The sequence below is a fragment of the Mytilus californianus genome, unplaced genomic scaffold (assembly GCF_021869535.1).
Source record: "Mytilus californianus isolate M0D057914Y unplaced genomic scaffold, xbMytCali1.0.p SCAF_5, whole genome shotgun sequence".
In the NCBI taxonomy this organism is placed as follows: Eukaryota; Metazoa; Mollusca; class Bivalvia; order Mytilida; family Mytilidae; genus Mytilus; species Mytilus californianus.
The window spans coordinates 29,756,502-29,828,590 of NW_026262701.1; the positions used below are offsets into that span (position 1 = coordinate 29,756,502).

General features: G+C 32.1%; 2 protein-coding genes across 2 annotated transcripts in view; both read right to left on the minus strand.

Annotated features, from left to right (window-relative positions):
* LOC127701932 (carboxypeptidase B-like) overlaps positions 1 to 4,557 on the minus strand; it is an 8,067-nt gene extending 3,510 nt beyond the window's left edge. The window contains exons 1-4 of the mRNA XM_052205902.1: positions 4,438 to 4,557; positions 3,036 to 3,134; positions 2,024 to 2,134; positions 551 to 644 (exon numbers count right to left, since the gene is read on the minus strand). Of these exons, the coding sequence (XP_052061862.1) occupies positions 551 to 644; positions 2,024 to 2,134; positions 3,036 to 3,134; positions 4,438 to 4,557 (424 nt within the window). The remainder of the gene's footprint in view (positions 1 to 550; positions 645 to 2,023; positions 2,135 to 3,035; positions 3,135 to 4,437) is intronic.
* A 21,459-nt stretch (positions 4,558 to 26,016) lies between these two features.
* LOC127701939 (cytochrome P450 10-like) lies at positions 26,017 to 36,501 on the minus strand. Its single transcript, XM_052205918.1, has 5 exons — positions 36,447 to 36,501; positions 35,493 to 35,713; positions 31,061 to 31,286; positions 27,499 to 27,677; positions 26,017 to 26,210 (listed from the first exon to the last, which is right to left on the minus strand). The coding sequence occupies exons 2-5, from the start codon at positions 35,698 to 35,700 to the stop codon at positions 26,017 to 26,019; spliced, it is 807 nt and encodes a 268-aa protein (XP_052061878.1). The 5' UTR covers positions 35,701 to 35,713; positions 36,447 to 36,501.
* Positions 36,502 to 72,089: the final 35,588 nt, after the last annotated feature.

Here is a 72,089-nt window from a genome sequence, read left to right on the forward strand (position 1 = left end):
TTTCTAGATGAACAATGGAGCAGTTTTTTTGTACATTGGCTTAACCTAAAACAGGTTTTGCCTGTGATAGGTTACTCTATTTAGACCATACGCTGTTCTTTGATTTTGTCTTTGTTTACACAGCTATTTTATTCGGAGGAGGTTGGATTGTTTTATAACTCCTGTTGTCCTTTTTTATGGTTTTTTTTAACCTTTAGGGGTCAAATTCAGATATTCGGCTTCCTGATGAAGGTTAATCCATAGAAGAGCTTCGGACAGATGAAATTTATAAAGTGTTGTTTTCATTTTTTATGCTCACTCTTTTGTTAAGTGTATTTGTTATTTTTTCTTCTTCAAATAAACTGATTGTTGTATATTTCTTTTTTCTAAGCTGAAGGTAGATTTTTAAAGTACAAACGGCCATTATCATACATCCGCATTTTTAGATTGCTTTACGAAATGACGAGTCACTATTTTGAAAAATTACTCAATTAAGGCGTATAGGCTAACATGACGACTGGTCATTAATGAATTCCAAAATAATTAAATCAAATGCCAATTGATTTCAAACCTGGATTCCAATTAAATCCAAAATTTCTGTTTAAATCTACACCAATGCAAGAACCAGATGGAGGTGGTTGTCTGTTCTTTCTCCACAGCCTATCCTAAAATATAACAAAATCTTTACGACTATTGTTGTATAGCCATAGAGTTGCATCTAGATTGTTTGGAATAATGTCAAATTTCTAAATGACCTTAAGTAAGCAAGCACAAACTTCAAAAATAAGGGCAGACAGAATAATATCACGGGCTCAATATACCCTGCCATTTTCTTAAAATGTGTAATATCTCCTTTTATTTCTAGTCGAATTCACAATGAGGTTCTTTCTAGATGAAAACAGTTTGTTTTGCGTAACACAGTTTAAGCATGCATTACCTTCAACAGGTATATTACGCTTACTTATTTGTGAAGTTAGGGGGATTATTACACTGAATGTTTTGATCTTATTTTGTCAACTTGAAATCATTTCAAGCGACCAAACTCGGGTTTCTGAAGTTTTAAAATTCCAGAGTGACTAGAAGATAAACTACGTGATGTTAAGTCAGTTTAATTCATTGAATATGTTATATATCTATTCCTCATACGACATTAGCACATTAACTTGACAAACATAAAATTCTTTTTTTAATACAATGACATTTCGATTAATCTGACTGCTAATAAATTGGTCAAGCATGGCACATGTTCATGTGACTGTCCAAGTCAAAACAATCTCGGATATCTTAATGTTTTTGTCCTTCATGTTATTTAGTGTAAATAAAGATCATTAATAGTCCCTGTTGATTTATTCAACACTTTTCTGTGTCCTGAACAATTTAGAGCTTTACATCATGCAGCGATGTTTGTGTTTTATTGCAGATAAATAAACCTAGCTGTATAGTTCTTTAAATTTGTAGTTAAGTTGCTGTTTAATAAAATAGACTGGATAGATATATACCCTGCCACGTCCTGTATGTGTTTTTGTTTGATGTTTTTCTTTGTATCGATCTGATGAGTTTAGCCTTTTCAAGATTTTTATAGTTTGTACTTATGTTGTGCTGTTACACCACTGTCCCAGGTTAGGGGGAGGGTTGAGCGCTCACAAACATGTTTAGGCCCGACACATTCTTTAAGTGCCTGTCCCAAGTCAGGAGCCTGTAGGTCAGTGGTTGTCGTTGGTTCATGTCTGTCATATTTGTTTTTCGTAAATTGCTTTGTTATGAATTAGGCCGTTAGTTTTCTCAATCGAATTGTTTCATATTTTTCATGTCGGGGCCTTTTATAGACGACTATACGGTATGGGTTTTTCTCATTGTTGAAGGCCGTAGGGATGCCTATAAATGCTTACATCCACTTCATTTTAACTTTGGTGGATAGTTGTCTCGTTGGCAATCATACCACATCTCCTTATTTGTATATTCACATCTTCACTTTGTTCATAGAGTCATTGGTTTCAAGTGTTGATTCATATTCCAGGGGTTGTTTCATGGAAATGTTACGTACGGTTGTACTCGAATATTCATAGACGTCTGGGTTCACTACTGGTAGAAAGTACCAGTCAAGTTTCTCTAAAATACTGTCTATAACTGGATTGTTGCTCGGGTTCAAAGCTAGCTAAAAAAAATGGTGAATAACAAAATATATAAGAATTTTATAAGTAGCTGTTATAAGAAGAAAATCTCGTGTACTAAAGCTAACCAAAATGTTGACCTTATTTCAGATAATGAACACTGTAGTGATTTCTTAATGAACTCAATGAAGATACAAATGTAATATTTAACTGATGTTCATCTAATTTTGTTATAGGATTTGATTCAGACAACATTTGTCAAAAGCATGGACTAAAGTTATTTCGTTTGAGGAACTATATCTCCTTGTATTTTAGAGCCACAAATGACTTGTAGTTCTATGATGTGGCCATTATTTTCGAGAAGCTTTTTTTAAAGATAACTTCTTAATCTGCCGCTAATTCTAGCTATTATGTTGAAAATGTATTCCAAAGAGAACTTGGACGACATTGTTACAATTAGTACAATTTATGCCCATGAAAAGGAATAATGTTTCCCCTGAAATGCCTTAAGGTAGTTCAAAGGCCAAAAGCAATAATAGATGTACATGTAATGATTATTTTCTCCTATAATTGTAAATATACAATGAAGTTAACTAGTATTTTAAAGTTTTCGTTTAATCCTTGTTACAGATTTCTAAACGTGTTAAAAACAACGTCACAGATTCAAGTTTTCGGATAATATTAGAAGTTAGATTTATTACGCCACATTACCACAATTTGCAATGACCGTCTTAATACTATTAGCTGGAACTGGGACATAAGTTAATAACATTTTCAAGAAAAAGAAGCATTCTTCACACATTTAAAAAAGTGTCATATACAATACGTAAAGTGGGCCACACTTAGATTCATTTAACAGAAGAGGCATTACTAGTAAAGTTGTTTCCCAGCTTTATTAATGAATAAATCTAATTAAAAGGACGACGTGACTTTAGTACCACATACCTGATTAATCAAGTATAGAACAACTGCTGGTGATATCCATTCTCTTGCATGTAATCCACCATTTATAAAGATAGCTTTCTTTGATCCGCCAGTGCTAATCTGTTAATATTTTCAAACAGTACATTCAAATAATAGCATGAAGAAGCAATCATTTTATTTATTTGAAGATGCCAAGACAAGGTATCAGATCCAGTACATTATGTGAATATTTGTGACTACGGCTGATTTTTTGTCTAGTTTGTATGCATTAAGTAATTTAAAAAAAAATTCATAGTAGATACAAGTAATGGCATCTTAGTCTGGATGTTTTCCTATTATGTAAATCTGTGTCATAACTGTATTTTCTTCCTTCTTTCCAGTGCTGACGTGCGTTATCCTAGTACTCTTCCAAAATGAAAACAAATTATCTAATATCTTCCTGTACATATGACACCCATGTGTACATTAAAAAGATGATTAATTGCACTATTCTACAACTATCAATAATAATTTTCTATGTGAATTTTAACAAGGAATGTTGAAATGTGTGTGTATCAAACATGTATCAATGAATCTAGCATTTACAACTAAAAAAGTAGCATAACAGTCATCAAAGTGTTACTGTAAACCAACTAATTTTCGCGAGCAATTTAATTTCGCGACTTTCGCGAGTAGAAAAATAACGCGTATATAAATCGTCTCGAAAATTTAAAACTAGGATCTTTCCTTGTCTAACTACAACAAGAAAATCTAAAAATCGCGAAATTAAATCGCCGCGAAGTGGGCTAGAAAGAGATAAACGCGAATTAAAGTATCCGCGAAAATAAGTTGGTTTACAGTACATGTGAGTAATTTACACTACAAGCTATTATTCTTTAAGATGTACTGAACTTAGTCGTGTACCCTTACAACAATGCATGCTAAAGAGGACCGTTCGGCTGTACGGGATGTATTAATAGAAAGTCAAGAGTTATCGAGCACACTAACTTAACTTAACAATACATTTTATATGAAAGCTCTTGCACTTAGTCTGATATATGGTCGTGAATCGCTAATTGTTTATAGAAAGATCGTATTGTGATTTTTCGAAATAAGCTTGATATAATAATTGTAGAATAGATAATGGAAACGGAGAATGTGTCAAAGAGACAACAACTCGACCAAACAGCCCAATGTGCATGTATTTGAACACCTCACTGGATGTCTTTTGGTTTGTTTTTTTTTGTCGTTGGAGTTTATTATCTCATTGACGTTTAACCTGCATTTCCTTTTATTCATACATAGTACATGTATCTCCATATTCCTTACAAGTCTGTGGCACTTTCGAAAAAGTCAGTTTTACCATGTGTATTACGAATATTTTTAAATAATTGTAATGTTACATTTATATATATTTTATATTATATTATATTATACCTAGTACCTTGAGATATTCTATCGTTTTATTTTCATAAGATTTACCAGCCGTGTGTAATTGTGCACGATTCGAAACTGCAGCTACCTCATGTAAATATTTTGAAATCTGTAAACACATAATATGCATGTATTAGAATGGCAATTTTAATGTAGAATCTTAAACAACTACGTATTGTAATATAAGTTTCAATTAAAAAAACACTCAAACTTTTTAAAATGTTCTTTTTATATTGATACTTTTATCAGATGTTTCTAGTGCAGAATTTAAGAGCTGCTGACCCTCGTATACTGGTTAAAAACATTAAATCTTTAATTGTTATCACTATGTCAATAATGATGTTTACTTGGGGGGAAGGGGTTAGCGAACCAGTACTATTTGCAAGAAGGAAATTGTTACTGGTATCAATTTGTTTTTTTTAAAAGCTTTCGAAAATCAATTTACCAAAGGGCTATAAATATGCGTTACATTATCGCTTTCAATTAGCCTAAAATTACATCAGCAAAATGTGTTGATTTCTCGATAGAGAGAAAATACTTCAATAACTAATAACCTTTTTTCCCCTCTTATTAGATTCAAATTTAAGCTTTCATGTGCTTTTAACGTAGATTGGTGTCGTATCACAAGTGACAAGTGGCATGACGTAACATTGCTGGAAAATATATTCATGGACAGATACACAAAATCCAGTCAAAATGACTTTTTACAACTAAGAAAGGTCTATAGAAAACTGTTCATGTCGAGAAATCTGAAAAGTTCAAGTAGACATATTTCGCACACAAACTTCTTATACAGACCATCCTTACAGGCCCATATGATATTAATGTCTTACCACTTTTAAATATATCATCATATATATGTATGTATGCATGTATGAGGGTTTGGATTTGGTTTACAGATTAGATAGTAACGGGGGGGGGGGGGGATAGATAAAAATAGACAATAATGTAAAGAATAGACTGAGAATAATGGGCCAAGAATAACGAATATAGAAAAATAGCCTACAAATTTAAAGGATAGGATAATGTAGTCACCAATCCAGACACTTTATAGGCACTCAATTTTGAACATCATCGATCCATTTTGTGTAATCAGTTCCTATTGACTCCAAGTCAGATGAATATTGTTCTAAATGTTTTGCCTCCACATGTATGTCCATGTTGCTATTGGCTGATCTCGGAAACCTCCAAATGTCTGCCTGGAAAATATTAACACGATGACAATGCAGAAGTATGTTTTTGTACATAAAAAAGGCCGTAGGTTTTCTTGTTTAAATTGTTTTACATTTTGTCATGTCGGGGCCTTTTTACAGCTTACAATACGGTATGGTTTTTGCTCATTGTTGAAGGCTGTACGATGGCTATAGTTGCTTGGTTTCTTGTGGATAATTGTCTCATTTATAATAAATACGACATCTTCTTATATTTATAATGATTACAAAGGAGATTATAATTAAGATAGGATTTATCAAATAGAAGCTTTTCTAATGAATTGCACTTACTTTTGGTGTTGTCAACTTTTTATGTGTGAATTTTATTTTTTATATGTGTACTGTATCGTTTTTATGCAGATCTATGTGTTGTTTTATGAACATTGTAATTGTGAATCTTTCGTTTAAAGTAGAAACAAAATAATTACTTACATCATACTTTTTGGCGAGATATGATATTTTCTTTACTTCTTCATGACTTTTCAGAAACATACGGAATGCTTGATTGCTAATACAAAATTAATACAAATGGATTATCAAAAATATGATCAGCAGAAAGTATGAATATTTCTGAAAGCATTATAACAAAATTAAGTATTTGCATGCGTATAAAGAGATGGTTATCACGTTGAAAAAAAAGCATCTTGTCCCAATTTATCCATAACAAAATTAATTCCTGTATGCATGTTATTTAAATGTCAAATCAAACTTTTTAACTTGAATTGCAACTCGCTGATTCTAACTCTTAACTGTTTCTCGAGGTTTCATTCGAATTCTTAATACTTGAACCCTAGAATTAAAAGTACAATTTTAATCTGTACTCAAAAGATGTTTCAACCTTTTACTCGAATTCTAACTTATGTACAAACTGTTGCTAACTGTTCAGTCTCACTCTCATTTACAATAAACATTAGGTGTGCTTTTGGAGCACCATTCTCATCTACAATTAATATTGGTGTGCTTTTGGAGCACCACTCTCATTTAGATTAACATTAGTGTGCTTTTGGAGAACCACATTCATTTAAATAAACATTGGTGTGCTTTTGGTGCACAACTCTCATTTTCTATAATCGTTAGTGTGCTTTTGGAGCACCATACTAAAAATCTGTATCCTAAAAATTATCTAAATTTTGAAAGGCGGTGTGATATACGTCAATTAGACAGCAATAAAAGACAAAATAGTCAAAGAACATTTAGAAAATAATCGAGGGCAGCATACAGTCCTCAAAATAAAGAGAAGTCTATACAATACGCCATACTCTAAACAGTTACTAGTCTATAACAGTTGTGAAATTAAATTGAAACAATTGGTCAACTACACAAAAATCTGCAAATAACAAAGTCCTTAAAATATGACAAAACAAAATCTCATACGAGATGTCTGACTTGGGACGGGTACATAAATATGTAGCGGGTTTATTGTAGTGTCTTGATATCTCAACAAACACAAAACACACTTTTATTTCGAATATCATTTATTCTGTGTTTTTAATGTTAAATCTCCATTGCACTCACTCATAATATAAAATAAAATTTGCACACACTGCAAATGCTTTGATTGATCGATAAACTGTTGTTTATTTAATGTTCTGGTGCAAACAAATAAACAATGAATCTAAAAAATAGGTTCTACAAACATAATTTATATTTATGTCAAGCGGAAAAAGAAATTTTGCATCATTTCTTCAACGTGCAGACAGAGTGACGAGGTATCAAATTACTGGACGTGGATGCAAATTTACATATCCCGCACAACTAACCGACCACCTGTCTTTATCATGTGTTTCATTGGTTGATTGGATAATTCAAGGATGACTATACAGGTATTAGTATATCCAAGTAAACCTTTCAGTTCATATTTCTTTGATTTACACTGTTACAGTATCCGGAAAAAAATATATGGTTGGATTGTAACCGAGACAGAAATATTATATTTAAATATGAGAAACTTTACAATACATTCACGAAAGGGAACTTTTATTGTCATTTTGGCAGTTAAATTCAAAGAGAATTTTCAAATGAAGAACTTTAAAATATAAATAATAAAAAAACATCAAAAGGCTAACGGAGCCTTGCAAGGGACAGAGAAGAAGAAACAAATATATCGGTATCTCGATTTATTATATAACAATATAAGTAATCGAGATAACGATATAATTAATCGAGATAACGATATTTCTTCGAAAAAATAGACGTACCAATAAAAACAAACATTTAAAAAAGCTCATTCATGTATATGTATATAAACTAACCCATCAAAACTTCACTTCTTCACTGGTACGGCATCTACAAAGGTTAATACTAACAAGAACGTAGCTAAAAATAACCTCATTCTGAAAGTATACAAAAACTGTTACGGTATTATATTTCATATAAGTTTAAATATATTAATAAGTGTTACATGTAGGTGAATAAAAATGCATCTAAAATATTCTCATTCTTTAATCGTCGAATTCCGTCCAATTGGCTTTCTTTTGGGGGAAATAAGTCAGCAGATGCAACCTCTTTCAGACAGTGCATACTAATTTCTAAGTCAATTAATGTCGAAACAAAATAGTTAGAAGGCCAAATCAAGTACAAAACAAAATTTGCAAAACGTTGTGCCAAATACGATTACGGTCGTCCATAAGGAAAACAGTAGATGGGTGTCTGACAGACCCCAAAAGCGCACCGACGTTACATCTTATCAATGGCAAGCGGCTAACCATAATATGAAGTCATTTAAATGACTGTCCAAATAAATATCAAACTTAGGGTAATCATGAGGGAAGCTGATGCTGGATCTTGTTTTTATCCTAAAACATTGAATATCGAAAATATCAAAAACCAAATATCAAACAATGTTTTAATAATGAAAACAATAAAGACAAAAATAAATGATATAAATGAAATAATGAAAAACATAAAGTGTCGTTAGTCATAACATGAAATGTATCTATAAAATTGAGAATGGAAATGGGGAATGTGTCAAAGAGACAACAACCCGACCAAATAGCAGAAATGTTTAAATCAGGCATACTGGAAAAGGAGGTAAACATGAAGAAAAACCGTATACCACATGTATGAAAATCACAACAAAAGAACGAACATTTGTAATACTTTGGTCTATTATTTGCTTGGTTAAGATCCAGATGAACGTTGAAAAAACTTTATAGACTGAGTTATGCCAATATTTTTGTCCATTATCACATAGTATATGACATTGACATTATTTATAAATGGAAGATTTAAAAGGCTTTGGAAAGTTGTCATAAGCAAAGGTCGAATTTGACTACATGTAGGAAGAAGGGCCACTCATTAGTTTACATGTAATAGCATTACTTATCTGACAAATCGTTGCTTATTTACAGTATTCATAAGTTAATTTTTAACGTTCACTTATTAAAATTTCAAACAAGAATATATAGAATGTGACAAATGATAAAAACTAACCGTTTTCAGTTGAAACTTTTACAGTTACATGTAATATTCTTAATAGATGAACACACTATCGCCAGGCCTTTAACAAATAAATACGAACTTATAAGGGCAGAATTTTCCTAAATGTTGTATAAACCAACATGGGATTGTTCTAGATCAAAAGTTATTTAAAAAAAAATGAATTCATAAATGAAGCACGACGTTGCAGAATATTTGTGTTTCGATAAAAGTCATTTGTTTAAGAGGACTAATCCGATAAGAAGATGTCTGTTTTTTAAGGTAAATTAATATAAAACGATAGATTTGGTGACGTGTGGTACAATCTCCAAATCCATAAAATATCCATAATTAAAGTTATATAAATACTATAGCAAAAACAATTCTATAATAATATAAATGACCAGAGGTCGTCAGATATGTTTGCATGGTAGATTTAAAAGATTAAACTTCAGTGCTTGAAGGCTGGTGAAATTGTATGTAAATTGGATTATTCCGAACAATAGTTTATGACAGTTTTCAGATAGTAATTTCCCTTACGTTTGAAATATGTTAAAGTTTCGCATCGAAGTATTCGTGAAGAAGGTATAACCATTTATTTTACTTTTCCTAAAGAAGTTTTGCGTTCGAATTGGAAATAATTGTACCGCATGAAGTGATAAATTGATTTATTCAAAAATTAAACTTAGTAAAATTCATTCACTGGTCCACATAATTTGCATATCTATTGCATCGTTGAAATCACTTACTCTCAATTAAATGTATGATAATTGAGATATCATCGTGTAACTATATTCAAATTATTATGCTTCGCAAGATATCCAAGATAGCGACATGAATCATAATAGAACAAAATCAAAATGGAAATAGAATTAAAAATTTACTTTATAAATCAATGTGTTTTCAAATCAAAACGTCGCAATAAATATTCTTTATGCCTAAATATAAAAAGGGTCACAACACTGCATATGTATATTTCAACGAATCTATTAAAAGAACTTGACATGATGTTTTCTCAGTTTCAGTATATACTTGATAAGTTTTTAAAAAAACAAGCTAAGTTTAGACAAGGCGACCCATAAGTCCGGAAATTTCGTGGCTATTTGTTCAGTATTTCCCAAGAAAATTTTACAACAATATTTATTTTCATTCGGTATATTAAAAACAAATTAAATCTGGGTTGCTATCAAACAGATCTAGAATAACACAAAAGCTTGATTATTATGTAAAACATGTATATTCATATCAAAGACAAAAAGTCAACAACATAAAAAAATGAAAGAAAAAGGTATATTATTTTTTTTGGCGGAGGAGGTACCAACTTACAAGCAGTTATCTACAATGTATATCAAGCTTGTGTGCATGTGTGTGCGTAGTGCCAAATTGGATTGTTTCTTCTTAAAAGTCTTGTATGTTTTTTAATTTTAGTTCATTTATATGTTTTGGAGTTTAGTATGACATCCATTTTCACTGAACTAGTACACATTTTTAGCTGAAGCCCGCCTCCGGGTGCGGGATTTTCTTGCTGTGTTGAAGACCCATTGGTGGCCTTGGCTGTTTTCTGCTCTTTGGTCGGCTTGTTGTCTCTTTGACATATTCCCCATTTCCATTCTCAATTTTATTATGAACTATATTTAACTTTTTGATATTATAATGAAAAACTAAATTGAAACCTTCAGTGTCGTGAGAGTAGTTGACAAGAGGGTTATTGGCGGCCTACATTGAAACACATATATCAATGAGAGAAATAAAGAATCTGGATAAAATATCAGATTGAGTTTTCTATCGTTTGTCACAATTTTCTGTATCTTCTTATTTATATTGACCACAAATGTTTTGGTTCTGTCAATCATGCATTAAGGTAAGTCGTCTGCACAGCAAACGGTAACATACGTTACGCCCAAAATACCGTCCAGTGCCTTTCCAGACAATGGCAGATTGATTCTTCAATGAAATTGTAGCCGAGAAAATCCATTTCGTTTTCAAAACCATAGATAATCTATAAATATCGGACAAAGCTAAATTGCACTTTGCTAATGTTAGAACAATCACCAGCTGTTAATAATCAGTAAGTTTTACCAGGAAAACCTACAATTTAGGGGTTCGTGTTGCTTAGTCTTTAGTTTTCTATGTTGTGTCATCTGTACTATTATTTGTCTGTTTGTCTTTTTAATTTTGGCCATGGCGTTCTCAGTTTGTTTTCGATCTATGAGTTTGACTGTCCCTCTGGTACCTTTCGTCCGTCTTTTAGTGTAATAAATGACAAATTTATCAATGACCACCTACGAGAGGAAGCCTTTAAATTACAATTAGTGCATTATATGCTGACTGAACAGAGAACAACTGTACAACTTGAAGTTTTGAGATAAAAAGGTCTGCAGTCCTTGATTTACCTACTTTCAAGATTTTTTTTTTTATGTTTTTGTGATTTTTGTATTCAAACAGTTTATATTGAGGTGGATATAGTATAATTTACTATTAAGCTCTCCTGGCTAAAATAGTTATGTGAATTATTCTCATCACTTGGTGTCCGTCGTCCGTAATCTTATACCAAATTCTTCTCCTTTGAATATAATTGGTTTAATTTTCACCACAATTACCTAGTATGTAGTATATCAAGTGTGTCCAATGACCTCGCTTGCAACCCGACGTGTCCACAAAGGGTAAAACTAGAACACAGGGTTGAAATGCAGCTTATAACTATTATCATTTAAACCGTTATAGATAGATGAACTGACGGAGCAGAAATGTTCAGAATGCCAAGATCTACCTACTGTCTATGTTGTCATAAACTACCACATGCCCCCTTATAGGAGTTGTTATCATTTACGACTACATATAATTTTTCTAATTTTTGCTATTATCTTGGAACTATTACAATTATAGATAAAAAAAAATAAGTAAATGGCAAAAATGATCAGGAGGACAAGATAAACAAATCAGTCAACAAAGCACAAATCGGCAGTCGATTCCTTATATGAGTTATTGTCCTTGAATTTCTGGAGTTTGTCGGCATCCGATGTTATTCGTGTTATCAGAAGGGTTCCCGGTTCATTTATACCTAGTGTTTTAGTTTACACCGGAATCAGTTACTTGTGTCTAATAAAAAACACATCCGAGCGTCTAACAAAACAAACATACTAAAGCACCGTTCAGCCCAAGATTAATGATAAAAAAAACATCTGAGACATTGATGACAGGCAAATTGATACCACATTTATAAACTATTTCACAGAAACAGGAAGTAAGTTACATGTAGCTGTTCTTGTTTTTACAAGTTCGATACTGACTCTCTGGTTCCTCTTTGTACCTGAATTCAAAGAAAATCACAAAAGTTTATACATTGTTTTTTAAAAACGCAAATATTTAATTCAACCAAAGTCCAACAATACATATCAAATTGCAATTTTAATAATAAAAATAATAAATTACGGAAAGTGGAGCAAAAGGCTTTCATTTTATTTTGAAAATATTAATTACTTTACTTCAAAATAAATTGATTTGATTACTTTTTGAAACATAATAAATTTTATTTTTCTGTCAGATATAAATAAACTAATACTCTCGACTTCATCGTCACATAAAGTACACAGCCAAATTTACCTACAAATTATTACATTTGCCATGTTCCTAGCAATACACCTACCATGTGACGTTTTATACATGTGTGTTGGTTCTTCTATTGTACCTTTTAAATGCCGAACGCGTTTTAGACCCATAATTTCTAGATACTATATCAGCGCTTATCCAACAATATGTGATCCAATAACAACATATCCATCGATCGGGTTTCGAATACCCATACTGTCAGACCATTCGTACAATTATAACTTCACTCTTTCCTGACGTGTTGCCAATATAATAAAACATTCAAGCCAATAGAATCTTAACAACATCAATTATCAACCAATCAGAACAATTGTTTTGTAATAATTCCAAGATACAATGTAGAGCCTATATCGACTGAAAATGGAGGTGCGAAGCAATTATTGGAAGTTATAAGACTAACCATTTAATGACTGAAATATATGGTCATAACATGATTAAAAGTAAAGGAAATGTTGCTGAAATACAATGATTGTAAATTCTTATGCAAAAGCGCAAACGTATCTTACAAGTTGAATGAAGCATATGTATTAATAAAACATCGCACATTTAGCTCAACCGCCACAAGAAATAGTCTTATTGCATTGTATCAATTGTTTCCAAAAGGTCAAGTGGGCGTTACATGTTCATTAGAGCCTCTAGATTAATATGATATTTGTAATATTGTACGAGTTCAAAGGTCATGTTGATGGAAACTGATTCCTTTCTGTAAGGAGTACAGTAACTTTGTCCAATGGTGACGTAAATATTCTGTTGACATGTTTTACTTCCTTTATTCCTGGAGGCATAGAAATTTTAAAATTCTGTATTATCTGAAATCAAAATTTGAGATAGGTTATTAGATTTGCATAGAAATTCGATTGTGTGACGATGTTTCATTGATAAATATAACTCAACAATCTGATATTTGAAACTTTAGTTTTGAAAATCTATATTACGCAACCGGATTACATATTCACATAGAATAGGTTACTAGTCTCTAACCACTTCGGTTATTGTCAAGGTCATGCATGTTTGTTGTTTTTTTAAGGTGACTGTAGTATTCTGTCGCGTTGATCATTCTTCCGTTTGAAGTTTAATTGGTGTGACGAGTTTTAAGTAGCTAATGGGATCTTAGACTTTGTTAAGTTGATCTTTTGGTAAAAAAATATAAAAATAATCTAAACTGTGAGATATTGTTCACAGATATTTACCCTTCCTCACTTTACTGAATGTAATGTTTATGACACATGAGTGTGGCTATTAAAAAGAGACATTAGTACTACTGGCAAACAGTCAAAAAGATACATCAATATTCTCTGTTTTGTATTCACTGAGTATAAATAAAAACCCAAATTATTTTTTGTTCATAACTTGTTTGCAGTGTTTGTGATGCTCTATTTTTAGTTTCTTTTCTACTGCTTTGTTGATTCTCACAGTTTGACGTTTTGTTTAATTTTGCTCATGCTTACGGTGTTCTCTGTCCTTCGATTTATATTTTTTTTATTTTCCCTGTTTGTATATTTTTTTTATATTTTGTACAAACTATGGACATAAGTTAAAGCAGAAAAGACACGGAAAACGCGTTATACGGAATATTAAATTATCAAGGGAAATGTCGAGATTGCCTTGTACCAAATACACGAATCACGAATCAAGCTCTGAAATATTCACAGGGTCAGAATGGACTGATTAACCGGTATAATGGCAAATTATCTTTAATAAGTCATATTGTTGATTCTTATTATATATTACAGGGTCAGGATGGACTGATTAACCGGTATAGTGGCAAATTATCTTTAATAAGTCATATTGTAACAGTTGATCCTAATTATATTCTCCAAAATTGTATTTTCAGAAGCACTTTTACTTTAGTACTGGTTTGTTGAAAAATGTAGAGCTAAGTTGAGAAATATTTAGAAATTCGATAAAACTCAGTATTCTATCATTATTACCATAATTGTAATTAATTTAGATCACAATTTTATTAAAACTTAAACAATTCGTATTGCATACTTATCAAATATCGGATGCTTATTCATTTTGGGATGTAAAGGGGGGGGGGGGGGGGGGGAACTGTTTATAATTTAAAGTTCCGCATTGAAATAATACGAAGTATTTCGAAAATACGTTATTTGAAAGAGTGTAATTCGTAAGAAAAAAAAACAATATAATCATTGTCAAGTCAGGAATCCAAAAACTAATAATATTAATAAAACGAGCTTTATCGCATCTTTTTTGATTGGTTGATAGGTTGATTGACAAATCTCCATGAAGATACATTTATTGTCGAAATGCGCATCTCAAGTGCGGAAAAGTTGGTACCGATAATGTTATTAATTTAATGACAAATAAATGTGTGAGACGGATGAAATAAAGATGTTCTGCTTTATGCTAGATCTGTAAGCCTAGTTGGATTTTTAAAAGCTAGCTTACAAGAAACAATTCGCAGGAAGAAAATATCCTGACAAGAACACATTATTCTATCTCCTAAATGCGACATGTTGGTGGGTAATATTTTAGATTTCCATCCTGAAGATGCATGACAATTTCGATTGAACCTTAAGCAAACATCTGCAATGAACCAATTTAAAAAGTCTATGCTTTGACACGCCTGACATCAAACCTGTGATCTCGGGCACTCGAGATCACGCGTAACAATGAGACCGCCGGTCGTGGTCCGATTACTTGAGGTTATATTTTACTATGTAGTTACATGTGTCTAATTAATAGTTTTATGTCGAAATTTACAACTATAGGAACAGTTATTGTGCTGCACTGATATAGATAAATACCTTGGTGACTCCTATGTAAATTTCATTTTCAGCAAACCTTTGACCAACACAGCCTCGTGGACCAAACCCAAATGGTTTAAATCCGAATGGATAATCTTTTCCTTTCGCAATCGTTTCATCTTTATATTTACGCATCCATCTTTCAGGAATATATTCTTTTGGATTTGGATAAAATCGTTCGTCATTGCACATGCACATATTATTTAAAACAACTAACATCTAAAATTAAAGAAAAAAATGCTAATTTTTTATTTACTTTATGCAAAAAGTTCAATTTTCTTATTTTACATGACCTTAGATGGCCTTAGATCAGAGACTTTTAGAAACGTATTTATGGGATAAAGTTTAATTGTCTTGGCATGTGATGACAAATATAAATAAACATGTGTGGTATGATTGCCAATAAGACAACTATCCATCATATGTTTGTTAAGGATATTAGCTGATCTTCTTTTTTTTTTCCTTTTTGGCAGATTTTCAAAATCCTCTGGTTTTAATCATGAAGTGCCATACGAAAATGTTAATGATTTTGGGGCAGTGCCTTAATTTTCGACAGATTTATATAATATATATAAAACATAAAATTTAATTCCATTAGAATAACATAAATCAATTGTTTAATTTAAACTTCTGTGAATGTGCTTAAAATAGTTATATAATTATAAATATGTACTATTTATATGCAGTACCTTATTATTAAGCATTCTTTGGTTTATATATCTGAAAAGTCGACAAAGTTTTTTGTTTATCTTGTTCATGTGAAGCTTTAAAGGTAAATCCCTCCTCCCCCGAAATGACATAGTATCTGTGATTTTCACGTATTAAGGGATCAAACACGTGAAATCACTGCTTTGTCGTAATATTTCGCATATTATTATCATGTTCACAATCGAAATAAAGAATCACGTGATATTTTTCAGATTAAGTTACATTGTAAGTTTTAATTGAGGTGAATTTCAGATGAAAAGTTCTTGTTAGCGTCACAGAGCTCATTGATTTTTATTTTTTTTCATGTGAGAACCATCGTCAGTGGTTGACTTATGCCGTATCTTAATGTTTTGTATGTTATTTGTAGATTTTTTGTTTGTAGCAGATATCGTTGACAATTTCTGTTCATCTATAAACAACTTATTGTAGACTTGTGACTTATTACAGGTTTTTGAGTTTTGTATAGACCTCTATTTTTTGGCACGTCTTTTGGTCACCCTATTTGTGTTTGGTTGTTTTTAACTGATGCATACACTATTTTAAATTATTCGTATTGTTTCAAATATCAGCTATTTTTTCTTGTGTTTGTTAATGCTTCTCAAGTCTTGTCTACTAAACACTTTAGTGTAAATTTTCAGATAATCGATCGAATTCACCAGCAATTTATTTTACACTCTTACTAAGTTTAGAGATCTCACTATATGTACATTTTGTGCTCTAATCCATCGTTAGGGACCTCCTATAAAAGTGTTTAAATTGCGCGTTTTTTCTGTTTTGTTTGTTGTCTCCACAAAAAACTTTAAAACGGTTTCATCCATCTAAACTTATTTATACATTGACAATCAAGAAATTTTAAATCGTCAATAAGAAAGATTTATGAATCGGTGAATTCAGTGAGAATCCATAGTGAGAACGTACGTTTTTAGGAATTTGGTATCCACCTACAACCAAGTCATTTTCTGTTACTCTGGAAGGTCCAAATAATATTGGAAATATTTTCCTGCAAACGTATAAAAAACAAGTAAAAGAAAAGGATTATCAATATATTTCAGAAATTCGAATGTATTGTCCTGTAATGAATAAGAAATAATGATTTGCATCATTTACCCTGACAAATCAACATTTGAATGTTTAAAAGCATCCATGTTCACATTTAAAGTAGATGTTTTAAAAAAGAGGCAAAAGACAAGGGACATTGACATTAGTCGAACACAAACTGGCCATGCCATGGCAAAAAACTAAAAAAACAATCAAAAGACAAACAACAGTATACAAAACACAACATAGAAAACCGAAAACTGAGCAATACAAACACCAACAAAATTCGGGTTGATCTCATGTGATCCGATAGGGTAAGCAAATCCTGCTACAGAAAAGATGCGCATATAGATCGAAGTTAAAACACAGTATGGTAGTGTAAATACAATGCGTGATTATCTCTGAATCGGCCCAGTTTAGAACAGTATAAAACATACAGAATCTACCATCGATCAGTCAAACATCAAGTCATAAAAAAAGACCAAAAAACATTATGATAAGATATAATTGAAAATATTCCCTATATAAAAATAAAAAGATATGGTATGATTGGCAATTAGACAACCATCCGCCAGAGACCAACGATGTAGAAGTTGAAGCAACCATAGGTCACCGTGCGGCCTTCAACAATGACCAAAATCCATACCGTATAGCAAGCTATAAAAGACCCTGAAATGACAAAATAATGTAAAACAATTCAAACAAGAAAAATAACGGCTTTATTTATGAACAAAACGATCACCGAAAGGCAAATATGATAAACAGCAACAAACGAAACCACTGAATTATAGCCTCCTGACATTGGACAGGAACTTTCACACTGTGGTTGGGTTAATCATGTTTGCAGGCCCACCAAATCTCCCTCAACCCGGGACAGTAGTGCAGCAGCACAACATAAGAACAAATGAAATGTTCACATTAAAGCATATGTATAAGACATGACTATCAGACAGCATCCGAAACCCTGTCCCCTCGAAAAAGAGGGAGTCAGATATAGTAGTCAAAATACAATCTTCTAAAATAAATAAAATACAACCTGAAACGGCCGAAGTTTAAACGAGTTGTAAATAAAATTAACATAATCTACAAAAGATCTGTCAAAAACACCAAACTACAACAAGAACTAAAATATTTACAATCAATTTTTCTTGGTTTAGGACATGCGCATCATCATGTTAATCGTTTTAATTTTTGTTTAAAAGTACTCAACCCTTTCTGTTTTTTATAACCGTTGGTAGAATACCAAAACGACAGAAGAAAAACATTATAATCAGTAAAAATAAGTTAAGAAAAAACACTTTACTCTTTAAAATAGGAATCCCAGATGACAAAAAATACATGATCAAGCTAAATACTACATAATGCTAACGTTAAAATATGTTCATAAACGAATAGATAGACAAACAGACGACTGCTGCTATTATAATATGTCATGATAATTTTTACAATGAGGATGTTATCTACAGTTTCAATGATGTCGTGGAGTCGCATTTCGAAAACATTATTGAATTGCCTGTTGCAGTTTACGTTTGTATTAAGCTTTAAATTTCAAACCTTTTGGCCTCAATTCATTAATTGTTGAAATGCGCATCTGATTTGGTATTTTATTTCATAAATTTTGGTGTTTTTTTTAAGTACAAAACTAGCTTGATTTCTTCCTTAAAATTATTGTATGTACTTAATTCATTAGCTTATTCGAAAATGTAGTGGAGGTTTACAGATTTACCTTTTAATGTAGGATATGTCTCAATCAACCTATAGTTACTATTTGACCACATTAATGTTTTTATTTCATATAGAGCTGTTGGCTGCTAAATTGTATTTTGAACAGTCTAGTATAAAAATACGGAATTGTGTTATGATTCCAGTATGAAAAGTTATTTTTGTCTTACCTTTGTGATTCTTTAACACATGCTTTTAAGTAAGACATTTTTGATAAATGTTCTTTCGTCACAGTCTGCTGGTCACCTAGCACTTGTTGGATTTCTTGGTTTAGTATTTCTTGTTTGTCTTGGTTTAATGCTAAATCCGTTAGAACGAATACTATACCATTTGCAGTCTGTTCGTAAAAAGCATAAAATGTAAACCATGTACCGGTATATAGAAATTTAAAATAAGCGAGAACGGAGTTTTGAAGCGAATATTCTGACATAGAAAAATTTTATTCAAATACGTATGTAATGGCGATCGATACAAGCAGTACAGAACACCAATGGAAGTTCTTCGTGACTTCATTTAAATCACAAAAACGGGCATTCTACCTGTCAGATGGCATGTCTATGGTAACCGTTAATTAGTTCTTAGACTTGTCGTCAAATAATTAACGTATGATTAACCTGTTTTGGCAACAGGCACTTTGGACTTTAACCCAGTCTCCCCCTCCCCCCCTTTTTTAGGTGTCCAAGATATATTTATATTACATTATATTGAAAATTTTATCGTATTTTCCCTTATTTTATTTCACGTTTATTACTTTTTTCCATACAATTTAATAATAACTGTAGTTCATATATGCTGCCTCTCTACTCTTATTTCCACTTTATGGGGTCAAAAGTTAAGAAACACGAAGGATACAACATATGGAGCAGGAACTGTTTTACAGTTAGGAGACCTGAATCATTCCCCAGTTTTCGGTGTGGTTCGTGTTGCGTTCAATCTTAAGTTTTATGTGTATTTTATTTATTCATTGGTCTCTAATCCCTCTCACTGAATTATTTAAGAACAAGTAATAGAAAATATAAATAACAAACAAAAAAAAAAAGGTTGGTCAATATTACCCTAAGCGCCTATTGTTCACTGCAAAACAAGGATTCGTTTGGCTAGCTACATGTGTAGAAGTTTTTAGATTCTGGCCGGATAAATAACAACTATAAAAGCAACATTTCTCCCATATATTAGTTATTTCCAAGTATTTTCCGAGTTTGTTTTACTCGCGTACATCTACCAATGTTTTTTTGTGGCCTTTTTTCCAAATATCAGAGATTTTTTAATATACATCTTTAAAAAATAATAATTCCAAATACGGTATGCCTGAATATACCACAATGATTGAACACATACGAATTATAACATCATTACAATATCAACGATACGGTCATTTTTATTACCGAATCTATTCCTCCTCTAAACAATGATGTAACCAAGCCGACCACGTCTTCTTTGGACAATCTAGGATCCGACAGCAATGAGTGCATGAAATTCGGATCCTTTGAAAGATAATCATCAAGTTTACCTTCTTCTTTCAGCTTCGTTAGAACCATTACTTGATCTTCAATCTCTTTGTGTGTTATCCTGTTAATCAAATATTATTAAAATTAGTTGCTTAGTATATAAAATGTACAATTTAAAAGTTATATTTTCTTTACCTTGAAATCTACTAAATATGTAAGTAAATATACATAGTACAGTCTATTGATAGACTGATTGATGGTTTTAGTACAACAAAACGTTGTGATTGGCTAAACACGTCCTGAACTATTGATATTAAACCAATGACGTGGCGTTAATTTAATTTTTGTGCCCGAACAATGAAATTACCCATAAATATATATAGGTCTTCAGATTCTGACCAGGTACAGCTGCATGCTTCATTCATCCCGCAAGGACAAACGGATCACGATGCCCCCAGCATTGTTTTTATGCACGACCGAAGAACTTGAGGAATGTTTTGAAATGAGGTAACTTTAAACGGGTGTAAATGTTTACTGCTTCTGTCTTTTGTTTAGAAATCATATAGTTCGAGTTGCTAACTTTTGTGCAATTTGAAAGCTTCTCAATATCAATATATGCTTTGGCCCCATCATACGGTCTTTATTTATCCCAACTCGTTCGTTATGTCCGTGTGTGTAGTGATGTCATAGATTTTAGCGAACGTAATCAATGTATCACTGGTAAATTATTAAGTCAGGGATTTCGTTACCATAAATTACTTAAAACATTTACTAAACTATTTCATAGATACAAAGATTTGATTAGTAAATTTGTCTGTACCTGTAGAAAACTTATTAAAAAGGGTATTTCACATCCTACATTTTACGGAAAGATTGTACTATTTTTTTGGATTTATATATACACATCCGTGTCTATTTTCTATTTAGAAATTGTTTTATCTATATATAACATCATACATATTTATTACAAGGTTAAATCCTAACTATCCTACTGCCTGTCGTTACTTTTATTTTGGCATTGCACTAGTCAAGTCTTCTTTGACTGTCCATGGCGTTAAAACACTAAATCCTTGCCTGGGATGTGTTTTAATTGATTTTAGTCTCTGATGCATGATTTTTTATTATTAATTGTTTTTTGGCTTTTAACTAGCTTTCAGTAACTGCGAGTACTCTCAAATCGTACTTTCGTGTTATTTTGAACTGTTGACACAATTTGTAATGCATTTCTGTTTACTTATTTTCCGTTATATCTTGTCTTACTAATTTCAATATGTATCAACTTTGATAATTATTTAGTATGACAAAAAAATTTCACTTCTGTACTCGTACTATGAACAACAAATTTATTTTGTAAAAATATGTTTCTGTACTCCTAACAACAAAATTATTATATTTAAATTTACCTGTGTACGTTACTTTATTTAACGCCATTTTATCCTAAGTTAAAGTTGTCTTTTTGACATTGATACATCTTTTTTATTTATATTGTGTCATAGATCATATATTATGTTGTAATGTTACACCACTGTTTCAGGTTAAGGTGAAGGTTGGCGCCTGTTAAAACGTTTAAACCCGCTGCATTTGGATGCACCTGTCCTAAGTCAGGAGCCTGTTGTTCAGTGGTTGTCGTTTGTTGGTGTGGTTCATAAGTGTTTCTCGTTTCCCTTTTTTTATATAGATTAGACTGTTGGTATTCCTGTTTGAATTGTTTTACGCAAGTAATTTTGGGGCCCTTTATAGCTAGCTGTTCGGTGTGAGCCAAGGCTCTGTGTTGAAGGCAGTACTTTGACCTATAATTGTTAACTTTTTACACATTGTGACTTGAATGGATAGTTGGCCATTCATGAAATAAAAGTTTTTGCATGAAATTTTATAGGAATTTGTTTTGAATATATTTATATACTCTCTTTTGACAGAATGAGTATATTCAGATGTGATATCATTAAGTAATGGAGAAAAAAAAACTTTTTCTTGCACAAACGTTCTGTGGCTCCTTTAAAAATTAAAACATTCATTCGTACGAGTTGATGTAGAGTAACCTACGATCAGCTTTCATACTAAGATTATTTTGTTGGTAATAAGAACCCCGGACCTTCATAAAAAAACATTTTAGTCCTGTGGTCTGTATATTTTTTTGCACGGAACAAATTTGAATTCCCATCGAAGACTCCAACGATCAGATTTTCGTGAACATTTGAATATCATTCTAACAAAATATAATTCGTAAAAATATATCAAGAAGCATATGAATCCGGTCTTGTATGCAAAATTTACGTTGATTTGAGTCAGAGTAGCTTTAGTGGAAACATTGATATTTATTTTAGATTTTGTCATACCTGAACACGTATAACAAAAGTTACGGAATCTATATTCTTTTACTACAAATGTAGCAAGAAATTTCAATGAATTTGGTCTTACTCCACTATTTTTTTTTTTTTAGGACGCATATTTGAGACAATTCTGTATAAACGTTTATTTGCAACTTTATACATGCTGATTTCAAAAGTATCTTGTATAGCCACCCCTTACAATTATTTGAAATTGTACTCACTTCTTTTTCGGTTTCTGTGTTTCAATATATATCCATGAATTTTTTGATATGTTCACAATACATCTGTTTTGGAATAATAAATCATGTGCACAACACTAAACTAGTCAATTGTTACACGAGATAATGTACAGGTTATTATGTCAACATAACAGTTACAGTGTAATAATAACCTTTAAACTGAGTGCACTCGTTTAATTAGTCTAGTATAAAAGGTATTGTGAACACATTTAATTCATGGAAAGATACTGAAACACAAATAAAAAAAAAATAAGTACAATTCTAAAATCGCTGTGATCCGCCTATTCGTTTTTCAAATCAACAGAACGCTGCATTTAACAGGTCGGGCACCTTTCCTTATACGAACATGTATTATTTAACATACTTATACCCCCGTCAATGCATGTATTAGTGTTTGTTTACAAATAAAGCATTTTTTTTAATTTTTGGCGATTGACCAATCCAATGAATAATTTGCATTGCATTATGGGCTACTTAAATTTTCACTTGCCAGAAAAAAAAAGTCTTACTTTTTTTCTCTCGATTACTTGGTGATATCACCTCTGAATATACTCATTATTTCAAAAGAAACATTTTGCAGTAAGTATATTAATATATTCAAAACAATTCCTATATACTTTCATGCAAAAAAATTATTTCATGAATGAACATGTGTAAAATAGTAATAATGTATATCCCCATTGAGAGGCCCCTGACATACTGTAATTGCGTTTGTGTTTGTGTTTATTTATACACTCAGGCACACATTGTGTGCAACAAGAGTAACATGATATAGTATACAAAATAATAAATTGGTCAATAAATATGACAAAGAAAACAAAACGCAACCCTTTTATCACTACGGGTGAAAAAGAGGTTTTCATTATTTGTGAAATATGTTCAGGAAAGTACTAGGGTAGAATTAAAAAATCAAGATAGATATCATTATTAATAGAAAGTTTATGCACTTCGCATTTAAAATAATATTGGCCAGGTTTGACGGATCAGGTACGTCAAAATTAATTCTGTTCCGCTTAAGACTTTTCTGTTGTTTTGGTATTGTCCATGGAATATTAGTGGGTCGGGTTGAGTTTATGAATGAATTTCTATCGGATAAATTATCGGGGTCATGAATTTGAGTGTTTCTGTTCTGTATTTCTTTGTAATCCGTGTGTTTTAGTTCTCTGTCATCATTTGGTTTGTATAGTTCTCCTTCTATAAAAGTTTATCTCTTACCAATACAGCCTTCTTTCGGTCTTTCCTTGCCTGCTTTAACACAGGATATAGGTTTTTCCTCTTCTTTTCAATTTTTGCCGGAAATTGCGCTCTGACAGAAATATTTGTCCCCTTTAATTTGTGACAGTTCCTCAATACTAACTGCTTATCTTTCCAAACTACAAATTTAGTCATTATTATTCTTTGATTATTTTGTCTTTGCTTTCCAATACGATGTACCGAGACGAAATTGATATTTTTACCGATTCCAAGTTTTTTGCGAATAAAATCCTTTACAGTGTAATCTTTATCCTCATTTGGTTCCTGTTTTATTCCGGATGTAATTATATTGCTATTCAGAGATCGCCATTCTAACTCTTCAACATCACTCTCAAGATTTATCAATCGCTCATCGACGCATTTAATATCGAATGTGTTGTCTTTATCGCTGTTTACTTCTTCTAACAATGATATTTTCGACATATTTTCTTTGCAGCGATCTATAACTTTATGCACGACCGCACCCATGTGTTCTACATTTTCATCAATCATTTTATGTCGGTTAAAAGCAATTTCGCACTTCTGTTCAACATTTTCAATTCGTGTTACCATTGAATCTAATTTCCCCTCAAGGATATCCTAGTAACTTCACGCTCAAGCTTTCCGCATTGTGTCTGGAGATCTGCCACGACAGCAAGTACAGAGTTCAATATAGTGATAGTTTTGGTATCAAATTCTTTGTAGTCAGACATTGTTATTCAAAATGCATGTAATAAAATTATTGTTTTTGCAATTGAACGTTGAAAGAACAATGGAGCACAATTAATCGCCTCTAACAACGCGACGACGTTAGCAACGCTCTTGTAGTGAACAAACTATTTAGAATAATCTTTATTGTCCTAAAATCTGCGAAGTTGCTGAGAAATTAATGTTACCGTTCAAATAAGATCCTTAAAATCTGTGACTCCAGTCCATTTGATTAGTTTATGCGCTGGCCTAGATCTTGAAATTTATAGTTTTTGCAGGAACAAAAAAGCATGACTGTCCTCGCTAGTACATCCGGGTAAAGCGTGAAGTCTTTGTTGTCGACAGCTAGTGACCGTTACGATATCATTTAAATATCAGGTGTCCATGTCCACACTGTTATGAAATTCATTCTATATCCAATGCCAACTTATTCACAACAAGTAAAACAAGGGCATTGACAGAAAACTCTAAATAAATGAACTTTGTGTAAGACCGATAGATTTTCTATGTTGAATATTGGAATAAAATTAAGAGATTTGCTAATATAATGTATTAGTATAAAGTATTATTTCAAATGCTTCATTCTTAATCCTGTTAATGGTGGCTTAGAGCAGAGATGTTATGTTAAGATGTTTTTTTCTTTCATTGTGTGTTGGACCTCCGTGGTCGAGGGATCTAAGCAGTTCTTCTACAGCTATTACTAGCCTGTCAACACTGAGGTTGTGAGTTCAACTCTGATCATAATTGACTAGGATTGCCAATTTCCTGCCGAAGGTCGATGGTTCTCTCAGGCTTCCTTCACCAATAAAAACTGGCTTCCACGATTTAGTTAAGAGTGGCGTTAAAAAACAGTAAATCAATCTTTCAGTGTGATGTTATTGATTCGTTAATGTCAGTAATAATTTGATTTCGAAAAAAGGGTACAAGTCTGCTCTCTGCACTTTCTCTCCGAAAAATATAAATGCACCATCAAATATAGAGTTCAATTTTTAAATTACAAAATGAAACAAAACACCCTTCTTGAAATAAAAACAAAAAATGCCATAAGTGTAAAATAACGAATTATCAATATTATCTTACATTTTGAAAATGTCCACCGCTTAAAATTCACGTGTCATGTTGAACAGATTGCAAAATTATACGAGATTATAAAACTTACTCATTAAAAACCTGTTGACTTCTTTCAAATTCTGTGTACATTTTAGTTCTGAAGAATTTATAAGTCGGAAATGGAAGAAGAAATGATTGTTGCATTGTTGTTAACATGTCCTCTAGCGCTTTGATCAACTTGGTATTTGGAGAGCTGTCGAGGCATCCCAATCTCTTATTAAAGCACAACATTCCGACGCCTGAAAGAAGCAATAACTGGTTTGTGTATTTTTATAATTTTTTCTTTTATCAGTATTTACTTTTACACAATAAATTACTTTAGCAGCGTTGTTATGAGTTTATGATATGATCATTATGGGTCTCTTTACTACATGTATGTTCTTAGCATGGGTATTGTCATGATTATGTTGTCGCATCTGCATCCACTCACTATCTCAAATGTTGTTGGGTTTTATTTGCTGTTATATTTATACGTACCATTTTTTCCCGTCAAAGTTATACATGTATACTAAATATTGCAACATTCAACAGCATTTGCATGCTTCAGTCTGATATTGAATTATGAACTGATATTTTTTTATATAAAATAAGGAGATGTGGTATGTTTGTCAATAAGACAAATATCCACCAGAGACGAAATGACGTCGAAACTAGCAACGCTATAGGTCACGTACGTCCTTTTACCATAAACAAAACCCATACCGCATGACAAGCTATTAAAGCTGACAAATGTAAAACAATTCAAACAAGAAAACTAACGGCCTGGTTCATGTGCAAAAACAAAAAACAATTATGATATACAGCGGTAAACAATAATCATTGAATTTCAGGCTCCTGAAATAAGACATGCATATACATGTACATAATGTGGCGGGATTAATAAAATTGAGAATGGAAATGGGGAATGTGTCAAAGAGACAACAACCCGACCATAGAGCAGATAACAGCCGAAGGGCACCAATGGGTCTTCAATGCAGTGAAGAAACTAAAATTAAAAATGATACAAGACTAACAAAGGCCAGAGGCTCCTGACTTGGGACAGGCGCAAAAATGCGGCGGGGTTAAACATGTTTTTTGAGATCTCAACCCTCCCCCTATACCTCTAGCCAATGTAGAAAAACAAACGTACAACAGTACGCACAGTAAATCTCAGTTCAAGAGAAGTCCGAGTCCGATGTCAGAATAGGAAACAAAAGAAAATAAACCAAAAATGACAATAATACATAAATAACAACAGACTACTAGCAGTTACTGACATGCCAGCTCCAGACCTCAAACGTGTTTGCAGGTGTCCTAATACCCCTTACCTGGGGCAGAAGTATAACAACACAGCTTAAGAATATACTGTAAAATTCAATTGAAAAGGGCTTGACTCGTCAGATCAATACAAAGGACAAAAACACTAAAGACACAAAATAGCCATCTGATAATTATCGCAGTTACTCAAAGCTAGTTCAAAGACGATACAAATTAATAAACAAAATCATGTATCGGAGACAGAAATATAAAATTAATAAAACTTCGTACTTTCTGTGGTGTATTTAAAGAGTTCCTCCAGTAAATCTGTCACTGTATATTGTTGTCTTAGACGTTTTACAAAGTCATTAGTCACATTTCCAATCATAGGAACATAATCAGCAACCACTGTAGGTTTGAGCATCTTTTCTTGGGCTGGCCGTCGTAACGCTAACCATTCTTCTCCTTGCCTAAAATCATAAGAAAGTGTTCACGATTAAGTACTATAAAGATAATCTATTAGAAATGCGACAAATATTGCTTTTATGAATGGTATCTGCGTATATATTGTATGCAGTTGTATTTGTCCGATGCTAATGATATATTTTAAACAATATACACATTGAGGGCCTATGGGAATTAAACATATGGTAACGCTGACCATACCCAAAAAAGTAGGACAGTAATGGCCGATTACCCTTATCAGCGATACCCGGGGTGCAATGTTTTCAATGATGTTCGATTAACATAGAAAGTAATCGGAAAATGATTGGGTACCCTTCATTAATTCTTCATATTATTTTTATCAATCATTTGAATTCTTATTAACTCATACGACCGAATTCTACATAGATTTACCTTTTTGATGGTATTAAAAAATCCAGTTTATTTTATCTCATGTGTAGGTCTCCGATTTTTTTAAATTTCATTATCTAAATTCCCTTACTCACATCAGTAAATATCAATGAATTACCTCAAAAGAAACGAGACAGCGGTAACAAAAAAAGTTGAAGAACACTTAATATGCGGAGGAAATACTATTTACCTGTACAGTTGAATACTCCTGTCAATAAGCTATATTTTGATGTCAGAAAACTTAGTTCAAATTAAGAAATTCTTAGGTCCCCGGTGTTGTGAAAAGTGGTCTTTGAAAAAAAATAACCAACACAGATTTAATATACGAAAACAACGTACATTAGCGAGATCATACTGTTAAACATGTAAAATAAATTCCGGTTATCTTAAATAAATGAAATATACATAATAAGTTCAAATTCAAAGTGTTCGCTGCGGCTATTTTTTATTGTTCAAATAGAAACGATGAATATTGCATACAAAATAAAATTATATTTAATTATATTAAATTGTATTCGTCGGGATATCTCATCTGTTCAAAGGACATAATGGAGTTTTACTTTAAGGGTTCTTGTTCATTATAGTACATAGTTCGTACAATTTCATATAATAGAAACTATAAAGATATTTTGTTATTGATATTTGGTGAAACGTATTTAATGATAAATGATAAAGTATAAATTTTACATTTAAATAATAATTAACGATTCGCTGTTCAATTTTTTTTTTCAACCGTAAAACATTTTTCCATTAATTGTATTTCGATAATATTTAAAGAAAACAAAAAGGTGTTTTTAAAAAATGTTCGAAATTGATATATTGTCAAATGAATTTTATTATCAGCAGGCACCCTGTCGCTAGATTGTCTTTCCTATCTCCAATTACAATGTCTTATATATGCTCAACAGGATGCCACTCTTTGTTTTATTCAATTGAATCTGATACAATACAACTTGTGTTTATTGGTGACATATGTACTCGTAATGAATGTATGCACGGTTTATTGTGGAAGTATCATTCTGTAATGACATTACATCAATGTGGTGGAACTATCAAAAACAAATTTTAGAACTCGAAAACTTATGCAAAAAATCCTTCAAATCACCCTTTTTTAGGGAATCGTGTTGCTCGCTCTTTAGTTTGACACCTTCTGAGTGTTTTTGTGACCTTTTATTCATATCTTCATTACGTTGATTAGTTTTATTTATGTATAGATAGTTTAATTTGCTGGTTTTATTTTTGTATTTCTTCTTTTATTTGTCTTTTTCTATATATATGGTTTTTTAAGTACTTAATAGTGTTATACAAAACACAGGTAAGTTGTCACTCGATCATTTTAGAAATACACTGTTCAAAATGTTCTTGTGTGAAAAATGTAACGCTTACAACACATGGAATGTTGGTTTCTGTTATAATAATGAATGTGTTGTCATTGTAATTGCATATTAAAAAGCCGATTACTGAAGATCTGGTGACAAATTTTAATCGTATGCACAGCACAAGAAGCCCTTCTTCGTTGATATGTTGGGTTTTCCTTGTATTTCAAAACTCTTTTTATCTGGTGCACATGCCACGACTCATAAAAACTAACTTATATCTATTAATTTAGTTTTGTCCGACGAATTTTGTGACGAAAATTGAATTATTGTAAATGAATGAATATATATAGCCTATTGTCAGAAAGCTAGATTTTGTATGTTGGTGTTTATAAGTTTATTTAGAACACAGCTAATATTATGCCATGCAGTTTTATTTAAAAAAAACAAATAAATAAATGTAATTTCATTATTAATGGTGATTTAACTGCAATAAGCAACGGTTCGGTACCAATTTCATCGTCTCTGTTACATAAGGACAAATGAAAATATAAAATTTCATGGTAACAAGGATGTCATATAATCTCCTGGTTTGTAATTTTTAAAGATCTATGAACATCAAAACTCATGAGATACGTTTTATGACTGTTTGTTAAAAAAATGTCATTCTAGATCAATTAACAAAAATTATGGATTTTTTCCCTAATTTTTCGATATAATTTCCCCTTCGTACATTGATTTATAATCTCGACGCAGTTTCGCTCTCAATATCATAGTCCTTTTAAAGACCACTAAACTTACTCAAGTATTGTAATTTATAACTCCCGTGAAGACGCTAATTTAATAGTTATCAGCGACATGTCAACAAGATTAGTAATTGCAACGACATATATTGGAAGGAGTAAGGAGTTATTGTTAATTATCTACTGCCCAATATAAAAAGATTGGGTTATCTCGCTTCAAAATGTGACATATTTTTGCACATGCTTATTACCACAAAACACAGATCAAGTTCGAATTTGGGTTGCGTCACTTTTACCGTTCTTGAGTTATGTCCAGGCCGTCCGACAGTAAGACCAATGCCGAATGAGGGTACATTTATCCACTTCCAGTCGGAATGTAGACATTAACTCCTATAATACGTGCTGGGAGAGTGACGTGTCTACACGTAAACATTTTGACAAGTCTATTCTTGGCATGTGTCATGGCACAGTTTTATCTTTTTTAAACTTTCATGTAAATACAGTCCAAATCTCCCGTCTCTCATTCCGATCGTGTATACAATATCTGATTTGTTGTTTATTTTTCTCTCGTTCTGATAATGCATGAAACATTTGTCACTGACCGTAAAGTGACAAGCATGTATGACAAGGGAAATTTATTTGTACTACAAAACAGAGATGCAAAAGATTTTATGATTTTGTTACCATTCAATACAAAACAAAACAAAAGCTATATTACAAAACACATGCATAAGTAAAATGTCCCAATAGTAATATGAGTCCTTTTACATAATTCATTAGACGCTGGAAATTTTTTCCTTTTTAATATTATTTGAAAACTTCAAACTATATTGTAAAATACATATGATATAGATATAAAAAGATGTGGTATGAGTGCTAATGAGACAACTCTCCATCTAACTCACAAGATGGATGTCAGTTATCTTTGCTAATATTTACAATAAACTCAGTCCTTTTTTAGTTCCAGTTCTCTTGTGGTACACCTCCATTATATCGAGACCAACTCTAACATGTTCTTGGTATGGATGTTGGAACACGGTTTTAGCCAAGTCAGGATGTGATATATACACAACAAAGTCTTTCCCCATGCGTAGTCGCATAATATCGCCATATTTGTTCTTAAGATTATCAATCACAGTTGTGATGTCATTTATGGTGTAAGGGCCTACAAAAGAGAAAGAAATAACACCTTTTTAATCATTTCTTTCAATGTATATCTTAATATGTTAACACTTGAAGTAATATTGAGTACATTAAGTGATAACGCTTGCATATAGATAGCTAGTTAAAGAGCTTAGAAAAGCAGTATTTACCACACCCAAAATGTCACCGGGGTATACCAATATGGTCAATTAGGTCTTCTACCGACCGACAGTAAAACCCTTGCCAAAATAGTGCGTCCAATTGACTGTGTGGGATGTATAAATACGCATCCACGTCCGGTCAGAATGGGGACGTTAAATCTACTGCCTCGTGTAGATAAAGCGCCACGCTCTCTGCACGTTCAGGACCCTTGTAACAACTCTTGAAGGAGTAAGAAGATGTCCTGTTGCGAGGCAAAATTTCTGTCAATACCCAATATACCTTTTTGCCAGTGAAATTCAGATTCCCCGTCCACCATCTCGATCGAAAAGCAAACATAAATCAGTCAATGAGTCTTATAAAGAGTCAATTGGTGCTTTTCATACAATGACATTTTTGAGGATTTTGGATTCAACAGTAACTGTCTATCTATTATACTTTTCAAGATAGTAGGTTTAAATTTGATTCAAGGGCAATAACTCAACAAGTCATATAATGGTTACATAAAAATGAAAATTTACACAATTTAAATGGTTTGTCGCCTCATAATGATTTATGTTTACATAACTTTAATAAAAACAATTAGTATATAACACAACATTTAAAGAGGTACTAAAACGCAAACTTCAAATTTGAATAATTTTAAAGTTCGAAATAATCGTTGAAAAACGCAAAAAAAAACGATAAAATTTAATCTTATAATTATCGAGATATTTGCAAAATACTGTCGGTTCGTCATTTGCACACCTGAACGATTTAGTAAAACACGCCACTAACACCCTTTAATTCTACCCAGCGGAAGTGACGTGCAGTTGGTCACCCTGATCAAATACGTGTATTATATCGTATGTACATAGATCCGCTCGAAAAGTAAAATAACAGTTTTAATATATATCGGTGAAAAATACTAACCGAATCTACGTTGAGAATATTGATATACATTTATCGAGGCTTGATATTAAATCGCATAAATATCTTAATCAAATATTTACATGTATTATTTGAAAAGTATTTAAAAACTTCCAAAAGCACAAATCAACCTTTTTTTCTATCAAATATTTACATGTGCATCCAAAAGTGACAAAATAGTTATTAATCAGTTTATTGATGGTGACCGCGTAATGGAAGAAGCAGAAGTAGAACCTTGCATGTGAAGTTCCATGGCGGAGAAACTGCTTTTAAAATAGGACACTTCCAACACGTGCTTCCAAAAGACGACGGAGGTCGTAACTTGTTTATTTGTTGTTAAATAAAACTATGTGGGTTTTTCTGGGCTACAAAAATAAAAATGTTCTGACTTACTTACCGACGGACTTTAGTTACAGCAGCATTTCAAAATTATATAAGTTTATTTTCCAGATAATGTGCTTGACTGGTTTAGAAACCTGAATATGTATTGATAAAGCTATTTTCTTGAAAATGAAATACTGGATAGACTTGTAATTAACCTATACAACAAAAACCACTGAAATAAAATCTTTAGAAAAAGGGGTGTGCATTCCCAAACTACTTGAGTCCTAAATCATAAATGTTATGATCACACCAAAATTTTTTTTTTTAAATTATAACATACTGTCTTTAAGATTTTGAAATATTGACCTTTTCTTTCATTTGAAATGTTAAGCAATGACAATAAAATAACCAAACAAAACAAATATAAATCATCTCGGTCACCTTTTGATCCTGGTAATTAAAAAAGTCCGCACTTTGACACTTGTTGATAAGTAAACATCCTATAAGGTAATAAAGATCAAACAGAGTTCTATCCCTCCACTGAGGAAATTAACAACTTGGCCATACAGATATGCCACCTGTTGTTTATAAATTGATGAACTTTATAGTTTGATAATTAACATTATTCAATAGGTATTGTGAATACCCGTTTTTAACTTGCAATTTTTATTACATGGAAAAGAAGCCCTACACAACGTTTAGATAAGCCGAAGAAGTGACACTCTGTGCGTCACTTCTGGTGGATTTGTTTTTCGGGCTGTTTCTGGAAGTAACGTTGATTGGATTTTCCTAAGGTAAAAAAAGTTGAACTTTACATGCAATTATCTCTGTAATTAGTGGACCAAATTGCATCGGTTTTTTTTTGCATTTTCGATCAATTATTTCGACCTTTTCGATAAGAACTACTTGCTATGAGTGTTTTAGTACCTCTTTAAAATAAAAAAAATGCTCCTTTTGTGAGAATAAATAGATACACTCCAACATTTTAAAGAAAAGACACAGATATCGGTAAAGAAGTAAGATACAATTTTCTTTTGGGTTGAATGTACATATGTAAAATTGATAACGGAAATGGGGAATGTGTCAAAGAGACAACAACCCGACCAAAAAGCAGAAAACAACTCTAAGTACACGAAGCATTATATTCAACGTTCATATTTTGACAGAACGTATCAGTGTATTTATACACCACGCACAGCAAACACACGCCCTGATTTGCGTCAATTTTACTGGTGACTATATATCTAAACCAAGGTCAACCCATGACGTAAATATAAACGAGATAATTATTATAAAGTCATATGTACTGAACGTATCATAGCTTTAACATCCAATAGTAAATAATTCACGTATGCAAATTCTCGATGACGAGGCGTCAATGAGACAACCATCAATAAAACGAACGGACACAGAAAACAACCTACGACACGGTAATATTGACATATTCACTGTGTACAGCCATTGTTGCTTTCTACGTGAAATTATGTAAGATAAGTCAATAACCGTCCATCTTTTTAGGCCAATAACTCTTATTAGGCAATAACAGGCAATTACTGGTTTTGGTTATATTCGCCTTTTTGTAGATCGTGTATTGCTGATCATTTTTGCTGTTTGCAGTTTCTGTCGATCTATTATTGTTTTCAAGGCAACAGTAAACATATTTAATATTGGTATGAACATATAGTATTCCTGATAACTTTGCAATGTATACAGGCTGTTTTCCGCTTTTGGTCGGGTTGTTGTCTCTTTGACACATACCCCATTTCCATTCTCAATTTTATCTGTCATTGATGTTAATATCTACATGTAATAATAGCCAGAATAAAAATTGTCAAACATTTTCGTTTAAAATTCAATTAGTTAATCGATTGTTTTAATCTTATATCATCACTGTATAGGGTCACGAATTTTTGTAGATTTGATATTTTTGGTTTTAATCAGTTTAATCCAATTTATTTTAAGACTGGAAAGAAGTCACAATTAAAGGGAAAAAAATTAAAAAGGTTTCATCTGATAATTTTGATGAAAATGAGTAGTACGCAAATCTTAGCTTCTAAATTAAAGATAATTGTCTCCGTCAGGTTTCTACATTTTTGAGAGTATTTCAAAAGTAATTTAATCAAATAACAACTATGTTACAAAAGTTCATGTTTATTGCATCAGCACTATGTATTGGCAAGGAGGGATGGCAACAATGTTTCCAATTTTGCATTAAGCTGAATGTCGCAAACCTTCATGTACGGTCTGACATTTGGAACAATATAAAAATAAGGAGACGGTTACAAAATTCTGTTTCTTTAATAGAAGCCACGAAGAAAGAATAGCGATATTTCTCTTTTTGTTAAGGAATACAAAATAATAAATAATATGATGGGAAGATATATAACGATAACAAAGACAACAAAAAGAAGAATAACATAGTAAAGTTATCGGAATGGTTGTTATGATCCACCACATTTAACCACGTGATCGTTATAAAGACCAAGATCGAAGTACCACATTTGTATCAAGACTTCGGTATACTTTGAAGTTTCTAAAATTTTCTAAATAGCGCGGTATGGATATGCATAAATTTTCGTCGTTTTTTTTTTTTGTTTTTTTGCCGTGGAGTTGTCAGTTTCTCTTCGACTATGAGTTCTTAATTTTCCTTGGGTATCTTCCGCCTCTTTTCTAAAACAAATAATAAGTTCTGGCATATAACGATTGTTTTCAACAATAACGACCCATAAAATTATAAAAGCACAACCGATTACTCAATATACCGAGCTGTCTGATTCATATTTAACAATGGTACTATTTTAGTTATTGAATACAAGTATGCTTGTGTTGTACTTACTAAACGGTTTAAACTGTAAGGCTGGTCCTAGATAAGGGACAGTATACAGCCCTTTTGGTCCAGGAATTTGATGAAATGGTTTGATATCTTCTTCATGAATTGTTGAATGTGAAGTTGCTGTTGCTGTTGAATATCGAGTCACAAACCGGAGTTTATCACAGAAACGATATATTTGAACTGGTAGACTGGTACTTTTAATGAGATGCATATTGGCTAGATACCTGAATTATTTTAAACAGATATTTCAAAATCCCATCTGCAAACGTATACTTATAAAAAAAATAAACAAATATTAAAATGGTCAACTAAATTTACTATATAACGAAAAGTAATTTCTTCTTAGCATGCTTATGGTTTTCAGTAACAAACAGAGCAACTACCATAGAAGTAAAACATATCCAGTTAGAATTAAGTTTAAACTGATGAAAGGTAAAATATTACACAATTCAAATGTTTTGCCTCCTCAATATAATTTATGTTTACAAAACTTTACAAACAAAACATTGTTAGTACATAACGCACAAAATGAATAATGCTCCTTTTGCGAGGACATGTAAAGCTCCAATAATTTACACCAAACACACTGACATTGGTAAAGAAGTGATATACAATTTTCTGTTGGGTTCTTGGACACATTACTTGCCACTCAGACTCTCCGTACACAAAGCATCAAATTCAACGTCCCTATTCTGACAGAACGCGGCTGTATATTTATACATCCTACACAGAATAACGGACGCGCTTATTTAATTCGGTTTTACTTGTGACCATATGTTTAAATCTAAGTCAACTCTTTACGTATAAATATAAACCAGATAATTATCATATGTACTGAAAGTATCATAGCTTTAACATCCAACGGCAAATAGAATAAGTTACATATGCACATTCTCGATGACAAGGCGTCATTGAGACAACAATCAATAAAACGAACGGACACAGAAATCAACCTACGATACGGCCTTCGACAATGGACAACAATCTTCGCAATATGCAATGTATGTAGATCTTCTCCGTATAAACATGAAGTTAATAAATTCAATATAAACTTAATGTATTCTTATATAAATATGTTTTAAAAGCCTAAGTAAAATAGGAATAAATTATTAAGGTTCTTGATGGGTAATTTTTTAATTTCCAATGTCTTTGTCGTTTAATTTTCATATGCGATGTGTGTGCAGCTGCTGTTTATCAACGTTTACTCAGATTCAATTGAGTGTAGTCCAAATGCAACATAGAAACTGCATTATTTTTATTGACAATATCCGTTTTTTTGCACTTGAAGCTGTGTCTTCTGAAAATAATTTATATTTTTAATGTTTTTCAACACAGTCGTAAATGTCTACAGTTTTGAGTGAAGGTACTGCAAACTTATTCTATTCGCCAAAATAGCAGTTTAATCGATGGGCATGCACGTGTCAGTCTTAGATACTGGTGTAAGTATAAATACCAACGATAAACGCTCGAATTGATTGTGATGTTAAGATATGTAGGTACTTCGAGTTAATTTTTTATCAAATAACAACAGTAACACGTGTGTCATTCGGTATATCGAGAAAAAAGGTCGTGAAAGAAAAATCAACGGTGGTCAAGCATTGCGATCGGATCGTGAAAGATCTGATATCGGATCGGGAATGCAATTAAGTGTAATTTTACTTCAATATCTGTGAAAAATCTGCTGTATTTTCAAAAGGTGGAACAAATCAGAAAAAAATAAATATGTCTGTCAAAATGATTCAACTTCCTAAATAATACTGTGCACTAGGTTAAGGAAAAACATACAGTACTTTTTAGGAAAACACAAATACTCCCCCTCTCATCATATATTATTTTCAACGCTTTTGTCTACATTAATTTGTCACAAACTGTAAAATATTGTAGATTCCATAAGAATACAAGCTTCTTAAAAGGATTTAAAAAAGAAGATTCATTTATCTATACTAGGGACAGTCGGTTGGTATAAAACGATTGACGTGAATTTATGCAATGTACAGGTTCTCCATAAATAAGTAACAGAAAAGACCAGACACAGTAATTATCATTAAAGTCTAAAGAAGTTGTAAGATAGGTTTGCATCGTAGATTTAAAATATATTTATAGATTATTGAAGGTTTTACAAACGAAAGGGTGTTTCTCAGCTTCAATCTCATCGAAGGGCGACATCCCTGAGATGAGATGTGTCTTAGAAACATCCGCGAGTTTGATAGACCATTGATCATCTGTCTATCGCTATTTTGCCAATGAGGTCGTTCATGTTTACATTGACAACGTCACGTGCGCCCTTAGTTTCTGACGATAATTTTCCATCTCAAGCGAGTAGCATGATATGAAAAATTATCACCAAAAAAGATCAAAGGAGGAATGCACAAAATAGCGATAAAAGTAATTAATTTCCAGTTGAAGTTCAAGGATTCTGAAAAGGGTGCGGTACCATGACAACGTTAGGAGTAGCATTTGAAAAAAGTTTATGCATTTATTATATATGTAGCTGTGGCCCAGCACCCCCAATACTAAAATAAAAAAAAAAGAAAAGAAATAGGTATAGATATAAAAATCCGCCTCTGACTACATAAGTAGATCCGGAAAAAAATGATATATAAATTGAAAGTAAATCAATCATTTACAAATTTATAACTGTTTTCGTATGGTTCCTTCAATTTCTTCGAGTTTCAATTGAATAATGTTTAATTGTCATTTCCAAGTATTTGTGAAGAAGAGATAAGCACTTTTCCTTGGATTCCTTTTTGCTTTCACTGAACTATACATCCTATATAAGTTCTGAAGAAGTTTTACGTTATCGTTTGAAGTGAAAAAAAAATATTTGAATCTACATATTAAATTGATACAAAAAATCTAAAATTCTCTGCTCTATAGATTTTCATCAATGGAATATGAAATATACATTATAATAAATGCACCGTATCAAATACATATATGAGAACAACAACTTATAAACTGTTACGCTTCGCATGCTTAATATGGTGTAGAGACATGCATCATGAATCTAAGTCAAAAGACAAATTAAAAAAATAATTCTAAAAGCTTTCTTTGACAAATTTTAAACTATCTTCATTCTAACAAGTTTAAATTACATTTTCTAACAGAGAGCTAAGAACTGTTTGTATTGTAGTCAATTTGATTCATTTGAAATATTCAAATCCGCTGTTGGAGATTACTAAGCGCCAATAAAATACAATAATTTTATATTTTATAGATTAGTGCCTTCGATGATAAAAAGTCGAACTTTACAGTTTTCCCTTGATGTTTTTTGGTACTTTTATGTTCCATTTGATTGTATGACTCTTGACGTGGTTCGGTATATGTGTATTCAGTTTTCAGGTTTTTTGGCGTTCTTTATGCGGGTGGGTATAGAGATGCGACTCGGACACATGAGGCTTTTATCATGTTGTTTTCATTTTATATACCTTTCTATTTATATTTGACTTATTTTGTATTCTATTGGAAAAGTGTACATGTCATTATGTACGGAGCCCCTAAAATGCAATTTACATATAAATATTTTCGTTTAACGTAGATTTACTCTGGTGCGCACGTGTTTGAAATATCGTGCGCACAACATTTAAAAAACTGGCGCGCACGACTTTCAAACTGGTGCACATGAGTTTCAAAGTCGTACGCACCAGTTTTTAAAAGTCGTGCTCACCATTTTGAAAGTCGTGTTCACCATTTTTGAAAGTCATGAACTCGAGTTCGAATGGCGTGTGCTCGAGTTGGAAAGTCGTGCCCACCATTTTGAAAGTAGTGCGTCAGTTTGAAAGTCATGCGCACCAGTTTCCAAGTCGTGCGCACAATTTTTTAAACTGGTGCGCACCAGATTAAATTTCCGGAAAACGAAAATTTTAATATTTACATAGCTCTTAAGGGGCTACGTAACTATGCTTTATTATAATGTCTGTATTATCAACTACAAAAACTTTCTTGTTGACTTCTTTGTTAGATTTAATTGTTAATGTGTTTGAACGTTAATTCAGTTGTGTCGTATGTCTTGGATGTATGTTCACACAGTTTTTGGCTGCTGGATCCCAGTGATGGCCACTTTAACTAATTATGTCTGTTTGATTTGCTTATCTAATTTGCCAATATACCGGAACATTAACAACTGTCATACAAGTGGGCGTATTAGCTAGCATAAAAAACAGATTTAACCCAATATTTTCTTAGGAAAATGCATGTGCCTAGTAAGGAATATGACAGTTGTTTTCCTACGGGTTTTTTTTAACAATGTTTTATTTTTTATTTTTACAAAAACTAACATGGATCTTCGTTCTATAGATATGATTGTGCATAAAAATTAATGGAAATCAGATGAGACAATCTTAACTTTTCAAACAACATAAAACCTATGCAGAACGGAACGACGGACTTATATTGTTATAAGAAAACTAGTCGGTGTGGTATTATCAAATAATGTGATCCAATGTCACTGAACCAGCATAGCCCTATTCACAAACAAAAGTGAAGCGGATTAAGTCATGCAAATCCAATCTTTCGTTATACCAATTACAGATATAAATTATCATGTTGTTAAAGAAAGAATTTATCGTTTTGTGGATTTTTGCAATAACGAATTAGCGGCAACAGATCTTCCACGATCCTTTTCACGATCATCAAAATGCGGTTACCGATCTGTCACGATCCGAAATGTCATATTTTTACAAATATTACCATTTTTTGCAAAGTTTCTGATTAAACTAAAACAAAAATGCATTAAAAATTTGAAAAATATCATGTTTGTTTACATTTTTATTTCTTTGAAATTTCGCTGAGCAATCTGCCTTTTGCAGTTTTGTACATGTGCAAAAATATGTCACATTTCCAAGCGAGATAACCCAATCGTTTAATATTGGACAGTAGATAATTAACGATAACTCCTAACTCCTTCCAATAGATGTCGTTGCAATTACTAATCTTGTTGACATGTCGCTGAAAACTATTAAATTAGCGTCTTCACGGGAGTTATAAATTACAATACTTGAGTTAGTTTAGTGGTCTATAGAATGACTATGATATTGAGAGCGAAATCGCGTCGAGATTATAAATCAATGTACGAAGGGGAAATTATATCGAAAAATTTGGGAAAAAAATACATAATTTTTGTTAATTGATCTAGAATGACATTTTTTAACAAACAGTCATAAAACGTATCTCATGAGTTTTGATGTTCATAGATCTTAAAAAATTACAATCTAGGAGATTATATAACATCCTTTTTACCATGAAACTTAATATTTTCATTTGTCCTTATGTAACAGAGACGATGAAATTGGTACCAAACCGTTGCTTATTGCAGTTTAATCACCATTAGTAATGAAATTACATTTATTTATTTGGTTTTTTTAATAAAACTACATGGCATAATATAAGCTGTGTTCTTAATAAACTTATAAACACCAGCATATAAAAGTTTGTCTAGCTTTCTGATAATAGGCTATATATATTCATTCATTTACAATCATTCATTTATGCTTTGAACAAATAATTTTGCTTTAAAATGATGCTATATATGTATTTGAAGAAATAATTTACAAGCTAGATGTTTTTCATTTTTTAAATGTTTTATGTAAAAACGGATAGACATATCTTAACCATCTTTTGATAGGTAAGCAGACAAAAATGTTCAATAAATCACTTTTAGACAATTGTTGAAAATTAAAGATATAAATTCTAAGACTAAATAATTGAAGAATAAGTCATTTGACAGTTAGAATATATTTTTATTGATATTGATAAGTAGAGCTCTCTCTGAGTGATAAGTAAAGATTTTTCAATTGTAATAACTAAAGACACGGAACAAGATTTTTGGAAAGGGGGATTCCAACAAGGCAACGTTCATAGTTTAAACACATTAATTATATCAAAAGTAGCTCCTTAAGAAAGAGGGGCTCCATCAGTCTCTGGTAATAATTATAGAAAAGATATGTTTGCTCATCATGAAGCAAATTAGGTCGCAAGCGCTTTTAGAGTGGGCCCCCCTTTTATGTGTGTTTAATTCTTATTTGAAAGTTTTCTTTCATATTTCAACTTATTTTCGCTTATCTAAATTTTCTAACTCTTATCAGTGCGATTTAATAATAGCAGTATTTATATCTGATGTCCCTCTGTCCTTATTTTCTACAGTGCAAGTAAGATAGAACATTTGAATTAAGTCACGGATAAAATTTCACAGGAAAATAAATCAAAGCTCATTTATGCGATAGTTTGTCTTTGATAAAAAAAATCGTCTTTAAAAAAAACAATTTACATTGTTCATGAATAATTGATTATAAAAACTTTGAAAACATTTTTCTTGTTAAAGATTTTTTTCCACAAAGCAAAAAAGATCGACAATCTAAATTAAAAAAAATCACGAACACAGATTCGTCGGACAAAACTAGATTAATAGATATAAAAAAGGGACGAAAGATACCAGAGGGACAGTCAAACTCATAGATCGAAAACAAACTGACACTGCCATGGCCAAGAGTAAAAAGACAAACAGACAAATAATAGTACAGATGACACAACATAGAAAACTAAAGACTAAGCAACACGAACCCCACCAAAAACTGGGGGTGATCTCAGGTGCTCCGGAAGGGTAAGCTTAAGTTAGTTTTTATGAGTCGTGTCATATGCACCAGACAAAAGGTGTTTTGAAAAATAAGGAAAACCCAACATATCAACGCAGAAGGGCTTCTTGTGCTTTGCATACGATTAAAACTTGTAACCAGGTCTTCAGCAATCGGCTTTTTAATATTCATTTACAATGAAAACACATTCATCATTATAACAGAAACAACAAGTTTTAGAACTCGAAAACTAATGCAAAAAATCTTTTTTTTAATAAAACTACATGGCACAATATTAGCTGTGTTCTTAATACTGACGGAGGTCCTCTTTCTTATGAAATTACTTTTAATATAATTAATGTGTTTAATTTTTGGAATCCCCCAAAATTCGTTATTCCAAAAATCTTGTTCCGTGTTTTTAGTTATTACAATCGATAAATCTTCACTTATCAATCAGAGAGAGCTCTACTTATCAATATCAATAAAAATATATTTTAACTGATAAATGACTTATTCTTCAAATATTTAGTCTTAGAATTTATATCTTTAATTTTCAACAATTGTCTAAAAGTGATTTATTGAACCTTTTTGTCTGCTTACCTAACTAAAGATGGTTAAAATATGTTTAGCCGTTTTTACATAAAACATTTAAAAAATGAAAAACATCTAGCTTGTAAATTATTTCTTCAAATACATATATAGCATCATTTTAAAGCAAAATTATTTGTTCAAAGCATAAATGAATGATTGTAAATGAATGAATATATATAGCCTATTATCAGAAAGCTAGACAAACTTTTGTATGCTGGTGTTTATAAGTTTATTAAGAACACAGCTAATATTATGCCATGCAGTTTTATTAAAAGAAAACAAATAAATAAATGTAATTTCATTACTAATGGTGATTAACCTGCAATAAGCAACGGTTTGGTACCAATTTCATCATCTCTGTTACATAAGGACAAATGAAAATATTAAATTTCATGGTAACAAGGATGTCATATAATCTCCTAGAATGTAATTTTTTAAGATCAATGAACATCAAAACTCATGAGATACTTTTTATGACTGTTTGTTAAAAAAAGTCATTCTAGATCAATTAACAAAAATTATGTATTTTTTCCCTAATTTTTCGATATAATTTCCCCTTAGTACATTGTTTTATAATCTCGACGCGGTTTCGCTCTCAAAATCATTGTCCCTTTAAAGACAACTAAACTAACTCAAGTATTGTAATTTATAACTCCCGTGAAGACGCTAATTTAATAGTTATCAGCGACATGTCAACAAGATTAGTAATTGCAACGACATCTATTGGAAGGAGTTAGGAGTTATCGTTAATTATCTACTGTCCAATATTAAACGATTGGGTTATCTCGCTTTGAAATGTGACATATTTTTGCACATGTACAAAACTGCAAAAGGCAGATTGCTCAGCGAAATTTCAAAGAAATAAAAATGTAAACAAACATGATATTTTTCAAATTTTTAATGCATTTTTGTTTTAGTTTAATCAGAAACTTTGCAAAAAATGGTAATATTTGTAAAAATATGACATTTCGGATCGTGACAGATCGGTAACCGCATTTTGATGATCGTGAAAAGGATCGTGGAAGATCTGTTGCCGCTAATTCGTTATTGCAAAAATCCACAAAACGATAAATTCTTTCTTTAACAACATGATAATTTATATCTGTAATTGGTATAACGAAAGATTGGATTTGCATGACTTAATCCGCTTCACTTTTGTTTGTGAATAGGGCTATGCTGGTTCAGTGACATTGGATCACATTATTTGATAATACCACACCGACTAGTTTTCTTATAACAATATAAGTCCGTCGTTCCGTTCTGCATAGGTTTTATGTTGTTTGAAAAGTTAAGATTGTCTCATCTGATTTCCATTAATTTTTATGCACAATCATATCTATAGAACGAAGATCCATGTTAGTTTTTGTAAAAATAAAAAATAAAACATTGTTAAAAAAAACCCGTAGGAAAACAACTGTCATATTCCTTACTAGGCACATGCATTTTCCTAAGAAAATATTGGGTTAAATCTGTTTTTTATGCTAGCTAATACGCCCACTTGTATGACAGTTGTTAATGTTCCGGTATATTGGCAAATTAGATAAGCAAACCAAACAGACATAATTAGTTAAAGTGGCCATCACTGGGATCCAGCACCCAAAAACTGTGTGAACATACATCCAAGACATACGACACAACTGAATTAACGTTCAAACACATTAACAATTAAATCTAACAAAGAAGTCAACAAGAAAGTTTTTGTAGTTGATAATACAGACATTATAATAAAGCATAATTACGTAGCCCCTTAAGAGCTATGTAAATATTAAAATTTTCGTTTTCCGGAAATTTAATCTGGTGCGCACCAGTTTAAAAAATTGTGCGCACGACTTGGAAACTGGTGCGCATGACTTTCAAACTGACGCACTACTTTCAAAATGGTGGGCACGACTTTCCAACTCGAGCACACGCCATTCGAACTCGAGTTCATGACTTTCAAAAATGGTGAACACGTCTTTCAAAATGGTGAGCACGACTTTTAAAAACTGGTGCGTACGACTTTGAAACTCATGTGCACCAGTTTGAAAGTCGTGCGCGCCAGTTTTTTAAATGTTGTGCGCACGATATTTCAAACACGTGCGCACCAGAGTAAATCTACGTTAAACGAAAATATTTATATGTAAATTGCATTTTAGGGGCTCCGTACATAATGACATGTACACTTTTCCAATAGAATACAAAATAAGTCAAATATAAATAGAAAGGTATATAAAATGAAAACAACATGATAAAAGCCTCATGTGTCCGAGTCGCATCTCTATACCCACCCGCATAAAGAACGCCAAAAAACCTGAAAACTGAATACACATATACCGAACCACGTCAAGAGTCATACAATCAAATGGAACATAAAAGTACCAAAAAAAATCAAGGGAAAACTGTAAAGTTCGACTTTTTATCATCGAAGGCACTAATCTATAAAATATAAAATTATTGTATTTTATTGGCGCTTAGTAATCTCCAACAGCGGATTTGAATATTTCAAATGAATTAAATTGACTACAATACAAACAGTTCTTAGCTCTCTGTTAGAAAATGTAATTTAAACTTGTTAGAATGAAGATAGTTTAAAATTTGTCAAAGAAAGCTTTTAGAATTATTTTTTTAATTTGTCTTTTGACTTAGATTCATGATGCATGTCTCTACACCATATTAAGCATGCGAAGCGTAACAGTTTATAAGTTGTTGTTCTCATATATGTATTTGATACGGTGCATTTATTATAATGTATATTTCAGATTCCATTGATGAAAATCTATAGAGCAGAGAATTTTAGATTTTTTGTATCAATTTAATATGTAGATTCAAATATTTTTTTTTCACTTCAAACGATAACGTAAAACTTCTTCAGAACTTATATAGGATGTATAGTTCAGTGAAAGCAAAAAAAGAATCCAAGGAAAAGTGCTTATCTCTTCTTCACAAATACTTGGAAATGACAATTAAACATTATTCAATTGAAACTCGAGGAAATTGAAGGAACCATACGAAAACAGTTATAAATTTGTAAATGATTGATTTACTTTCAATTTATATATCATTTTTTTCCGGATCTACTTATGTAGTCAGAGGCGGATTTTTATATCTATACCTATTTCTTTTCTTTTTTTTTTTATTTTAGTATTGGGGGTGCTGGGCCACAACTACATATATAATAAATGCATAAACTTTTTTCAAATGCTACTCCTAACGTTGTCATGGTACCGCACCCTTTTCAGAATCCTTGAACTTAAACTGGAAATTAATTACTTTTATTGCTATTTTGTGCATTCCTCCTTTGATCTTTTTTGGTGATAATTTTTCATATCATGCTACTCGCTTGAGATGGAAAATTATCGTCAGAAACTAAGGGCGCACGTGACGTTGTCAATGTAAACATGAACGACCTCATTGGCAAAATAGCGATAGACAGATGATCAATGGTCTATCAAACTCGCGGATGTTTCTAAGACACATCTCATCTCAGGGATGTCGCCCTTCGATGAGATTGAAGTTGAGAAACACCCTCTCGTTTGTAAAACCTTCAATAATCTATAAATATATTTTAAATCTACGATGCAAACCTATCTTACAACTTCTTTAGACTTTAATGATAATTACTGTGTCTGGTCTTTTCTGTTACTTATTTATGGAGAACCTGTACATTGCATAAATTCACGTCAATCGTTTTATACCAACCGACTGTCCCTAGTATAGATAAATGAATCTTCTTTTTTAAATCCTTTTAAGAAGCTTGTATTCTTATGGAATCTACAATATTTTACAGTTTGTGACAAATTAATGTAGACAAAAGCGTTGAAAATAATATATGATGAGAGGGGGAGTATTTGTGTTTTCCTAAAAAGTACTGTATGTTTTTCCTTAACCTAGTGCACAGTATTATTTAGGAAGTTGAATCATTTTGACAGACATATTTATTTTTTTCTGATTTGTTCCACCTTTTGAAAATACAGCAGATTTTTCACAGATATTGAAGTAAAATTACACTTAATTGCATTCCCGATCCAATATCAGATCTTTCACGATCCGATCGCAATGCTTGACCACCGTTGATTTTTCTTTCACGACCTTTTTTCTGGATATACCGAATGACACACGTGTTACTGTTGTTATTTGATAAAAAATTAACTCGAAGTACCTACATATCTTAACATCACAATCAATTCGAGCGTTTATCGTTGGTGTTTATACTTACACCAGTATCTAAGACTGACACGTGCATGCCCATCGATTAAACTGCTATTTTGGCGAATAGAATAAGTTTGCAGTACCTTCACTCAAAACTGTAGACATTTACGACTGTGTTGAAAAATATTAAAAATATAAATTATTTTCAGAAGACACAGCTTCAAGTGCAAAAAAACGGATATTGTCAATAAAAATAATGCAGTTTCTATGTTGCATTTGGACTACACTCAATTGAATCTGAGTAAACGTTGATAAACAGCAGCTGCACACACATCGTATATGAAAATTAAACGACAAAGACATTGGAAATTAAAAAATTACCCATCAAGAACCTTAATAATTTATTCCTATTTTACTTAGGCTTTTAAAACATATTTATATAAGAATACATTAAGTTTATATTGAATTTATTAACTTCATGTTTATACGGAGAAGATCTACATACATTGCATATTGCGAAGATTGTTGTCCATTGTCGAAGGCTGTATCGTAGGTTGATTTCTGTGTCCGTTCGTTTTATTGATTGTTGTCTCAATGACGCCTTGTCATCGAGAATGTGCATATGTAACTTATTCTATTTGCCGTTGGATGTTAAAGCTATGATACTTTCAGTACATATGATAATTATCTGGTTTATATTTATACGTAAAGAGTTGACTTAGATTTAAACATATGGTCACAAGTAAAACCGAATTAAATAAGCGCGTCCGTTATTCTGTGTAGGATGTATAAATATACAGCCGCGTTCTGTCAGAATAGGGACGTTGAATTTGATGCTTTGTGTACGGAGAGTCTGAGTTGGCAAGTAATGTGTCCAAGAACCCAACAGAAAATTGTATATCACTTCTTTACCAATGTCAGTGTGTTTGGTGTAAATTATTGGAGCTTTACATGTCCTCGCAAAAGGAGCATTATTCATTTTGTGCGTTATGTACTAACAATGTTTTGTTTGTAAAGTTTTGTAAACATAAATTATATTGAGGAGGCAAAACATTTGAATTGTGTAATATTTTACCTATCATCAGTTTAAACTTAATTCTAACTGGATATGTTTTACTTCTATGGTAGTTGCTCTGTTTGTTACTGAAAACCATAAGCATGCTAAGAAGAAATTACTTTTCGTTATATAGTAAATTTAGTTGACCATTTTAATATTTGTTTATTTTTTTTATAAGTATACGTTTGCAGATGGGATTTTGAAATATCTGTTTAAAATAATTCAGGTATCTAGCCAATATGCATCTCATTAAAAGTACCAGTCTACCAGTTCAAATATATCGTTTCTGTGATAAACTCCGGTTTGTGACTCGATATTCAACAGCAACAGCAACTTCACATTCAACAATTCATGAAGAAGATATCAAACCATTTCATCAAATTCCTGGAAACTGTAAGGCTGTATACTGTCCCTTATCTAGGACCAGCCTTACAGTTTAAACCGTTTAGTAAGTACAACACAAGCATACTTGTATTCAATAACTAAAATAGTACCATTGTTAAATATGAATCAGACAGCTCGGTATATTGAGTAATCGGTTGTGCTTTTATAATTTTATGGGTCGTTATTGTTGAAAACAATCGTTATATGCTAGAACTTATTATTTGTTTTAGAAAAGAGGCGGAAGATACCCAAGGAAAATTAAGAACTCATAGTCGAAGAGAAACTGACAACTCCACGGCAAAAAAACAAAAACAAAAAAAAACGACGAAAATTTATGCATATCCATACCGCACTATTTAGAAAATTTTAGAAACTTCAAAGTATACCGAAGTCTTGATACAAATGTGGTACTTCGATCTTGGTCTTTATAACGATCACGTGGTTAAATGTGGTGGATCATAACAACCATTCCGATAACTTTACTATGTTATTCTTCTTTTTGTTGTCTTTGTTATCGTTATATATCTTCCCATCATATTATTTATTATTTTGTATTCCTTAACAAAAAGAGAAATATCGCTATTCTTTCTTCGTGGCTTCTATTAAAGAAACAGAATTTTGTAACCGTCTCCTTATTTTTATATTGTTCCAAATGTCAGACCGTACATGAAGTTTTGCGACATTCAGCTTAATGCAAAATTGGAAACATTGTTGCCATCCCTCCTTGCCAATACATAGTGCTGATGCAATAAACATGAACTTTTGTAACATAGTTGTTATTTGATTAAATTACTTTTGAAATACTCTCAAAAATGTAGAAACCTGACGGAGACAAATATCTTTAATTTAGAAGCTAAGATTTGCGTACTACTCATTTTCATCAAAATTATCAGATGAAACCTTTTAAATTTTTTTCCCTTTAATTGTGACTTCTTTCCAGTCTTAAAATAAATTGGATTAAACTGATTAAAACCAAAAATATCAAATCTACAAAAATTCGTGACCCTATACAGTGATGATATAAGATTAAAACAATCGATTAACTAATTGAATTTTAAACGAAAATGTTTGACAATTTTTATTCTGGCTATTATTACATGTAGATATTAACATCAATGACAGATAAAATTGAGAATGGAAATGGGGTATGTGTCAAAGAGACAACAACCCGACCAAAAGCGGAAAACAGCCTGTATACATTGCAAAGTTATCAGGAATACTATATGTTCATACCAATATTAAATATGTTTACTGTTGCCTTGAAAACAATAATAGATCGACAGAAACTGCAAACAGCAAAAATGATCAGCAATACACGATCTACAAAAAGGCGAATATAACCAAAACCAGTAATTGCCTGTTATTGCCTAATAAGAGTTATTGGCCTAAAAGATGGACGGTTATTGACTTATCTTACATAATTTCACGTAGAAAGCAACAATGGCTGTACACAGTGAATATGTCAATATTACCGTGTCGTAGGTTGTTTTCTGTGTCCGTTCGTTTTATTGATGGTTGTCTCATTGACGCCTCGTCATCGAGAATTTGCATACGTGAATTATTTACTATTGGATGTTAAAGCTATGATACGTTCAGTACATATGACTTTATAATAATTATCTCGTTTATATTTACGTCATGGGTTGACCTTGGTTTAGATATATAGTCACCAGTAAAATTGACGCAAATCAGGGCGTTTGTTTGCTGTGCGTGGTGTATAAATACACTGATACGTTCTGTCAAAATATGAACGTTGAATATAATGCTTCGTGTACTTAGAGTTGTTTTCTGCTCTTTGGTCGGGTTGTTGTCTCTTTGACACATTCCCCATTTCCGTTATCAATTTTACATATGTACATTCAACCCAAAAGAAAATTGTATCTTACTTCTTTACCGATATCTGTGTCTTTTCTTTAAAATGTTGGAGTGTATCTATTTATTCTCACAAAAGGAGCATTTTTTTTATTTTAAAGAGGTACTAAAACACTCATAGCAAGTAGTTCTTATCGAAAAGGTCGAAATAATTGATCGAAAATGCAAAAAAAACCGATGCAATTTGGTCCACTAATTACAGAGATAATTGCATGTAAAGTTCAACTATTTTTACCTTAGGAAAATCCAATCAACGTTACTTCCAGAAACAGCCCGAAAAACAAATCCACCAGCAGTCACTACTTCGGCTTATCAAAACGTTGTGTAGGGCTTCTTTTCCATGTAATAAAAATTGCAAGTTAAAAAACGGGTATTCACAATACCTATTGAATAATGTTAATTATCAAACTATAAAGTTCATCAATTTATAAACAACAGGTGGCATATCTGTATGGCCAAGTTGTTAATTTCCTCAGTGGAGGGATAGAACTCTGTTTGATCTTTATTACCTTATAGGATGTTTACTTATCAACAAGTGTCAAAGTGCGGACTTTTTTAATTACCAGGATCAAAAGGTGACCGAGATGATTTATATTTGTTTTGTTTGGTTATTTTATTGTCATTGCTTAACATTTCAAATGAAAGAAAAGGTCAATATTTCAAAATCTTAAAGACAGTATGTTATAATTTAAAAAAAAAAAATTTTGGTGTGATCATACCATTTATGATTTAGGACTCAAGTAGTTTGGGAATGCACACCCCTTTTTCTAAAGATTTTATTTCAGTGGTTTTTGTTGTATATGTTAATTACAAGTCCATCCAGTATTTCATTTTCAAGAAAATAGCTTTATCAATACATATTCAGGTTTCTAAACCAGTCAAGCACATTATCTGGAAAATAAACTTATATAATTTTGAAATGCTGCTGTAACTAAAGTCCGTCGGTAAGTAAGTCAGAAGATTTTTATTTTTGTAGCCCAGAAAAACCCACATAGTTTTATTTAACAACAAATAAACAAGTTACGACCTCCGTCGTCTTTTGGAAGCACGTGTTGGAAGTGTCCTATTTTTAAAGCAGTTTCTCCGCCATGGAACTTCACATGCAAGGTTCTACTTCTGCTTCTTCCACTACGCGGTCACCATCAATAAACTGATTAATAACTATTTTGTCACTTTTGGATGCACATGTAAATATTTGATAGAAAAAAAGGTTGATTTGTGCTTTTGGAAGTTTTTAAATACTTTTCAAATAATACATGTAAATATTTGATTAAGATATTTATGCGATTTAATATCAAGCCTCGATAAATGTATATCAATATTCTCAACGTAGATTCGGTTGGTATTTTTCACCGATATATATTAAAACTGTTATTTTACTTTTCGAGCGGATCTATGTACATACGATATAATACACGTATTTGATCAGGGTGACCAACTGCACGTCACTTCCGTTGGGTAGAATTAGAGGGTGATAGTGGCGTGTTTTACTAAATCGTTCAGGTGTGCAAATGACGAACCGACAGTATTTTGCAAATATCTCGATAATTATAAGATTAAATTTTATCGGTTTTTTTTTGCGTTTTTCAACGATTATTTCGAACTTTAAAATTATTCAAACTCGAAGTTTGCGTTTTAGTACCTCTTTAAATGTTGTGTTATATACTAACTGTTTTTATTAAAGTTATGTAAACATAAATCATTATGAGGCGACAAACCATTTAAATTGTGTAAATTTTCATTTTTATGTAACCATTATATGACTTGTTGAGTTATTGCCCTTGAATCAAATTTAAACCTACTATCTTGAAAAGTATAATAGATAGACAGTTACTGTTGAATCCAAAATCCTCAAAAATGTCATTGTATGAAAAGCACCAATTGACTCTTTATAAGACTCATTGACTGATTTATGTTTGCTTTTCGATCGGGATGGTGGACGGGGAATCTGAATTTCACTGGCAAAAAGGTATATTGGGTATTGACAGAAATTTTGCCTCGCAACAGGACATCTTCTTACTCCTTCAAGAGCTGTTACAAGAGTCCTGAACGTGCAGAGAGCGTGGCGCTTTATCTACACGAGGCATTAGATTTAACGTCCCCATTCTGACCGGACGTGGATGCGTATTTATACATCCCACACAGTCAAATGGACGCACTATTTTGGCAAGGGTTTTACTGTCGGTCGGTAGAAGACCTAATTGACCATATTGGTATACCCCGGTGACATTTTGGGTGTGGTAAATACTGCTTTTCTAAGCTCTTTAACTAGCTATCTATATGCAAGCGTTATCACTTAATGTACTCAATATTACTTCAAGTGTTAACATATTAAGATATACATTAAAAGAAATGATTAAAAAGGTGTTATTTCTTTCTCTTTTGTAGGCCCTTACACCATAAATGACATCACAACTGTGATTGATAATCTTAAGAACAAATATGGCGATATTATGCGACTACGCATGGGGAAAGACTTTGTTGTGTATATATCACATCCTGACTTGGCTAAAACCGTGTTCCAACATCCATACCAAGAACATGTTAGAGTTGGTCTCGATATAATGGAGGTGTACCACAAGAGAACTGGAACTAAAAAAGGACTGAGTTTATTGTAAATATTAGCAAAGATAACTGACATCCATCTTGTGACTTAGATGGAGAGTTGTCTCATTAGCACTCATACCACATCTTTTTATATCTATATCATATGTATTTTACAATATAGTTTGAAGTTTTCAAATAATATTAAAAAGGAAAAACATTTCCAGCGTCTAATGAATTATGTAAAAGGACTCATATTACTATTGGGACATTTTACTTATGCATGTGTTTTGTAATATAGCTTTTGTTTTGTTTTGTATTGAATGGTAACAAAATCATAAAATCTTTTGCATCTCTGTTTTGTAGTACAAATAAATTTCCCTTGTCATACATGCTTGTCATTTCAAACACTCAGTCTTAAGCATATTTAGGATAAAGTATTATCTGAAGATCAAAAGATGTAGATACTAAGTGATGCACATACTTTCTCCTTACGTAGGACATATTTATTCGAATTATTAATGTCTCACTTTACGGTCAGTGACAAATGTTTCATGCATTATCAGAACGAGAGAAAAATAAACAACAAATCAGATATTGTATACACGATCGGAATGAGAGACGGGAGATTTGGACTGTATTTACATAAAAGTTTAAAAAAGATAAAACTGTGCCATGACACATGCCAAGAATAGACTTGTCAAAATGTTTACGTGTAGACACGTCACTCTCCCAGCACGTATTATTGGAGTTAATGTCTACATTCCGACTGGAAGTGGATAAATGTACCCCCATTCGGCATTGGTCTTACTGTCGGACGGCCTGGACATAACTCAAGAACGGTAAAAGTGACGCAACCCAAATTCGAACTTGATCTGTGTTTTGTGGTAATAAGCATGTGCAAAAATATGTCACATTTTGAAGCGAGATAACCCAATCTTTTTATATTGGGCAGTAGATAATTAACAATAACTCCTAACTCCTTCCAATATATGTCGTTGCAATTACTAATCTTGTTGACATGTCGCTGATAACTATTAAATTAGCGTCTTCACGGGAGTTATAAATTACAATAATTGAGTTAGTTTAGTGGTCTTTAAAAGGACTATGATATTGAGAGCGAAACTGCGTCGAGATTATAAATCAATGTACGAAGTGGAAATTATATCGAAAAATTAGGGAAAAAATCCATAATTTTTGTTAATTGATCTAGAATGACATTTTTTTAACAAACAGTCATAAAATGTATCTCATGAGTTTTGATGTTTATAGATCTTTAAAAATTACAAACCAGGAGATTATATGACATCCTTGTTACCATGAAATTTTATATTTTCATTTGTCCTTATGTAACAGAGACGATGAAATTGGTACCGAACCGTTGCTTATTGCAGTTAAATCACCATTAATAATGAAATTACATTTATTTATTTGTTTTTTTTAAATAAAACTGCATGGCATAATATTAGCTGTGTTCTAAATAAACTTATAAACACCAACATACAAAATCTAGCTTTCTGACAATAGGCTATATATATTCATTCATTTACAATAATTCAATTTTCGTCACAAAATTCGTCGGACAAAACTAAATTAATAGATATAAGTTAGTTTTTATGAGTCGTGGCATGTGCACCAGATAAAAAGAGTTTTGAAATACAAGGAAAACCCAACATATCAACGAAGAAGGGCTTCTTGTGCTGTGCATACGATTAAAATTTGTCACCAGATCTTCAGTAATCGGCTTTTTAATATGCAATTACAATGACAACACATTCATTATTATAACAGAAACCAACATTCCATGTGTTGTAAGCGTTACATTTTTCACACAAGAACATTTTGAACAGTGTATTTCTAAAATGATCGAGTGACAACTTACCTGTGTTTTGTATAACACTATTAAGTACTTAAAAAACCATATATATAGAAAAAGACAAATAAAAGAAGAAATACAAAAATAAAACCAGCAAATTAAACTATCTATACATAAATAAAACTAATCAACGTAATGAAGATATGAATAAAAGGTCACAAAAACACTCAGAAGGTGTCAAACTAAAGAGCGAGCAACACGATTCCCTAAAAAAGGGTGATTTGAAGGATTTTTTGCATTAGTTTTCGAGTTCTAAAATTTGTTTTTGATAGTTCCACCACATTGATGTAATGTCATTACAGAATGATACTTCCACAATAAACCGTGCATACATTCATTACGAGTACATATGTCACCAATAAACACAAGTTGTATTGTATCAGATTCAATTGAATAAAACAAAGAGTGGCATCCTGTTGAGCATATATAAGACATTGTAATTGGAGATAGGAAAGACAATCTAGCGACAGGGTGCCTGCTGATAATAAAATTCATTTGACAATATATCAATTTCGAACATTTTTTAAAAACACCTTTTTGTTTTCTTTAAATATTATCGAAATACAATTAATGGAAAAATGTTTTACGGTTGAAAAAAAATTGAACAGCGAATCGTTTATTATTATTTAAATGTAAAATTTATACTTTATCATTTATCATTAAATACGTTTCACCAAATATCAATAACAAAATAACTTTATAGTTTCTATTATATGAAATTGTACGAACTATGCACTATAATGAACAAGAACCCTTAAAGTAAAACTCCATTATGTCCTTTGAACAGATGAGATATCCCGACGAATACAATTTAATATAATTAAATATAATTTTATTTTGTATGCAATATTCATCGTTTCTATTTGAACAATAACAAATAGCCGCAGCAAACACTTTGAATTTGAACTTATTATGTATATTTCATTTATTTAAGATAACCGGAATTTATTTTACATGTATAACAGTATGATCTCGCTAATGTACGTTGTTTTCGTATATTAAATCTGTGTTGGTTATTTTTTTTCAAAGACCACTTTTCAAAACGCCGGGGACCTAAGAATTTCTTAATTTAAACTAAGTTTTCTGACATCAAAATATAGCTTATTGACAGGAGTATTCAACTGTACAGGTAAATAGTATTTCCTCCGCATATTAAGTGTTCCTCAACTTTTTTAGTTACCGCTGTCTCGTTTCTTTTGAGGTAATTCATTGATATTTACTGATGTGAGTAAGGGAATTTAGATAATGAAATTTAAAAAAATCGGAGACCTACACATGAGATAAAATAAACTGGATTTTTTAACACCATCAAAAAGGTAAATCTATGTAGAATTCGGTCGTATGAGTTAATAAGAATTCAAATGATTGATAAAAATAATATGAAGAATTAATGAAGGGTACCCAATCATTTTCCTATTACTTTCTATGTTAATCGAACATCATTGAAAACATTGCACCCCGGGTGTCGCTGATAAGGGTAATCGGCCATTACTGTCCTACTTTTTTGGGTATGGTCAGCGTTACCATATGTTTAATTCCCATAGGCCCTCAATGTGTATATTGTTTAAAATATATCATTAGCATCGGACAAATACAACTGCATACAATATATACGCAGATACCATTCATAAAAGCAATATTTGTCGCATTTCTAATAGATTATCTTTATAGTACTTAATCGTGAACACTTTCTTATGATTTTAGGCAAGGAGAAGAATGGTTAGCCTTACGACGGCCAGCCCAAGAAAAGATGCTCAAACCTACAGTGGTTGCTGATTATGTTCCTATGATTGGAAATGTGACTAATGACTTTGTAAAACGTCTAAGACAACAATATACAGTGACAGATTTACTGGAGGAACTCTTTAAATACACCACAGAAAGTACGAAGTTTTATTAATTTTATAGTTTTGTCTCCGATACATGATTTTGTTTATTAATTTGTATCGTCTTTGAACTAGCTTTGAGTAACTGCGATAATTATCAGATGGCTATTTTGTGTCTTTAGTGTTTTTGTCCTTTGTATTGATCTGACGAGTCAAGCCCTTTTCAATTGAATTTTACAGTATATTCTTAAGCTGTGTTGTTATACTTCTGCCCCAGGTAAGGGGTATTAGGACACCTGCAAACACGTTTGAGGTCTGGAGCTGGCATGTCAGTAACTGCTAGTAGTCTGTTGTTATTTATGTATTATTGTCATTTTTGGTTTATTTTCTTTTGTTTCCTATTCTGACATCGGACTCGGACTTCTCTTGAACTGAGATTTACTGTGCGTACTGTTGTACGTTTGTTTTTCTACATTGGCTAGAGGTATAGGGGGAGGGTTGAGATCTCAAAAAACATGTTTAACCCCGCCGCGTTTTTGCGCCTGTCCAAAGTCAGGAGCCTCTGGCCTTTGTTAGTCTTGTATCATTTTTAATTTTAGTTTCTTGTGTATAATTTGGAGTTTAGTATGACGTCCATTATCACTGAACTAGTATACATATTTGTTTAGGGGCCAGCTGAAGGGCGCCTCCGGATGCGGGAGTTTCTCGCTGCATTGAAGACCCATTGGTGCCCTTCGGCTGTTATCTGCTCTATGGTCGGGTTGTTGTCTCTTTGACACATTCCCCATTTCCATTCTCAATTTTATTAATCCCGCCACATTATGTACATGTATATGCATGTCTTATTTCAGTAGCCTGAAATTCAATGATTATTGTTTACCGCTGTATATCATAATTGTTTTTTGTTTTTGCACATGAACCAGGCCGTTAGTTTTCTTGTTTGAATTGTTTTACATTTGTCAGCTTTAATAGCTTGTCATGCGGTATGGGTTTTGTTTATGGTAAAAGGACGTACGTGACCTATAGCGTTGCTAGTTTCGACGTCATTTCGTCTCTGGTGGATATTTGTCTTATTGACAAACATACCACATCTCCTTATTTTATATAAAAAAATATCAGTTCATAATTCAATATCAGACTGAAGCATGCAAATGCTGTTGAATGTTGCAATATTTAGTATACATGTATAACTTTGACGGGAAAAAATGGTACGTATAAATATAACAGCAAATAAAACCCAACAACATTTGAGATAGTGAGTGGATGCAGATGCATAATCATGACAATACCCATGCTAAGAACATACATGTAGTAAAGAGACCCATAATGATCATATCATAAACTCATAACAACGCTGCTAAAGTAATTTATTGTGTAAAAGTAAATACTGATAAAAGAAAAAATTATAAAAATACACAAACCAGTTATTGCTTCTTTCAGGCGTCGGAATGTTGTGCTTTAATAAGAGATTGGGATGCCTCGACAGCTCTCCAAATACCAAGTTGATCAAAGCGCTAGAGGACATGTTAACAACAATGCAACAATCATTTTTTTCTTCCATTTCCGACTTATAAATTCTTCAGAACTAAAATGTACACAGAATTTGAAAGAAGTCAACAGGTTTTTAATGAGTAAGTTTCATAATCTCGTATAATTTTGCAATCTGTTCAACATGACACGTGAATTTTAAGCGGTGGACATTTTCAAAATGTAAGATAATATTGATAATTCGTTATACATCATTTTACACTTATGGCATTTTTTGTTTTTATTTCAAGAAGGGTGTTTTGTTTCATTTTGTAATTTAAAAATTGAACTCTATATTTGATGGTGCATTTATATTTCTCGGAGAGAAAGTGCAGAGAGCAGACTTGTACCCTTTTTTCGAAATCAAATTATTACTGACATTAACGAATCAATAACATCACACTGAAAGATTGATTTACTGTTTTTTAACGCCACTCTTAACTAAATCGTGGAAGCCAGTTTTTATTGGTGAAGGAAGCCTGAGAGAACCATCGACCTTCGGCAGGAAATTGGCAATCCTAGTCAATTATGATCAGAGTTGAACTCACAACCTCAGTGTTGACAGGCTAGTAATAGCTGTAGAAGAACTGCTTAGACCCCTCGACCACGGAGGTCCAACACACAATGAAAGAAAAAAACATCTTAACATAACATCTCTGCTCTAAGCCACCATTAACAGGATGAAGAATGAAGCATTTGAAATAATACTCTATACTAATACATTATATTAGCAAATCTCTTAATTTTATTCCAATATTCAACATAGAAAATCTATCGGTCTTACACAAAGTTCATTTATTTAGAGTTTTCTGTCAATGCCCTTGTTTTACTTGTTGTGAATAAGTTGGCATTGGATATAGAATGAATTTCATAACAGTGTGGACATGGACACCTGATATTTAAATGATATCGTGACGGTCACTAGCTGTCGACAACAAAGACTTCACGCTTTACCCGGATGTAATAGCGAGGACAGTCATGCTTTTTTGTTCCTGCAAAAACTATAAATTTAAAGATCTAGGCCAGCGCATAAACTAATCAAATGGACTGGAGTCACAGATTTTAAGGATCTTATTTGAACGGTAACATTAATTTCTCAGCAACTTCGCAGATTTTAGGACAATAAAGATTATTCTAAATAGTTTGTTCACTACAAGAGCGTTGCTAACGTCGTCGCGTTGTTAGAGGTGATTAATTGTTCTCCATTGTTCTTTCAACGTTCAATTGCATAAACAATAATTTTATTACATGCATTTTGAATAACAATGTCTGACTACAAAGAATTTGATACCAAAACTATCACTATATTGAACTCTGTACTTGCTGTCGTGGCAGATCTCCAGACACAATGCGGAAAGCTTGAGCGTGAAGTTACTAGGATATCCTTGAGGGGAAATTTGATTCAATGGTAACACGAATTGAAAATGTTGAACAGAAGTGCGAAATTGCTTTTAACCGACATAAAATGATTGATGAAAATGTAGAACACATGGGTGCGGTCGTGCATAAAGTTATAGATCGCTGCAAAGAAAATATGTCGAAAATATCGTTGTTAGAAGAAGTAAACAGCGATAAAGACAACACATTCGATATAAAATGCGTCGATGAGCGATTGATAAATCTTGAGAGTGATGTTGAAAACAGGAACCAAATGAGGATAAAGATTACACTGTAAAGGATTTTATTCGCAAAAAACTTGGAATCGGTAAAAATATCAATTTCGTCTCGGTACATCGTATTGGAAAGCAAAGACAAAATAATCAAAGAATAATAATGACTAAATTTGTAGTTTGGAAAGATAAGCAGTTAGTATTGAGGAACTGTCACAAATTAAAGGGGACAAATATTTCTGTCAGAGCGCAATTTCCGGCAAAAATTGAAAAGAAGAGGAAAAACCTATATCCTGTGTTAAAGCAGGCAAGGAAAGACCGAAAGAAGGCTGTATTGGTAAGAGATAAACTTTTTATAGAAGGAGAACTATACAAACCAAATGATGACAGAGAACTAAAACACACGGATTACAAAGAAATACAGAACAGAAACACTCAAATTCATGACCCCGATAATTTATCCGATAGAAATTCATTCATAAACTCAACCCGACCCACTAATATTCCATGGAATCGTCCAATACCAAAACAACAGAAAAGTCTTAAGCGGAACAGAATTAATTTTGACGTACCTGATCCGTCAAACCTGGCCAATATTATTTTAAATGCGAAGTGCATAAACTTTCTATTAATAATGATATCTATCTTGATTTTTTAATTCTACCCTAGTACTTTCCTGAACATATTTCACAAATAATGAAAACCTCTTTTTCACCCGTAGTGATAAAAGGGTTGCGTTTTGTTTTCTTTGTCATATTTATTGACCAATTTATTATTTTGTATACTATATCATGTTACTCTTGTTGCACACAATGTGTGCCTGAGTGTATAAATAAACACAAACACAAACGCAATTACAGTATGTCAGGGGCCTCTCAATGGGGATATACATTATTACTATTTTACACATGTTCATTCATGAAATAATTTTTTTGCATGAAAGTATATAGGAATTGTTTTGAATATATTAATATACTTACTGCAAAATGTTTCTTTTGAAATAATGAGTATATTCAGAGGTGATATCACCAAGTAATCGAGAGAAAAAAAGTAAGACTTTTTTTTTTCTGGCAAGTGAAAATTTAAGTTGCCCATAATGCAATGCAAATTATTCATTGGATTGGTCAATCGCCAAAAATTAAAAAAAATGCTTTATTTGTAAACAAACACTAATACATGCATTGACGGGGGTATAAGTATGTTAAATAATACATGTTCGTATAAGGAAAGGTGCCCGACCTGTTAAATGCAGCGTTCTGTTGATTTGAAAAACGAATAGGCGGATCACAGCGATTTTAGAATTGTACTTATTTTTTTTTTATTTGTGTTTCAGTATCTTTCCATGAATTAAATGTGTTCACAATACCTTTTATACTAGACTAATTAAACGAGTGCACTCAGTTTAAAGGTTATTATTACACTGTAACTGTTATGTTGACATAATAACCTGTACATTATCTCGTGTAACAATTGACTAGTTTAGTGTTGTGCACATGATTTATTATTCCAAAACAGATGTATTGTGAGTACAATTTCAAATAATTGTAAGGGGTGGCTATACAAGATACTTTTGAAATCAGCATGTATAAAGTTGCAAATAAACGTTTATACAGAATTGTCTCAAATATGCGTCCTAAAAAAAAAAATAGTGGAGTAAGACCAAATTCATTGAAATTTCTTGCTACATTTGTAGTAAAAGAATATAGATTCCGTAACTTTTGTTATACGTGTTCAGGTATGACAAAATCTAAAATAAATATCAATGTTTCCACTAAAGCTACTCTGACTCAAATCAACGTAAATTTTGCATACAAGACCGGATTCATATGCTTCTTGATATATTTTTACGAATTATATTTTGTTAGAATGATATTCAAATGTTCACGAAAATCTGATCGTTGGAGTCTTCGATGGGAATTCAAATTTGTTCCGTGCAAAAAAATATACAGACCACAGGACTAAAATGTTTTTTTATGAAGGTCCGGGGTTCTTATTACCAACAAAATAATCTTAGTATGAAAGCTGATCGTAGGTTACTCTACATCAACTCGTACGAATGAATGTTTTAATTTTTAAAGGAGCCACAGAACGTTTGTGAAAGAAAAAGTTTTTTTTTCTCCATTACTTGGTGATATCACATCTGAATATACTCATTCTGTCAAAAGAAACTTTTTGTTGTGAGTATATAAATATATTCAAAACAAATTCCTATAAAATTTCATGCAAAAACTTTTATTTCATGAATGGCCAACTATCCATTCAAGTCACAATGTGTAAAAAGTTAACAATTATAGGTCAAAGTACGGCCTTCAACACAGAGCCTTGGCTCACACCGAACAGCTAGCTATAAAGGGCCCCAAAATGACTTGCGTAAAACAATTCAAACAGGAATACCAACAGTCTAATCTATATAAAAAAAGAGAAACGAGAAACACTTATGAACCACACCAACAAACGACAACCACTGAACAACAGGCTCCTGACTTAGGACAGGTGCATCCAAATGCAGCGGGTTTAAACGTTTTAACAGGCGCCAACCTTCACCTTAACCTGAAACAGTGGTGTAACATTACAACATAATATATGATCTATGACACAATATAAATAAAAAAGATGTATCAATGTCAAAAAGACAACTTTAACTTAGGATAAAATGGCGTTAAATAAAGTAACGTACACAGGTAAATTTAAATATAATAATTTTGTTGTTAGGAGTACAGAAACATATTTTTACAAAATAAATTTGTTGTTCATAGTACGAGTACAGAAGTGAATTTTTTTTGTCATACTAAATAATTATCAAAGTTGATACATATTGAAATTAGTAAGACAAGATATAACGGAAAATAAGTAAACAGAAATGCATTACAAATTGTGTCAACAGGTCAAATTAACACGAGAGTACGATTTGAGAGTACTCGCAGTTACTGAAAGCTAGTTAAAAGCCAAAAAACAATTAATAATAAAAAATCATGCATCAGAGACTAAAATCAATTAAAACACATCCCAGGCAGGGATTTAGTGTTTTAACGCCATGGACAGTCAAAGAAGACTTGACTAGTGCAATGCCAAAATAAAAGTAACGACAAGCAGTAGGATAGTTAGGATTTAACCTTGTAATAAATATGTATGATGTTATATATAGATAAAACAATTTCTAAATAGAAAATAAACACGGATGTGTATATATAAATCCAAAAAAATAGTACAATCTTTCCGTAAAATGTAGGATGTGAAATACCCTTTTTAAAAAGTTTTCTACAGGTACAGACAAATTTACTAATCAAATCTTTGTATCTATGAAATAATTTAGTAAATGTTTTAAGTAATTTATGGTAACGAAATCCCTGACTTAATAATTTACCAGTGATACATTGATTACGTTCGCTAAAATCTATGACATCACTACACACACGGGCATAACGAACGAGTTGGGATAAATAAAGACCGTATGATGGAGCCAAAGCATATATTGATATTGAGAAGCTTTCAAATTGCACAAAAGTTAGCAACTCGAACTATATGATTTCTAAACAAAAGACAGAAGCAGTAAACATTTACACCCGTTTAAAGTTACCTCATTTCAAAACATTCCTCAAGTTCTTCGGTCGTGCATAAAAACAATGCTGGGGGCATCGTGATCCGTTTGTCCTTGCGGGATGAATGAAGTATGCAGCTGTACCTGGTCAGAATCTGAAGACCTATATATATTTATGGGTAATTTCATTGTTCGGGCACAAAAATTAAATTAACGCCACGTCATTGGTTTAATATCAATAGTTCAGGACGTGTTTAGCCAATCACAACGTTTTGTTGTACTAAAATCATCAATCAGTCTATCAATAGACTGTACTATGTATATTTACTTACATATTTAGTAGATTTCAAGGTAAAGGAAATATAACTTTTAAATTGTACATTTTATATACTAAGCAACTAATTTTAATAATATTTGATTAACAGGATAACACACAAAGAGATTGAAGATCAAGTAATGGTTCTAACGAAGCTGAAAGAAGAAGGTAAATTTGATGATTATCTTTCAAAGGATCCGAATTTCATGCACTCATTGCTGTCGGATCCTAGATTGTCCAAAGAAGACGTGGTCGGCTTGGTAACATCATTGTTTAGAGGAGGAATAGATTCGGTAATAAAAATGACCGTATCGTTGATATTGTAATGATGTTATAATTCGTATGTGTTCAATCATTGTGGTATATTCAGGCATACCGTATTTGGAATTATTATTTTTTAAAGATGTATATTTAAAAATCTCTGATATTTGGGAAAAAGGCCACAAATAACATTGGTAGATGTACGCGAGTAAAACAAACTCGGAAAATACTTGGAAATAACTAATATATGGGAGAAATGTTGCTTTTATAGTTGTTATTTATCTGGCCAGAATCTAAAAACTTCTACACATGTAGCTAGCCAAACGAATCCTTGTTTTGCAGAGAACAATAGGCGCTTAGGGTAATATTGACCAACCTTTTTTTTTTTTGTGTTTGTTATTTATTTTTTCTATTACTTGTTCTTAAATAATTCAGTGAGAGGGATAAGAGACCAATGCATAAATAAAATACACATAAAACTAAAGATTGAACGCAACACGAACCACACCGAAAACTGGGGATGGATTCGGGTCTCCTAACTGTAAAACAGTTCCTGCTCCATATGTTGTATCCTTCGTGTTTCTTAACTTTTGACCCCATAAAGTGGAAATATGAGTAGAGAGGCAGCATATATGAACTACAGTTATTATTAAATTGTATGGAAAAAAGTAATAAACGTGAAATAAAATAAGGGAAAATACGATAAAATTTTCAATATAATGTAATATCTTGGACACCTAAAAAAGGGGGGAGGGGGAGACTGGGTTAAAGTCCAAAGTGCCTGTTGCCAAAACAGGTTAATCATACGTTAATTATTTGACGACAAGTCTAAGAACTACTTAACGGTTACCATAGACATGCCATCTGACAGGTAGAATGCCCGTTTTTGTGATTTAAATGAAGTCACGAAGAACTTCCATTGGTGTTCTGTACTGCTTGTATCGATCGCCATTGCATACGTATTTGAATAAAATTTTTCTATGTCAGAATATTCGCTTCAAAACTCCGTTCTCGCTTATTTTACATTTCTATATACCGGTACATGGTTTACATTTTATGCTTTTTACGAACAGACTGCAAATGGTATAGTATTCGTTCTAACGGATTTAGCATTAAACCAAGACAAACAAGAAATACTAAACCAAGAAATCCAACAAGTGCTAGGTGACCAGCAGACTGTGACGAAAGAACATTTATCAAAAATGTCTTACTTAAAAGCATGTGTTAAAGAATCACAAAGGTAAGACAAAAATAACTTTTCATACTGGAATCATAACACAATTCCGTATTTTTATACTAGACTGTTCAAAATACAATTTAGCAGCCAACAGCTCGATATGAAATAAAAACATTAATGTGGTCAAATAGTAACAATAGGTTGATTGAGACATATCCTACATTAAAAGGTAAATCTGTAAACCTCCACTACATTTTCGAATAAGCTAATGAATTAAGTACATACAATAATTTTAAGGAAGAAATCAAGCTAGTTTTGTACTTAAAAAAAACACCAAAATTTATGAAATAAAATACCAGATCAGATGCGCATTTCAACAATTAATGAATTGAGGCCAAAAGGTTTGAAATTTAAAGCTTAATACAAACGTAAACTGCAACAGGCAATTCAATAATGTTTTCGAAATGCGACTCCACGACATCATTGAAACTGTAGATAACATCCTCATTGTAAAAATTATCATGACATATTATAATAGCAGCAGTCGTCTGTTTGTCTATCTATTCGTTTATGAACATCTTTTAACGTTAGCATTATGTAGTATTTAGCTTGATCATGTATTTTTTGTCATCTGGGATTCCTATTTTAAAGAGTAAAGTGTTTTTTTCTTAACTTATTTTTACTGATTATAATGTTTTTCTTCTGTCGTTTTGGTATTCTACCAACGGTTATAAAAAACAGAAAGGGTTGAGTACTTTTAAACAAAAATTAAAACGATTTACATGATGATGCGCATGTCCTAAACCAAGAAAAATTGATTGTAAATATTTTAGTTCTTGTTATAGTTTGGTGTTTTTGACAGATCTTTTGTAGATTATGTTAATTTTATTTACAACTCGTTTAAACTTCGGCCGTTTCAGGTTGTATTTTATTTATTTTAGAAGATTGTATTTTGACTACTATATCTGACTCCCTCTTTTTCGAGGGGACAGGGTTTCGGATGCTGTCTGATAGTCATGTCTTATACATATGCTTTAATGTGAACATTTCATTTGTTCTTATGTTGTGCTGCTGCACTACTGTCCCGGGTTTAGGGAGATTTGGTGCGCCTGCAAACATGATTAACCCTGCCACAGTGTGAAAGTTCCTGTCCAATTTCAGGAGGCTATAATTCAGTGGTTTCGTTTGTTGCTGTTTATCATATTTGCCTTTCGGTGATCGTTTTGTTCATAAATAAAGCCGTTATTTTTCTTGTTTGAATTGTTTTACATTATTTTGTCATTTCAGGGTCTTTTATAGCTTGCTATACGGTATGGATTTTGGTCATTGTTGAAGGCCGCACGGTGACCTATGGTTGCTTCAACTTCTACATCGTTGGTCTCTGGCGGATGGTTGTCTAATTGCCAATCATACCATATCTTTTTATTTTTATATAGGGAATATTTTCAATTATATCTTATCATAATGTTTTTTGGTCTTTTTTTATGACTTGATGTTTGACTGATCGATGGTAGATTCTGTATGTTTTATACTGTTCTAAACTGGGCCGATTCAGAGATAATCACGCATTGTATTTACACTACCATACTGTGTTTTAACTTCGATCTATATGCGCATCTTTTCTGTAGCAGGATTTGCTTACCCTATCGGATCACATGAGATCAACCCGAATTTTGTTGGTGTTTGTATTGCTCAGTTTTCGGTTTTCTATGTTGTGTTTTGTATACTGTTGTTTGTCTTTTGATTGTTTTTTTAGTTTTTTGCCATGACATGGCCAGTTTGTGTTCGACTAATGTCAATGTCCCTTTTGTGTCTTTTGCCTCTTTTTTAAAACATCTACTTTAAATGTGAACATGGATGCTTTTAAACATTCAAATGTTGATTTGTCAGGGTAAATGATGCAAATCATTATTTCTTATTCATTACAGGACAATACATTCGAATTTCTGAAATATATTGATAATCCTTTTCTTTTACTTGTTTTTTATACGTTTGCAGGAAAATATTTCCAATATTATTTGGACCTTCCAGAGTAACAGAAAATGACTTGGTTGTAGGTGGATACCAAATTCCTAAAAACGTACGTTCTCACTATGGATTCTCACTGAATTCACCGATTCATAAATCTTTCTTATTGACGATTTTAAATTTCTTGATTGTCAATGTATAAATAAGATTAGATGGATGAAACCGTTTTAAAGTTTTTTGTGGAGACAACAAACAAAACAGAAAAAACGCGCAATTTAAACACTTTTATAGGAGGTCCCTAACGATGGATTAGAGCACAAAATGTATATATAGTGAGATCTCTAAACTCAGTAAGAGTGTAAAATAAATTGCTGGTGAATTCGATCGATTATCTGAAAATTTACACTAAAGTGTTTAGTAGACAAGATTTGAGAAGCATTAACAAACACAAGAAAAAATAGCTGATACTTGAAAGAATACGAATAATTTAAAATAGTGTATGCATCAGTTAAAAACAACCAAACACAAATAGGGTGACCAAAAGACGTGCCAAAAAATAGAGGTCTATACAAAACTCAAAAACCTGTAATAAGTCACAAGTCTACAATAAGTTGTTTATAGATGAACAGAAATTGTCAACGATATCTGCTACAAACAAAAAATCTACAAATAACATACAAAACATTAAGATACGGCATAAGTCAACCACTGACGATGGTTCTCACATGAAAAAAAATAAAAATCAATGAGCTCTGTGACGCTAACAAGAACTTTTCATCTGAAATTCACCTCAATTAAAACTTACAATGTAACTTAATCTGAAAAATATCACGTGATTCTTTATTTCGATTGTGAACATGATAATAATATGCGAAATATTACGACAAAGCAGTGATTTCACGTGTTTGATCCCTTTATACGTGAAAATCACAGATACTATGTCATTTCGTGGGAGGAGGGAATTACCTTTAAAGCTTCACATGAACAAGTGAACAAGATAAACAAAAAACTTTGTCGACTTTTCAGATATATAAACCAAAGAATGCTTAATAATAAGGTACTGCATATAAATAGTACATATTTATAATTATATAACTATTTTAAGCACATTCACAGAAGTTTAAATTAAACAATTGATTTATGTTATTCTAATCGAATTAAATTTTATGTTTTATATATATTATATAAATCTGTCGAAAATTAAGGCACTGCCCCAAAATCATTAACATTTTCGTATGGCACTTCATGATTAAAACCAGAGGATTTTGAAAATCTGCCAAAAAGGAAAAAAAAAGAAGATCAGCTAATATCCTTAACAAACATATGATGGATAGTTGTATTATTAGCAATCATACCACACATGTTTATTTATATTTGTCATCACATGCCAAGACAATTAAACTTTATCCCATAAATACGTTTTTAAAGTCTCTGATCTAAGGCCATCTAAGGTCATGTAAAATAAGAAAATTGAACTTTTTGCATAAAGTAAATAAAAAATTAGCATTTTTTTCTTTAATTTTAGATGTTAGTTGTTTTAAATAATATGTGCATGTGCAATGACGAACGATTTTATCCAAATCCAAAAGAATATATTCCTGAAAGATGGATGCGTAAATATAAAGATGAAACGATTGCGAAAGGAAAAGATTATCCATTCGGATTTAAAATTTTTTGGGTTTGGTCCACGAGGCTGTGTTGGTCAAAGGTTTGCTGAAAATGAAATTTACATAGGAGTCACCAAGGTATTTATTTATATCAGTGCAGCACAATAACTGTTCCTATAGTTGTAAATTTCGACATAAAACTATTAATTAGACACATGTAACCACATAGTAAAATATAACCTCAAGTAATCGGACCACGACCGGCGGTCTCATTGTTACGCGTGATCTCGAGTGCCCGAGATCACAGGTTTGATGTCAGGCGTGTCAAAGCATAGACTTTTTAAATTGGTTCATTGCAGATGTTTGCTTAAGGTTCAATCGAAATTGTCATGCATCTTCAGGATGGAAATCTAAAATATTACCCACCAACATGTCGCATTTAGGAGATAGAATAATGTGTTCTTGTCAGGATATTTTCTTCCTGCGAATTGTTTCTTGTAAGCTAGCTTTTGAAAATCCAACTAGGCTTACAGATCTAGCATAAAGCAGAACATCTTTATTTCATCCGTCTAACACATTTATTTGTCATTAAATTAATACCATTATCGGTACCAACTTTTCCGCACCTGAGATGCGCATTTCGACAATAAATGTATCTTCATGGAGATTTGTCAATCAACCTATCAACCAATCAAAAAAGATGCGATAAAGCTCGTTTCATTAATATTATTAGTTTTTGGATTCCTGACTTGACAATGATTATATTGTTTTTTTTTCTTACGAATTACACTCTTTCAAATAACGTATTTTCGAAATACTTCGTATTATTTCAATGCGGAACTTTAAATTATAAACAGTTCCCCCCCCCCCCCCCCCCTTTTACATCCCAAAATGAATAAGAGTCCGATATGCAATACGAATTGTTTAAGTTTTAATAAAATTGTGATCTAAATTAATTACAATTATGGTAATAATGATAGAATACTGAGTTTTATCGAATTTCTAAATATTTCTCAACTTAGCTCTAGAAGGTTTTATAACCACTGGCCCAATGCTGGTGGAGGTTTCGTCACTGGTAGTATAACCAACCAAGTAGACAGCACTATTGTGTTGATTTGAAAACGCATTGGTTACGCCCTTTCCTGAAAACTGAGTTACTTAAATGTAAAATTCAGTCCAAAAACTAAGGTATTTTTATCCCAATGCATATACAGCCTCATTCAGATTCGGCAGAACTTTTTACCTGTGGTTTTTTTTTCAATATTCAAATTTGCAATTGGTTTGGTTTTGCCTTTTTGAGAGCCTTGTGGTGACGAAACGCGAGTCTGGCAAACCAAGTTATAAGCTTTGCACTTTGTATGAGTTCCAGCCATGATTCGATGCCATTGCGTGTGAACTTTTTTTCCCGAGGATATCACCAGCACAGTAGTCAGCACATATGTTTTGACAGGAATATATCTTTAAATTTTCCTTTTCTATAAATTTACTGTTAATAAATATTTGAATTATTCGAAACACTAAGGTTTTTGTCTACCCCAGGCGCAAATTGCGTAAGCCGTATTTGACACAACTAACGTCGAACTAATAGCGCTTCTGACGTACCAAAGTATAAGCCTGATATGAGTGTATCATATACCACCATTTTCATTAGAACATGCCTGTAACAAGTCAGGAATATGACAGTTGTTTTTCACTCGTTCCATCGATTCATATTATTTGATTGTGTCAGTTTTTATAGAATTCCCCTTTTTAAATTTACCTTGGAGTTCGGTATTTTTGTTATACTTTTTTAAACTAAATTACAAGCCTGGTATCAGTGATTTTAGGACACATTTGCGTACACATATTCCAATCAATGACTATTTAGCCTATATGCATGCATTTAACATTGACACATTTATCGGTTCTGCCAAGCAGCAGATTTCTATTTCTTAGTTGTTTAGTTTTATTGGAGCAGAACAAACTTTGCATTTCAAGACACACAAAAGTTACATACGCAATATATAATATATTACAGTTTATGTGATGACTATAAGAACATGGAACATTAAACATTGAAGTTATTCTCTATTGGAACGAAGTAACAGCAAAACCAAAACAATTCAACCATAAGGCATGTGATTGTTTTTATACAAAAGGCGTGTTGCACTAAAATCAAAATGCTTTATATTGTTATTAAAATAACAAAAGACAAGTCGGCAGGTTATATTACTTCTTTGGTGTGCTTAATTATTAACACAATAATTGAAAGTCATACGGTGTTGTTGAAAAAAAAGTTCTCTTTTAACTTTGTTGAAATCTTTAGACGTTATATGTTTTATACTAAACATACAAAACAGCATTTAATTAAAAAAAATTGTTTAATTGTTATTTTTTTTTCGTTCACAATTTTGTTTTCTTAATAAAAAAAATCAGATAAAAAGAAGGTTCTTACGAAACCTATCTTAAGACTAGAAAATGTTCACCGTTATGAAAGGGTTGAAGAAAAATAAATTCAATAACAAGGAAACCATAAAATTCGCATAATGCAACTTTATAGTTCGGAACTATCATCATGACTCTCATGTAAAAAGAAAACAAATCTGTACCACATAGATAAACACATTAAAACATTTTATTTCAATAATCATATTCAATTTAAATATTGCCATAACTGGGAGCTTTTACAATGGTTAAATTTTTGTCTCTTACACTAATATGGTTATGGTATGAATCATTCAGTTAGGATTTTGGAATTTCATTTTTAACCTTGGTGGTACAAGATCATTAAAGGAATTTGAACCGGTATTGATCATGCGTTTCCTACAATGTTCCGGGTTTTCTATTCAATGCATACAGTGCTTTAGTGTTATGACTTCAACTAATATAGGCAAACGTTAGAAAGATTTGTTCATCCAGTAAATTTTATTAGAGGATAGAGACAGTTTTTAACATTTTTATCTTTCTCAGGTTTATCACATTTTAATACGAATAAGCGTATATGTTAACATATGTAACAGTTGAACGCATTATTTATTATAATGTGAATACATTATTTCAAACGGATTGTATATATGTGTGTTTTATTTGCATAAAGAAAACTGTTTCATGCGAATCATTTTATGGTCGTCTTTCACAGAGGAACATGTTATTCCTGTTTACGTCAAAATCATTTTGTTCAGTCCAAAAATCATTGTAAAAAATCTGTAAATAATATTTTCCAATTTGCGGTCCTCCGGAACGCCAGTTTGTGTATGGTAGTGGAGTTCCGTCATCTAAAGTCCATGCAAAACCCGGGTTGTAAGAGTGGCCTTGTATAGCTACACGTGTAGCTGTTCTTCCTTCTGTAAAATAAAAAAAAAAGATTTCAAAGGGGGCATGTGAGTTTTGTCAAAAAGGAAATTCCTCTCCACTGTAATAATTTATAGGCCAAATTTAAAGGACTCTCAAACAAAGTATTAGAAAAATGGTATAAAAACATACAGGACATGGACAAGCACATTGACACACCAGAGCAAAAGCAGTAGAAGAAAGATAGAAAGCACGCAGTTATCTTCCAACAATGGTTCTGTTGGATGAATGTGTGTGACAATGCGGTAGGGTAGAGGTGTATTTTCCGTTTGAAAACGAGAGAGTTGGTTTAAGTCAAAATGTCTCTTTCAAGTCAGGAAGATGACAGTTGTCTTCCTTTCGTTCCGTTGGTTGATATAGTCGAGCGTTTGATGTTGTTAGGTTTTATGGACTTCTCTCCTTTTTTTTGTATTTACCCT

What these genes read in the sequence shown, in the direction of transcription:
- LOC127701939 (XM_052205918.1), bottom strand. Translation starts at nt 35,700, where the DNA reads ATGCATCTCATTAAAAGTACCAGTCTACCAGTTCAAATATATCGTTTC. An exon ending in AAAAAAGGACTGAGTTTATT is followed by an intron (nt 27,678 to 31,060) that starts GTAAATATTAGC and finishes TTATGATTTTAG; the next exon opens with GCAAGGAGAAGAATGGTTAG. An exon ending in CTTTAAATACACCACAGAAA is followed by an intron (nt 26,211 to 27,498) that starts GTACGAAGTTTT and finishes TGCTTCTTTCAG; the next exon opens with GCGTCGGAATGTTGTGCTTT.